The sequence below is a fragment of the Sus scrofa genome, chromosome 8 (assembly GCF_000003025.6).
Source record: "Sus scrofa isolate TJ Tabasco breed Duroc chromosome 8, Sscrofa11.1, whole genome shotgun sequence".
In the NCBI taxonomy this organism is placed as follows: domain Eukaryota; kingdom Metazoa; phylum Chordata; class Mammalia; order Artiodactyla; family Suidae; genus Sus; species Sus scrofa.
The window spans coordinates 102,744,398-102,816,486 of record NC_010450.4 but is presented as its reverse complement, the minus strand read 5'-3'; the positions used below and the strand labels follow the sequence as shown (position 1 = coordinate 102,816,486).

The 72,089-nt window shown below is 37.1% G+C and overlaps 1 protein-coding gene across 1 annotated transcript; it reads right to left on the bottom strand.

Moving 5' to 3' along the window:
• QRFPR (pyroglutamylated RFamide peptide receptor) lies at nucleotides 25,121-71,486 on the bottom strand. Its single transcript, XM_013998193.2, has 6 exons — nucleotides 70,687-71,486; nucleotides 35,307-35,465; nucleotides 33,573-33,634; nucleotides 29,601-29,836; nucleotides 26,638-26,735; nucleotides 25,121-25,888 (listed from the first exon to the last, which is right to left on the bottom strand). Exons 1-6 carry the CDS (start codon nucleotides 71,024-71,026, stop codon nucleotides 25,488-25,490), a joined length of 1,296 nt encoding a protein of 431 aa, XP_013853647.2. The 5' UTR covers nucleotides 71,027-71,486; the 3' UTR covers nucleotides 25,121-25,487.

Genomic DNA, 72,089 nt, shown 5'->3' with positions numbered 1-72,089 from the left:
TCTACCTCTATTAACCTCACTAAGCCCAGCCTCCACTTCTCAGGAGGATCCAGTCAGAACACTTGTAAATGCTTGACAGATGAGTCACCCAGTGGCTCTGAAAATGATCCTGTTAGGTATTTTTAATTTTTTTTCTTTAAATTTTGGCTTTATTTACATCCCACAATTTAACACATTTTCTGTTGTCCGGAGAATTTTCATTTGGTTAATGGGTTATTTGGAGAAACATTAATGCATTTCCAAACTTTAAGCAATTTTCTAGTTATCTTTTTGTTCTTCACTTGTTTAGTTCAGTATTTTTTAATTCTTGAAAGGCTCTAATACAGTAATTTATCTCTCTAGAAATTCCAAAAATAATGAAACTTTGAGAAAAATATATGCTATTTGACAGTTATTTTCTGTATGATATGCTAGGATTTCACTCAGTAAGGAAACATGGAGCATAGTTTACAATAAAGCCAACACAGCAAAAGCGTAAAATGCTAAAATCACTTTTGTTCATTTAGCCTCATGCTTACAACTTGTTTACTTTTCTGTACGTATACTGTATACCAAAAAGAGTCTAAATACGAAGGGAGAAAACCCATGAGATTTCATTCAAAAAAACTTGGCCATACATGAGTTAAGCTATAGACAAGACATTTTTTTACAGAAAGAATGAACAATGAGGGCAGAGTAGATATCTAGGTAGAATAAGGAGAGCAAGAAAAAGATTTATATCTTTTTTCAAATCCAAGGGTCTTTTATTTCTTACCACGATACAAACAAAAGAGAACAAATTGTTGAAAATTACCCTTCATTCAAGGTTCTTAGTTGGCAATTTTCCCCTCTGATTTAAGTAAAGTTTATAGCTTTTTTTTATTATAGATTTCCCCTTTGTCATGTAATTTTTTTCCTTTCCTTTGGCTTTAAGTAAATACTTGTTTCTCTAACAGTATATCATCGTAGTCACAGACATTTTGAATGTAGACATTCTTCTTTCAAATACTTGGAAAATATAAGTACTTTTCATCTCAGAAATATGTAATGATGATGTAGAGGGGGTATTAAAGTAAACGTTAACTTGGGGAACAAAATAGACAAATAATAGCAGTTATGAAGAGGAATATAATCGAAAGCCTTTAAAAATATATAAAAGCTAAAAAAAAAATGAAAAGCACATTTGCAAAGGTACCACTGGAGACAGATATTTTCATCTAAAAATAAAATTACTTTTAAAGTTTGTTTACATTTCTAAGTGACTCAGTTGTGGTGACTAAAATAAATTATTGGGAGCTCCCCTTCTGGGCTCAGTGTGTTAAGGACCCGACATAGTGTCCATGAGGATGTGGATTTGATCCCTGGCATTGCTCAGTGGGTAGAGGATTCTACTTTGCCACAAGCTGAGGTGTAGGTCACAGATGCAGCTCGGATCTGGTGTTTCTGTGGCTATGGCATAGGCTGGCAGCTGCAGTTCTGATTCTACCCCTATCCTGGGAGTTTCCATATGCCCCAGGTTCAGCCTTACAATAAAAAATTTTTAAAAATTAAAAATAAATTATAATAAAAACAGTAAAACAAGCAAAACTTCAGTGTGTCCCAGTAGTATAAAATGAATGAAGGTGGGATGGGCAAAAACCTGTATTCTACTGGTAAATATAGTCACAAAGGCATTTGGCATTTCTGTGATAGCTGTCATATGGGCCCCAGGGCTGAGTTCCTCATTCTCCAGTGTTAAATGGAACTTGGGACACCTGATTTCATGGAATGTATCATGGTGGAAGTGGTGTGGTCCTATAGCCAGCTTGGGGTGTTGGCCTCCCAATTCCCTACCTATCAATGTTGGGTGCTAAATATCTGGCTTAAAACTAACAAAAAACAGAACAGACCTGTTTTGCTTAAACACACTAGGCTTGACTTTAATATGTTCTGTATCTGGTAACTGAATCCAATTTACAAAGGATGACAGATCAATAAATCAGATTAGCAGGAGAAAATGTGAATAATTGTAAAGAATTTTTGAGGAAGAATTGAGGCTTATTTTCAGAAAATTTAGGGTAAAATCAACAACCAGTTGCTTTTATGTTTTAGTGGACTTCTGCTTAATGCTGGGAAAATGAAGAAAATATTACTGTGTTTAGTTATTTAGGTCTATGCACTAGAGTGGAAGGTGGGATATTAGTATGAATTTACAGAAATAAAAAGAATCATAAGAAAATAGCATAAAAAAGTGTATGCTGAAAAATTAGCTACCTTAGAATTAACAAATTCCTAGAAAGAACAAACTTCTGAAACTGATTAAAGAAGAGAAAATCTGAGTAGATCTATAGTAAATGAACAGATTGAGTTCATAATCAAAAAAAGAGTCCAGGCCTAGATGGCTTCATTGGTGAGTTCTGCTAAATGTTTAATTCTTTTTTTTTTTTTTAACACGTTTGCAAATGCTTCCAAAAAACAAAGCAAAACAAAAACATAAGAGGAGGAACATCTTCCCAATATATTCCATGAGGCCAGTGTTACCCTGACACTAAAATCAAAGACATCACAAGAAAAGAAAATTACAGACCAATATCCCTTATGAATACATTTGCAAAAATCTTCAAGAAAACACTAGCAAACTAAGTACAGCAGCATGTAAGGATTATTTACCTTTGCCTAAGTGAGATTTATTCCAGAAATACAAGATTGATTCAACATATGAAAATCAACAAATATAAAACTTCATATTAATTGAATAAAGGACCAGCCCACATGAACATCTCAATAGACGGTATAGGAATAGAAGGGAACTTATCCAACAGGATAAAGACCATTATTGAAAAACCGACAATGAATACCATACTTTCTGGTGAAATACTGAAAGTGTTTCCCCTAAATCAGGAACAAGACAAGATGTCCATTCTTAGTATTCTATTCAGCACTGTTCTATAGGTTCTAGCCAGGGCACTTAGGTAAGAAAAATAAATAAAAGGCATCTAGATTGGAAATGAAAGAGTAAAACTATTTATATTCACAGAAGACATGATTTTATAGGTTAAAAAAATCTAGGAATCCACAAAAATCATTTCAAGCTAATAATTCAACAAGATGGCAGGATGCAAGATCAAAATACAAAAATGAGTTGAATTTCTATACAGCAGCAATGACCAATCAGAAAAAAATGAAAAAAATACCATTTATAATTACATCAAATAGGATAAAATACTCAGGAATAAATTTAGTAAAATGAGTATAAGACTAGTACACTGAAAACATTGTTGAAATAAAAAAAAAGCAGTAAATAAATGTAAAACCATCTTACTCTCACTAACCTGGAAGACTTAATACTGTTAAGACGGCAATAGTATCCAAGTTGGTGTACATATTCAATGGAATCTTCATCAAAATTTCAACTACATTATTTGCAGATATGACAAATATCCTAAAATTTATATAGAAATGCAAGAGATTCAGAATTACCACAACAGTCTTGAAAAGAAAGGACAAAGTAGAAGTACTCATGCTTCTGGATATCAAAACTTATTACAAGGCTATATTGCTCAAGACAAAAAACAGGAGTTCATGTTGTGGCTCAGTGGTAATGAACCCAACTAGTATCCATGAGGACTCATGTTCGATCCCTTGCCTCTATCAGTGGGTTAATTATCCTGCCATGCCCTAAGCTGTGGTGTAGGTTTCAGATGCGGCTCAGATTTGGCTTGGTTGTGGCTGTGGCTGTGGCATAAGCCGGCAGCTACAGCTCCCATTTGACCCCTGGCCTGGGAACTTCCATATGCTGCAGGTGAGGCCATAAAAAAAGACACACACACACAAAAGACAGTGTGGTATGGGCATAAAATTTAACATACATATATTGGAATAAAATTTAGGGTGTAGAAATAAATCTAAATATCCTGGTCAGTTGATTACTAGTAAATGTGCTTAATCAATCCAAAGGAAGGGAAATTTATCTTTTCAATAAAAGGCACAGGGACAACTGAATATCCATATGCAAACGAAGGAACTGGACCCCCACCTCAAAATGTATTGAAGATCTGAATGTAGGAACTAAAATTCTAAAACTCTTAGAAGGATACTTAGATGTAATTCTCTGTTACTTTGGATTAAGTTATTTTAAAAAAATGTATATCACATAAAACACAAGTAACCAAAAAAGTTAAGTATTTCAAATTTTTCAGTTCCCAGAAATAATCCTTTGGAATAAGTGAGTTCCCAGAAAAATACAGAAGTAGAATTCTGAAGGGAAGAAACTACTATCAGTGAATAAGTACTTTTATATGGACTATGGCTTTGTTGTATTTACATAAATGTTTTCTTAATCCTCACAATAGCATGATATACTGTTTTATTACATTTATTTATTTACATATTATATTACTATAATTATATATTATAATTATTTGTATATTCAATTCACTATATTTGCTTTATTCACAGTGAATATAAGAAAAAGGCCATATAGTAAGATGCAAGCAGGAGAATTTAACCAAAAAGTCCCAACTGGAAAAGTGTCATTCTTAACTCAAAGATTGGATAATCATTCTTATGCATAAAACACAAAGGAAAAATATTTCAGAAAAATCATGAGAGAATAATAGGAAAATAATAGAACTTGCTAGAAGACAAAAAAAAAAAAACTCAATATCTTATAAATCAGCTTTTAACTAAAAGTATTTAGTACTTTTAGAAAATACATTCAGTCATTTAAGGCATTTTTCCTTCCAGTTTATGTTCAGTTCTATCATTGGTTTATTCCTGATTGCTGTTCACCACCAACTCCAACATAGCCTCTTCCTCTGATTCCAAACCAGCTGATTTCTTTGTAGCACTGTATTACTCTCTCGCCCATTTTACCTGAAATTTTGTCTTCCTTCCTTACAACAATATAGACTATAAGTTCCCAGGGTGAGCATTTACATTGTGTTGCATGCCCAGTGTATTAACCACTGTAAGTACTTAATAAACACATATTAAATTAAATTAACAAGGACATAAAGGATACTGTTTTGCTAAAATAAGAAAAAAAAATCCCAACATTAAGCACGATCACAACATCAAGTACAATTGTAACTAAAATGTACTTGCATTCTAATACCAAATATAAATGGGTTTATCTATTTATTATCCTTTCTACTCTATCTTTCTAAATGTGAGGTAAAAAAGATTTATAATCTGAGAAAAAGTAGAACTTCAATTTCAGTGGAAAAATAAGAATAGCCACTTTCCTGTTAGGTCTTAACTTTTATATTCTCAGTGATCTGTAAAAGTAAGGCAATCACCAGATTAAACAACTCAAAACTATTGGAGATTCCTCAAATCTTTGTTATTTTTTACTAAAAGAAAGGTTATAGTCTGCCTCTTTTATCTTTGGTTAATTAGGTGTCTACTCTGTTCTTTTAAAAATTATTTTCGTGGAAAAACTTAGTTCTAAATGAATAAGCATTTAAATGAAACCTATAATAAAGTACAAATTTCCATAGCAGTGAAATATAAATAAATTAATATTTGCAGAAGGGGTTACCAGTGACTCAATGTTAAACTAAATTTCTTACCAACTTGGTAAAATGGAGACCATAGTGAGATTTAATTTTATTAATGTTTACATTTATTTAATTTTATTTAAAGCAAATAAATTAATATGGTATATTTTGCATTTCTGAGTTTTAGGTTTTAAACTTTTAACAACATAATCTTATTGAATTGCTATATGCCCCAACCTCATTCTGTAAGTAAGAAAGCTGAGATTCAAAGGGATCAAATGACTGACCCATACCTAATCAGCAAATAAGTGGCAAAGTGCAATTTGAACCCAAGAATATGACCTTAGCTCATGTTCTTTCACTATTTCACAGCTGACAAACTGGAAAAGGAGTGAGTATGGGGCACAGGGAAGTTATGGGTTGTCATGGATGTCCCTGCTCTCTGATTAAACTGCTTCTTCTTGAAAGTACCTGGGTGTTATCATCCCAGGATAAAGTCTTGGTGATGACTGGTGACTTAACCAGGCTTCTCTCCACCCCTTTGTTCTGCCCACACACCATGTTGGACAATAGCATCTACACTCTGACCCAGACTTTTTGTTCATCTTCTATCCTAGCTTCCTACTCTGACTAGCATAAATGTTCCCTTAGCGGAAGATCTGAGACCTCTCACCAAAAATTTCAAGAATTTCATAATTAAGAGATATAAAATGTTAAAATTAAGAGAATTTATAAAGTTCTCAAAAGCATTGACACAGTGTCAAGGTTTATGTACTTAAACTTTTTCTCCTACACAGCCTTGCTGTGTTTAGTAGGGCTTTAATAAGTATCACATGCATTTTAGAACTGCTGCATTTCCTCTATGCCATGACTTAAATTGTTTATAAACATAGAATGAGAAAAAACTCATATGACCCTTGAGAGGAAAAAAGTGTACGTATTGATTCAAATCAACAAATATTTTACCACTGTGAAATACAAAGCACAGTGCTTTGTACATCATATGTACATGTGTGAGTGTGGGTATGTATGTATATACATATATATAGATATGTATATTATACATATTCCCTTGACAGAGCGTCAAAATAATATATAAATGCCACTTATACAATATTAAATATGCAATAAATAGCAATTTCCTAGGCCATTTGGCAAGGAAAATATTTAATACTTTTACTAGTATATGCAACTGGCTCTTGAGGATCTTTTGGATATTTCAAAAACAAGACAACTCAACATGTCTTAGAGAAGATTACCAGGGTCTTTTATCTCATCAAACAATACCTCCATCTACACTTACATTACATGGGAACCTGTAATTTACTTCCCATAGCTGATGTGTCAGCAAATGATGCCAAATGTTCAACCTGCTAAGCATCTCTTCAATTTCTTTAATTCTTCCCATCTTGATTTTGATGTGTGTCTCTATTTAATAATGACTAGCTTCCCAGTAGACATTAAGCTCACTGATCAGGAACCATATCTCCTATGGCTCACCACTTTATTCTCAGCATATATAAAAATTTCTGATACAGAATATACCTTCAGTAAATGTGTTGAATAAATGAATAAGTGCATGGAAAATATCAAGGCATTAATAAGTCAGGGATCAATTTTCATTCTGAACTCTAAGCCGTCAGTAGAATAATCATTTATTATGATTATGGTTTCTGAAAATTATGTCCTCCCAAAGACCTCCACAGAGAGGTTTAAGGCAGCTCTATCCATTCATTGGCTTATATTTTTTCAGTTGTAAGTGATAAATATAAGTGGTTTAAGTAAAATTGAATTTATTGATACATGTATTTAAGCATTCTAGCAGCTAATTTTCTTTAGTGGATCTTGATCCAAGTCTGGTTTCTCTTTTTCTGTTTTCTGCCTCTCCTTCTTCAATGGAGGCCTTATTTACCTGTTTACTTACTTACTTTATTTTCATTTTAAAAAGTTTTATTGAAGTATAGTTGATTTACAATGTCATGCCAATTTCTGCTAAAGAGCAAAGGGACTCAATCATATGTATATATACATTCAGTTTCTTGTATTATCTTCCATCAAGGTCTATCCCGAGAGACTGGATCTACTTCCCTGTGCTATACAGTAGAATCTCATTTCTTATCCATCCTAAATGTAATAGTTTGGATCCACTAATTCCAAACTCCCTATTCATCCCACTATCTCCCCTCTCCCCCTGATAACAAGTCTGTTTTCTGACTGTGAGTCTGTTTCTGTTCTGTAGATAGGTTTATTTTTGCCTTATTTTAGATTCCACAGATAAGTGATATCATATGGTATTTGTCTTTCTCTTTCTGACTAACATCACCTAGTATGAGAATCTCTAGTTGCATCCATGTTGGTGCAAATGAAATTCTTTTTAATGGCTGAGTAATATTCCATTGTATATATGTACCACATCTTCTTAATCCCTTCATCTATCAGTGGACATTTAGGTTGTTTCCATGTCTTGGCTATTGTGAATAGGAGGCCTTACTCTTAAGTTCACCATATGGCTTATTCACAAGATGGCTGTAAGCACATGTCTTGAGTCCAGCAAGAAAGTAAGGGCTTTTCTATTTCAAAGTTAGCAAAACTTACTGTCCTGGGGAAGACTCTCTTTGGCCAGAATTCTGGGCCATATACCCATCCCTAAACCTATCACTGTGTCTTACATTTCTGGAGTTGTGAGTAGAGACAGTTCTAGTCAAACACCATAGTCTAATGTGGGGAAAGGGTGATTTCCCAAAGGAAGTTTTTACCATACAAGAGAATGAGTGTTTTCAATATGGCAAGACCCACAAACAACAAATGCCCACTATAGGGCTTTTATACCTTTCAATTATTACTCTCACCAGAAAAGAAATATACTGATTCTACAGAAATCTTATAGAAATAGTGTACTCAGATAAGAGAGAAAGAACAATAGCATACACCACACCTCTTTAGTGATATGGGGGACAGGGATAGGGCAGAGTTATCAAAATGTGGAACATTTAGAACAGATCAAATAAACCAAAGCCCCTAACCTGCAGATATGGACCTCAAAACAAGGTCGGGAAGACTCAGCATGAGACTAAGAGGGTAGAGCAATATGGCATAGCACAGAATGTGTTTCTTGGATAGGGTTATTATTAACTGACTGAAAATTTAATGACTTGCTGAAAATCGTGCCATATTTATTTATATATTTATGGTTATTCAGATTCTGATATATAGAGTAGGCAAAAACAGGTAAGCAGCCCACCTACCCCTCACTTTGACAGAAATCTGTCTATATGTACATGTGCTATATGAGGATTCAAAAACTAACAAAATTGAAGTCAACAACAAAAGGCAGAGAATGACAAATTGCCAGAGACCTGTGTTACAGGCAAAAATGCCTTAGGAGCTGGGAGAGAAATGAATTCAGGCTGAGCTCTTCAGGGAGAAATGCCGAGAATAATAATTTGTCTTTATTGGAATATGACATAGGAAAAATAAAAATATGTTTTTACTTACTTCCCTCACCTAGTAAATAGTTACATCTTGGAAGTGATTCAAACATGTATTTTTACTCTGTCTTTCTTTGTGACACAGGCATGTATTAATGAAATACCAGCGAAGAATAAGTACTTTATCTATAACCATGGAAACACAAAGTTTTAATCAATTCTTGGGCTATCTTCAGAGATATCATTTATCCTACCCAATTTTGAAAGCCTCAGTGAGATTCCATTCTCAGAGGACCTTGTTACCAGAAAAGTCAGAGCCCAAAGGAGAGAAACATCTTCCCCCTTTTCCCCAAAGTAGGGTGGTAAGGGAAAGAGAATTTCCAGAGGCTCAGCCACATCAAATTTTCAACTGAAAAAATGCGACCAGACAACCTCAATCTCATTTATTGACAAAAAATTTGTGCCACATCTAACACTTCCTAACTTCTGGCCTCCTCCTATATCCACTCCCATTATCTGTGCCTGATGACAAAGGGGCAACATTTCCTATCTAGTCATTCCCTTACAAATCCATATCAGTCCTCCTCCTCCTCACTATTTTATTCTGCTTTCTCATAATTTTTCCCATTATTAAAAACAGAGCAGCTGTTACATTTTTCATGAGAACACCTCTTAACTTACAGTTCTTTTTTTGTGTTCACCTTCTCTGCTGATCTGAACTTCCCAGACCACCTATTTACTTTTTGGCATTGTTAGAAGATGTTATAAAACCATGCTGCCTCTGTTGACCCCTAACTTGTGAGATCTTACTTTAATTTGCCCACTTGCTCATTCAGAAACCCTGTCAATCATCTCTTACTGATGCATTCCCCATAGTTGACTGTTCTGCACAATTCTACACAAACTAACCCTCCAAGCACTATTTCCTACTTATAGTAGATGTCTTTCCCTTAAAACCGTCTTATTAGAATTTCTTCAGAATTCTCCCTCATCACTTCCAGGAACCTTTAATTGCACTATTTTCCCATCTAAAATATGCTTTCTTTCCCAGGTCATTCCAAACCTGGACTGGTCTAAATACATAAAATTTCGGCTATTGTTTCTTTACTGTCTCCTTGTCTACTTCAGGACCGTCTCAAAATTTCCATATTAATATTTATTTCTCTCATTTCACACATCCCTTGCTGTCTAGTGTTGTCTTTTTGTATGCATATTCTGGCTTTTGAGAAATGATACACATCAAGATAGGATTCATGAGATAACACCTATTGCAGTATCTTTTTCTTTTTTCTGGCCACACCCATGACATATGGAAGTTCCCAGGCTGGGGATCAAACCCACACCTCAGCAGTGACCTCGATCCTTAACCCACTGTGCCATAGCAGGAACTCCTATTTCAGCATCTTAAAGTTTGCACTTGATCATATTGCATTTTAAAACAGAAAGTATTTTTTTACAGGTATAAATATTTTAGTTTTTGCACATTTTATAAACTCTTGCTGTATCACATTTGTTGAAAGTTTAGAAAATGGCTATTAGTCAAGTTATGGGTAGGTACTTACAGTCAAGATGATCAGTTGCCTATTCCATGGACAGAATCAAAAATAACTAGAGCTAATTATCTTGAAAATGCAAATTTGGCTTGTAGAAGTCATTCAACAAATACATTTAAATGGATAGATAAATGGATAGGGTAAACATGTGCATGGCTTCATCCTCACTAGGAAAAAGAATTCAACTGACATCATCGTAAGATGGCCAGGTTTGCCTGTGGGGGAAAGAACCAAACCAGGATGGTATAGTCTAAATGAGGCACTGGTAGCTTGCCCCTCGAACACATCCTCCCTTTCTCTAAACTTACTAAGAGGACAGTATTCAGGCCCCCTTTATTACTAGCCATGATCCTGCATGTTACTATCCTGCATATTACTAACCAAGATCTCTAATAATTTAAGAGGGAAATGAGCTCAAAGGGTAAGTTAAAGAGACATCTGGTAAATAGATGGCATTGAAGGAAGCTAATAAGCAATCTATATAGGAGCTCCTTGGTTGCTCATTGGGTTAAGGTCCTGGCATTGTCACTGCTGTAGTGCAGGTTCAATCCTTGGCCCAGGAACTTCCATATGTCATGGGGGAAGCCAAAGGAAAATCTATGTAGTCATGCAAAATACATGGAATGAGGAGATTAAGAATTTAAAATAACAAAGAGGAAATCAAAAGATACTTAGAGACAAATGACAATGAAGCTACAACAACCCAAAACCTATGGGACACAGGAAAAAGCGGTTCAAAGAGGGAAGTTTATAGCAATACAATCTTATCTCAGGAAAGAAGAAAAAGCTCAAATAAACAACTTAACTTACCTGAAAAAACTAGACAAGGAAGAACAAAGTCCAAAATTAGCAGAAGGAAAGAAATCATAAAGATCAGAGCAGAAATAAATGAAATAAAGGAAATAATAGAGGAGATCAATGAAACCAAAGCTGGTTCTTTGAAAAGATCAACAAAATTGATAAACCCTTAGCCAGACTCATCAAGAAAAAAAAGGGGGAAAAAAATAAAAAAAAAAAGGGAGAGGGCACAACATGGATAAAATTAGAAATGAAAAAGGAGAAATTACAACTGACTCCGCAGAAATACAAAGGATCATAAGAGAATACTATAAGCAACTACATGCCAGTAAAATGGACAGCTTAGAAGAAATGGACAGATTCTTACAAAGGTACAAGCTACCAAGACTGAACCAGGAAGAAATTGAAAATATGAACATACCAATCACAAAAATTGAAAATGTGATTTAAAATCTCCCCCCAAAAACCCAAAGTCCAGGACGTGATGGCTATACAGGCAAATTTTACTAAATATTTAGAGAAGAGTTAACACCATTTCCTTTGAAACTCTTTCAAAATTAGTGGAGGAAGGAACCTCCCAAACTCATTCTATGAGGCCACCATCACCCTGATACCAAAACCAGACAAGGATACCACAAAAAAAGAAAATTACAAACCAGCATCACTAATGAGCATAGATGCAAAAATCCTCAATACTAGCCAACTGAATCCAAATATACACTTAAAGGATTGTACACAAAGATCAAGTGGGGTTTATCCCAGAGAAGCAAGGATATTTTCAATATCTGCAAATCAATCAATCTGATGCACCACATTAACAAACTGAAAAATAAAAACCATATGATCATCTCAATAGATCCAGAAAAAGCTTTTGATAAAATTCAACACCTGTTTTTGAAAAAAACTCTCCAGAGAGTAGGCATAGAGGGAAACTACCTCACCGTAATAAAATCCATATATGAAAAACCCACCACTAATATCATTCTCAATGGTAAGAAATTGAAAACATTTCCACTAAGATCAAGAACAAGATAAGGATATCCCCTTTCACCACTATTCAACATAGTTTTGGAAGTCCTAGCCATGGCAATCAGAGAAGAAAAAGAAATAAACCGAATCCAAATTGGAAAAGAAGAAGTAAAACTATTACTGTTTGCAGATGGCATGATACTATACCTAGAAAACCCTAAAGACAGTACCAAAAAATCTTAGAACTTGTCAATGAATTTGGCAAAATTTCAGGACACACAATTAATATGTAGAAATCAATTGCATTTCTATATAAAAACAATGAAAGATCAAAAAGAGAAATTAGGGAAACTATCCCATTCACCATCACATCAAAAAATATATAAAATATGTAGGAATAAATCTATCTAAAGAGACAAAAACCTATACTTTGAAAACTATAAGATGTTGATGAAAGGAATAAAAGATGACTAAAACATATAGAAAGATATACCATGCTCTTTGATTGGAAGATTCAATATTGTCAAAATGAATATACTACCCAAGACAATCTATGGAGTCAAAGCAATCCCTATCAAATTATCAAGGACATTCTTCCTAGAACTAGAACAGAATATTTTAAAATTTGTATGGAAACACGAGACTATGAATAGTTAAAGCAATTTTGAAAAAGAAGAAAGGAAATGGAGGAAACAATTTTCCTGACTTCAGAAAATACTACAAACTACAGTTATCAAAACAAAATGCTAGTGGCACAAAACCAGAAATGTGTGTTAATGGAACAGGTTAGTAAATCCAGAAATAAACCCAAACACCTATGGTCAACTAGTCTATGACAAAGGAGGAAAGAACATACAGTAGAAGAAAGATAGTCTCTTTAATAAATGGTGCTGGGAAAACTGGAACGTAACCTGTAAAAGAATGAAATTAGAACACTGCCTAGCACCATACAAAAAAAAAAAAAAAAAAAAAAAAACTCAAAATGGATTAAAGACCCAAATATAAGGCCAGATACTATAAAACTCCTGGAGAAAAACATAGGCAGAATACTCTTTGACATAAAACACGGCAACATTTTGTTCAATACACCTCCTAGAATAATGACAATAAAGACACAAATAAACCAATGGGACCTAATTAAACTCAAAAGCTTTTGCATAGCAAAAATAAAAAATAAAAAAACAAACCCACTAAAAAAATGGAAAGACAACCCACAGAATGGGAGAGCATCTTTGTCAATAGTGCCTCAGACAAGGGTCTAATCTCCAAAATATACAAATAACTCATACAACTCAACCACAAAAAAAAAAAAAACAACCACCCAATTGAAAAATGGGCAGAAGACCCAAGTAGACTTTTCTCCAAAGAAGACATATGGATGGCTAACAGGCATATGAAAAAAATGCTCAGCACAACTAATTATTAGAGAAAATCAAATCAAAAATATAATGATGTAACACCTCACACCAGTCAGAATGGCCATCATTAACAAGTCAACAAATGACAAATGCTGGAGAGGGTATGGAGAATAGTGTATCCTCCTACACTGTTGGCAGGAATGTAAATTTGTACAACCACTTTGGAAAACAGTATGGAGGTACCTCAGAAAACTAAATATAGAACTACCATATGACCCAGCAATCCCACTCCTGGGCATATGTCTGGACAAAACTTTCATTGAAAAGCATGTAGGCACCCTTATGTTCATTGGAATGCTATTCACAATAGCCAAGACCAGGAAATAACATAAATGTTCATTCACAGATGAATGGATTAAAAAGATGTGGTACATATATATACAATGGAATACTACTCAGCCACAAAAAAGGCAAACTAATGCCATTTGTAGTTACATGAATGGATCTAGAAATTCTCATACTAGGTAAGCCATAAAGAGAAAGACAAATACGATATGATATCACTTATTTGTGGAATCTAAAATATGGCACAGGTGATCCTATCTACAAAACAGAAACACATCTTGGCCAAGGAGAGCAGACTTGTCATTCCCAGGGGGAGGGGAGAGGGAATGGGATGGATGGGCAGTTTGGGGTTTTTGATGCAAACTGTTAAATTTGAAATGGAGGTCAATGGGGCCCTACTGTACAGCACGAGGAACTATGTGTGATTGGGTCACTTTGCTGTACAAGAGAGGCTGAAGAAACATTTATTTATTTATTTTTGCCTTTCCTAGGGCCATTCCTGCAGCATATGGAGGCTCCCAGGCTAGGGGTCTAATCGGAGCTGTAGCCTCTGGCCTACAACACAGCCACAGCAATGCGGGATCTGAGCCACGTCTGCGGCCTACACTACAGCTCACGGCAATGCCAGATTCTTAACCCACTGAGCAAGGTCAGGGATTGAAACTGAAACCTCATGGTTCCTACTCTGATTTGCTAACCATTGAGCTGCGACGGGAACTCCTGAAGAAACATTTTAAATCAATGATACTTTAATAAAAAATTGTATTTCATTAAAACTGGAAAAAAGAAAAATTCTAAACAACCATACTGATATCACAGAGACAGAACATTATAGATTTAGATGTGTTGAAGGAAATGAACTTAAGTTTTATATCCAGATAAACCACCATTTAAATATGATCACAAGACTAACATATGTTCAGGAATGCATGTACAAAATATTTTGTTTTCCCACCCCAAGCAATCTACCCTGAATGCCTCTGCTCCAGACAAAGCTCAAGGGCCTCCGTCAGTGTTTGAGTATGTTGGGGAATAAAGAACACTTGTTGATCAAAGAGAGGAAGGAATTAGTTCTGCGATTTGTATCCGTGGCATCCTCCAAGAGGGGCAGCATGGGCTGGATTCATACTTCTACTCGAGGTCCTAGTTCCTATTCAGAGCTCTTTCCACACAGCTCTCTCACTCTCAATATCTCAGTTTTTTTTTTCCTTCTCCAGCTCCTCCTCCTCCTTCTCCTTCTCTTCCTTCTCCATCTTGTGCTCCCTTCAGACCTACAGATGGGAGGAGTAACTTGCTTTTAAGAGTTGGTACTGCACTAACCCCTCTGTTTTTCTGTACCTGTTCACTCCTTTGTAAATGACCCCATTTGTTAATCTGACTCAAATTATTCAATTTGAATGTGCCATCTTTCTCCAAACAGCACTCTGAGTGATAAACATAGCCTCAAGAGGTTTGCCATACAAATGCACTTTAGAAAACATTTCTTAAGGAAGTTTTTCAGAGAGTCCTGTTAAATGTATGGGGAATAAGGATGAGTAAATTATCTATTTTTAATTTCAGCAAACTATTTTTTAAATTTCCTAAGGTTTTATTAATACAATTGTTCTTCTTCATAGCATGCTTTATTTTTGGTTTTATAAAAACAATATATTCTTAAATTTCTGCAAGAATAATAATTAAATTTATTTCTAAGTTCTTTTTTGTTACCTTTAATTATATAATTATTCTAGTTTTCTATCTCTTTACCTTGATCTTGTTCCTTCATTTTCAGGCTCTTCTAAAAGGTCTATCAATTCTTTAAAAATGCAGACATGTGAACTCCTCAAGAGCTCTGTGAATATGGGCTGATGGTGACAAGTGGCTGGCTTTGATTTAAGGTGATTGGGTGTGGATGTGGTCATCACACTCAGACACTCTAGATTCCCAGAACACTTAAGTTTCTGTCAATATTCACACTAACTGCTGTCATTCTCTTTCAATTTATTGCAAGAGGAAATCTGTGCATGTGCCTGGAGAGAGGAAGTATTGCGGACTGAGGGGTAAATACTTTCTTGATAGGCCTTCTGCTGATGAGTGATGGAGAGGACTGGGTGGTTAACTGTTCTGCAGACGCATCATCAATGAATTCTGCCATTTTTGCCCATCTCTTTTTCTCACTTTCTAATATAGATAATATATAAAAGATCCTGAGTCTCTCTAGGATTATGCTGAAGAGAATAACAACTCTCTCCTGCTCTTACGGTCTTCTCTTGGTGTATTCTAAACTCTGACTTCCAGTGGTTGTGTGTGTGTGTGTGTGTGTGTGTGTGTGTGTGTGTGTGTGTGTGTGTGTGTGTGTGTGTGATTATGTTACTGAACCAGCTGTATTTTCCCAATGTGCAGTAAGCCAAACAATGAGGTGCTGAAGTTTGCTGCAGAGAAAGATTTTTTTTTTTTTTAAATGAGGCAGCCATACAGGGAAACAAGAAAAAAAAATCTCATATCTGCCTTCTGGAAGGTAAGGGGCTTGGGATATATATGGGATGAAGCTGAAGTGTGGAAAATGTAGGGAAAGGTGATTAGAAACAAGAGATAGGTGAGATAATGTTCTAGGCTGGTGCAACTAAGCTTCTTGCTTCTCCATGGGGCATATGTTTGGAAATTGGCATAAAAGTGGAGTGTTTGTCCTCTGATGTCAAAAGATCGCTGAGGACACTCTTGCATGCCCAGTTGGAGGGTTGGTGATCCCAACCAGTCTTAACTGGCTGGAATTCAGACTAGACACAGCTGACTCCAAGTTCCTGGAAAACAACTCAGGCAAAATCTATGGTTTATGGTACCTAACACTTGGAGGATATGTATTTTTTTTAAAAAAAGAAAACAATTAAAGTGAACTTGATCAGAGAAGGCAAGTTACAGTTTAGTATTTATTAAGCAAGTTGCAGTAATAGGTCTAACTGATGACTACCCTCGGTTTCAATATAATGTTCATAATCAACAGCCAGTTTTTTTTTCAAGAAATTTATTGAAAATTCACATCCACTGTGGCTACCCTGTCTTTTTCTTTATTATTGTGGGTTTATATACTTTGTTTTCTTTTATTATTATTCTGGTAAACTCTTGGAAGAAAAAATATGTTTACATAGTCTAGTATATTAAACAAGAACTCATTCCTTTATTATTTTTTAAAGATTTTTTTGCTATTTTAGGGCCAAACCCACAGCATATGGAGGTTCCCAATACAGGGGTGAAATTGGACCTATACCACAGCCACAGCAATGTGGGATCCAAGCTGTGTCTGCGACCTACATCACAGCTCACAGCAATGCTGGATCCTTAGCTAACTGAGCAAGGCCAGGGATTGAACCGACATCCTCTTGGATCCTGGTCAGATTTGTTAACTGCTGAGCCACAAAGGGAACTCCTTTAATTATTTTTAAACCACTCAGGTTGGTGAAGTTTAGAGAAAACTGTCACATTGAAATGCCAACTCACTATTGAGAAGAGATTGTAGGTTTCTTGGACGCTCTTTTTCCTTGAAATCTCCTCTTTTAAAAAATTGCCTTTGCCAATTCATTAAAAATTAATTAAAAATAGTTTCCTAATATCTATTGTCCTAGGTTTTCCTTAGTTAACACAGTTTTGTAACTAAAACAACAGCTAATGAATTTGGCATAGTGACCAGAAACCAAAGGAGCTGTCAGAACAGGAGTTATTTACTCATGTCATTTTATAATACTTATTGTTCAAAGAGGAGAATTTTAATGTTATTTTATCTCATTTCTTTCTGATTTTTTTCTTTTGTATTTAAATCATAGTCTCAGCTCTGGAAAACAAAAATTTTGGTGAGCAAGAAGAAAAAGAACTTGATATCTAAGCCAGTAAATCTGTGTATGTTTTTAAAACTTACATGTTCTTATGGTTTATTTTTAGCCTCATAGCATTGTAGTCAGAAAAATACTTGGTATAATTTAAGTTTTCTTCAATTTGCTAAAGCTTGATTTGAGGCCCAGGATGTGATCTGTCGTGGAGAATGTTCCTTTGGCACTTGAGAAGAATTTGTACTCTGCTGATTTCAGATAGGATGTTCTATAAATATCAATTGAGTCTATCTGGTCTAATGTGTCATTTAAGGCCTGTGTATATATGACAAGCCCACAGCTACCGTCATTCTAAATTATGAGAAACTGAAAGCTTTCCTGCTAAAATCAGGAAAAATACAAGGTTGTCTGCTCTCAGCCCTTTTAATCAACATAGTTTTGGAAGTCTTAGGACACAGAGAAGAAAAAGAAATAAAAGGAATTCAAATTGGAAAAGAAAAGAAGTAAAACCATCACTGTTTGTGGATGATGATACTATGCATAGAAAATCCTAAATATGCTGCCAGAAAACTGCTATAGCTCCTAAAAGAGTTTTAGGTAAAATTGCAGGGTAAAAAATTAATACACAGAAATTTCTTGCATTCCTGCACACTAACAACAAAAGATCATCAGAAAGAGAAATCAAGGACACAATCCTATTTACTATCAAGTCAAACATAATAAAATACCTAGGAATAAATCTACCTAAAAAGGTAAAAGACCTGTACTCTTAAAACTTTTAAGGCACTGGAGTTCCCATCGTGGCGCAGTGGTTAACGAATCCGACTAGGAACCATGAGGTTGCGGGTTCGGTCCCTGCCCTTGCTCAGTGGGTTAACGATCCGGCGTTGCCGTGAGCTGTGGTGTAGGTTGCAGACGCGGCTCGGATCCCACGTTGCTGTGGCTCTGGTGTAGGCTGGTGGCTGCAGCTCCGATTCAACCCCTAGCCTGGGAATCTCCATATGCCGCGGGAGCGGCCCAAGAAATAGCAAAAAAAAAAAAAAAAAAAAAAAACTTTTAAGGCACTGATGAAGGAAATCAAAGATGACGCAACAGATGGAAAGATAGAGCATGCTCTTGAACTGGAAGAATCAACATTATCCAAATGACTACCTACCTAAGGCAATCTACATATTCAGTGTAATCCTTACTAAATTTCCAATGGAATTTTTCACAGAACTAGAACAAAAATTTTTTAATTAGCATGGAAACATGAAAGACCTTGAATAGCCAAAGGAATCTTGAGAAAGAAAAATGGAGCTGGAGAAATAAGGCTTCCTGACTACAGACTATATACTGCAAAGTTACAATCACCATGGTACTGGCACAAAAACAGAAATATATATCAGTGGAAGAGGAATAAAAAAGTTATAGGATGAAATGATTTTTATGACTTTTTGCCTCTATTTTCTCATTTGCCAGCTAACTCTTTTCAGCTTCATCTGGTTCAGAATAGAAACAATTTTCCTGATCTTGAAATAGAAAGAGAGTGTCTAGGTCTGACACATAGTAGGCACTCCAAAAACATTCGTTGAATCAGTTCACTGTCACTGAACAATACATTGCCAGTCTATACTTTTTAATAGATAGGTCTGTTTTTTTGTTCCAACATTTCAAGGACTCCTGTAGTCGCCATAAAATCTATAAATACCACATTTGCAAAATAGCTGAACTGCTTTTTACCCCTATGCATAGCAAAAACCTCTCAACATTGTATTTAAAGAGCCTGTTAGCCTTATAGATAATGAGATTAAATGGCTCCAGCTTGAATTTTAGAGCAATAAAGCAGAAAATATGTTAAGGCCACTTTGATGAGCTGAGAATGTAAAAATAACTTTTTATGGAGTGATAAAGAAAGGAATTTTATTTATTTATTCATTCATTCATTCATTCTTTTCAGGGCCACTCCTGTGGCATATGGAAGTTCCCAGGCTAGGGGTCTAATCAGAGCTACAGCTGCTGGCCTATACCACAGCTATAGCAATGTCAGATCTGATCTGAGCTAGGTCTGTGACCTACTACACAGCTCAGAGCAATGCCAGATCCTTAACCCACTGAGTAGGGGTGGGGATCGAACCCACATCCTCATGGATACTAGTTGGGTTCATTACCTCAGAGCCACAATGGGAACTCTGAAAGGAATTTTATTTTTACAGACTATATGGGGAGTAGAGAGAGTCCGGCTGACTATTAGGAGGAAATTCCTGGATGTGTAGTTTTCACATTTCATTAGCATTACTTCACCTGCCACACATGACCATTGATATTCTTCAAAAATATAGATCATAAATATTTAGTAACTTATTTGGCCATTCTCCTATTGGTAGGCACTTAGGTTTTTTTCTATCTTTGACTTAGTGTTTCTATTAATAAATACAGGTACACATCATTTTTAAACATTTTATTAAATACATTTAAAGAAGGTCTTTTTGTAATGTTTTCTTTTGCTTTGAAAACTTCCTTTTTGCTATTGGAGATAAAGATGAACATTACATAATGATGAAATGGCCAATCAAAAAGACATAAGAATCCTCATGTACCTGCCTTAAAACAGATTAGCAAAAGCTGGCTGATATAAAAGAGGAAGTGGACAAATACAAAACCATAGAGGAAGACTTTAGCATACTTCTCACAGGAACTGATAGTCCAAACAGGAGGCCATAGATGTGAGCTAAGGAAGAGATATTTGTGCAAGATTGGTGATTGATAATGGAGGAATATGCCACCTGTTTGTACAGATGAACTGTACCCTCTAGACCTGCTCTAACTGATGATCTTGGATACACTGCTTCCATTATGAATTTGTTTACAGAACTGGCCCATCAGCGACTTGGTGGATGTGATGGTGCCCACCTCATTATAGACAATTTTGGTCACATAGTGGCTGAATGGTATGACCATCTGTCTCTCCCAGGGCCAGCAGCGTGCCTGGAGCTACATTTTGATGGTGAATAATTCTTTGCTGCAGATGACATGAACTTGCTCCAGAAATCCAGGGGTATGAGCAGAAACACTTTAATTTCAATTTGCAAAAGTTTCCACATGACATTTTTATTTAACACAGATACTTCTAATACTACGTGGCTTTATGCGCATATGATTCAAGTGACAGAATTTCTTTTCTTTTTTGTTTTTTTTTTTTTTTTTTTTTTTTTTTTTTTTTTTTTTTTAGGGCCACACCAGGGGCATTATGGAGGTTCCCAGGCTAGGGGTCTAATTGGAGCTCTAGCCACCGGCCTACGCCAAAGCCACAGCAACTCAGGATCTGAGCCATGTCTGTGACCTACACCACAGCTCATGGCGACGCCAGCTCCTTAACCCACTGAGTGAGGCGAGGGATTGAACCTGCATCTTCATGGATACTAGTTAGTTTCGTTGACCACTGAGCCACAACCTAGGTCATATGGTCCAAAGGATGAGTCTGCTTTTACGTAATCTAGACCAGTTGCAGAGGCCTTCTCGCTATGGGATCCGCTTGAAACTAGCTGTCTACCGTTTTGCTAATAAATGGGTCAAAACAGTATTCTCTAGAAAATATAATCCTGTGAAACCCAGAGGTCTACCAACCATTGTACTTCTTTGTTAGTGGTAGGAGGTTCATAGTACAAAAAAACCCCAGAAATTACTTTGAAAGTTATGTTCTGAAATTTCCCAGAAGATAACCCCTAAAAACTTCACCAATGTGGCAGCCTTTAAATCTTTTATTTTTTTATTTTATTTTATTTATTTATTTATTTATTTATTTATTTATTTATTTTTTTATTATTTTCCCACTGTACAGCAAGGTACTATTTCCCACCCTCTGGAGCACATATGATTATAAAATCATGGTCCTTGCCAATTTTTTTTCTGCTTATCAGCTCTAAGTAATATAATGTGATAAATACACTGTTGCATTTGGTATAACACCAAAATGATCTTCTGTAGAATATCCAGACTTTTCAATTCCCTTTGGACTATTGTGAAAAAGCAAATTAACATGATGTTGGTTAAAGCAGTGGAATGTATGTACACTATCATCTATCTCATGTGAATATAAACTGCTGCTGTTTCTCCTTTTAAGTGGGCATTGAAAACTGCTTTTGTCCAATCCACAGCTGCATAAAACATACAGAGGCTGTGATAATCTGCACCAGTAAAGATAACATATCCAGCACAATAGCAGCGCTTGGAGTTATGATCTGAGTTTGTGTTAGTCTACTGCCATTCAATAAGATCTAACAAGATTTTGCAGGTCTGATTGGTGAATTAAATGAGGATATGATGGGTACCTATGTTGCACCACTTAAATCTTTGAGAATGGCACTAATCTTTGATGTCCACTCTGGGGAAGCAATATTGTTTTTGATTTACTCTCTTGGCTGCTTGGGATGGTGAGGGGGAGGCAGTTTCAACAGCTTTCACTAAGTTTTTCTTACTATAGTAGATCTTATGCTACAAGTCAAGATACCAGTATATGGATTTGGCATTTTCGTGTTGCAAAATGAAATTCCTTTATGTGTTTTTTTTTAAATTGAGGTATAATTTTCATAATTAAACTCATCCCTTTAAAGTATACAAATTCAATAAATATTGACAAATTTGTAAAGTCAAGTAACCATGACCAGAATCAAGATATGGAACATTTCCATTATCCAGAAAAGTCCCTCATGCTCTTTGCACTCAAGTGCTTAAATTTAGCTAGCCCCTACAAACTACTTGCTTGTTTTCTACCGCTATAGTTTTGTCTTTTCTGGAATATCAGGTAACTGGAATCATAGAATATAGATTCTTTCCTGCCTTGTTTCTTTCACTTAGCATAACACTTTTGAAACTTATTCTTGTTGTTACATGCCCTCATAGTTAATTCCTTTTTATTGCTGGGTTATATTCATTGGATAGATTTACCAAAATTTGTTTTTTTCATTCACTGGTTGATAAATATCTGGGTTGTTTCTGATTTAGGGTTATTTTGAAATAATCTGCTATGAATATTCATGCACAGGTGTGTGTGTGTGTTTGATAGAATTCAGTTTATCAATTCTTTTTTTTTAGGCTTCTTTCTTTTAGTGCTTTATTAAAACTTTACCTCACCTAATCCAGGGTATAAGTATCTTCTTCTATATTTTATGTGAGAAATTTTATGGATTTAGCTCTTATATTTAAGTCTACAATGCATTATGAGTTAATTTTATGTAGTATAAAGATCAAAGTCCTATTTTTGGAATTTGGATATTTGTTTTGGAACCACTTGTTTGGAAAATTTTCCTCTCTCTTTTTGAATTATATTGCCTCTGGTCTATATACAGGGCTTTTTTTGGCATAAGGATCCATAATGAAACAAAATATCTAGAGGTCTGACCAGTGACACATATCTTTTCATTGATTTCAAAGACACTTTACCCAAATGCCAATCAAGATTTTCTCTACTCCTCTTCAACCCTGTCTTGTGGATCCAAAGAGACTTTCTCAAATCTTACTCCAAGCACCAGATAAGGGGAAAGTAGGTAGAGTAAAATGAATGACAACTTAAGGCAGAGAAAATCCTTGGATGGAGGACAAAGAGGTTTAAGAGACTCAGGGGACTGTGAAGTCAGGGAAATTAGAAAGAAAAGCCATAATCAGGGCTCCTTTTGCAAATCCAAGGCAAATTCTCAATGGACTTCTAAGTTATGTTACACTACTGTTTGAACTCATATCCAGACTGAGCTCAGACTTTCTTTGGCTAATAGTAGGCATTTCTCAGTAATGTACTGGATCTGATTTCTTGCCAAACTTTTATAATACAGCAAAAGAATTAAATGTTTAGAAGACAAAAAAAGCATGCTCCAACTATTTTTGTTTCTGAAACAACATTAATGCAGTGTGAGAAAAAGAAAGAAAAGAAAACCTTTCACAGCCTTCCTGGAAATTTTATAGTAAATATTTAATTATAATCTAATATCTAAATATTTTAGCTCAAGCTCTACAATATTAAAGAATTTTTAAAACTTCAATCTTAATAATTAAACAGTAATAGTGTTGATTTATCTGTTTTTCATTGTGATTTGGAACATGTACATTAAATATAAGAAGAGTCATATGGATATTTGCCAATTAAATAAGGTTAACCAAAGATCAGTAAATAAGATTCATTTTTAATGGCTTATTGATTTAAAGCAAACCATTGATTTGCTGCAGGGTAACTAGGGGAACAGGGAAACAGTATATATAAATAATCTATGATGAGTCTATTTCACCAAATAATATTTCCCTCCCTTGACTTTGTTAACTTTCCTGTCATATTAACATTTTCCCTAATAGCACACACTGATTAATCTGTTTTTTTTTCATCCATGCTTACATTAACACACACATAAAATTAAATGTCTGCATCTCAAAAGATCCCAATGGCCAGAGTTCTCTGGTTCCCAAACTCGAAAGCTGTCCAAATGAAGTACCCTGAGAATTCTTGAGCATCTCTTCCTTTCTAATACCTGACTGGAGGAATAAGGATTAGAAAACTATGCAGAAGAAACACTTTGTCTATAAGGCTGTGATGACTGGACTTTGGGAAGCTCAGATATTGAAGGGGAAGCAACAGGGCTCCGTGATGGGGCTACCGGATCTGTGACATTTGGGAGTAAGAAGAAAAGACTGCAAGGAGAGGGGTTGAGTTGAAGGAAGAATTAGGTAAGGAATATAAGTGAGGAACTCCACTGTTCTTCCAGACCCACCTCTCTTGGAGGTCAGTTTGGGGCACAGTAAAATTTCACAGGCTTGGAGTTGATTCTCTCTTTCTCATTAACTATACCCAAAGGACCTAAAAGTCCTTTTACATAACAAAACTTCTTTTATGCCAACTAGTGAAAATAAAAGGCTTAAAAATATAGATATTTGCTATAGTTAGACTGGTCTAAATAAATTAGAGTCAACTTACAGCTGAGAATCCCAGAAACATTCTTCTTCTGATCAGAGAAACCAGTTACAAAATAGGCAGGAGTGAACAGTTGAATAGGGTTGAGGAAAAGTCTCGGAAAGGAAAAGGAAACAATAAGGGGGGGGGCTGCTGAGACATGAGGAACTATAATAATGCTAGAGAACTTGGGATGCTTTGGAGTATGAAGTGCTTCCCTGCTCCTATCTCATTTTGTTCTGGCAGGGAACTTCGTGAAGATAAGTACCATTCAGTTTACCAAGGAAGGAATAGGGGCTTAAAGAAGTTATGTGACTTGCCAGTCATCACAACAGTAAAAGGTAAAGATATGAGAAGCTGAAACCCAGCCATATGACTCTAAATCTCAGCCATATGTCATTTTGTAGCCTCTCCATTGCCTTTGACTTTGCAATTATTGAATAGACCTCATTCGCAAAAGATTGTATCACCAAGCTTCAGTGGTGCGATAAAAATTACATTATAGTGTTCAATTATTAAATTTATTCAAGAAAAAAGATACAATTGTTAAGCTACTTTCTTATCCAATTTAGCAATAAATAGAAAGCCACATTACACTGACTACATAAGGGGAAAACTGCTAGGCAAGAACATTTATTTCTGTACAAGATTTTTAAAAATCCACTTTCATAATCTACAAGGATGGTATACTCATTTTTCAAAATTGAGTTTTCATGTGCAGTGTAAGATTTTTATGGAAACATGAGTTAAGATTCCTTCTTTTCATCATTCTAAAATAAAACACGAGTATTTGACCTTTGCTCAAAATAATTTTCTCTTCAGATTAAGCTATGAAGGGCATTGATTATGAATACATTGTTATAATTAAGGCCCACTGCCTAAAGCAGAATTCTCAGAAAATTCAGAATTAAAAAGGGCAAGATGTCTTTTGAGATGCTTTTTCTCCTTGGGTTGTTCACACAACTTGACTTCAATGCTGCCATCACTGAATGCGTCTCCTTTGGTCTCCTGTATTATGTTTTCTTTCCGGGAAAATTTCGCTTTCTTCTGCATCATAGTAATTCCTGAATTTCCATGCCTTCGTGCTGGGGATGAAGTTTCTTTTACTACGCAATAACAAACTGCAGATAAAAAATTCTTTTTGAAGTTTTCATTCATAAATGCATAAACAATTGGATTACAAATGGAATTGGAAAATCCAATTATTTGCACTATAGCAAAAATCATCTTGATTGTAACATCAGTATATTCCTTTTCAAAATTACCTGAAATAAAAAGTAATACTTTAGAATGGATTTTTTAAAAATGAATATAAAGTAACATTTCTGTCTATCTTCTGTCCTTACTAGATACCTATAATTGTGTAAGTGGTTAAAGGTATATAAAATTCAAAAGACCATTTTGGGAAGAACCATCAGATGTCTGCAGAAAAACCACTTTTGTGATGAATTCTCATTCTTAGAGAAGCTAGTCTTGCAAACACAGCCCAGTGCCCAGTACATTTGAGGGTTTACTGCATTTCAACTTGATTTCAAACTTTATGTAAACTGGAAGCAACAGTTACCCTTCAGATGTCTGCTTGTGTTAGAAAAACACAATCATCTGAGAACCATGTTCAGGGTTGTATTATCAGAAAGAATACATTAAGGGTCTGGCTGAAGTCCTAGGTATTATTAAATTCATATGGTTCAAGTGAGGGTTCTAAATAGAAAACACTCACAGGATGTCACACCTCTCCCAATGTTTAAATGGCTTAAGGAGAACAGAAGGCATGACATGGAAGAAGAATCTCAAAAGCTTTTCTTTATCTTTTGTAATTAGTAAAGCTTTGGTCATATTCATACATGATTTTCTAACATATAACAATCTGGTAATCTTAAAACATGAAAGAAACCTAATAAATGTTTGATACTTGATTACCCAAGTGAATGGTAACAAATTTCAATGATTCCTTGTCCATTCTAGCAGGAAATGAACTAGAACTTCCATTTAAATGAGAAAAACAAGCACTTACTATATTCAATCATCATGTGAATCACGTGGAAAGGTGCCCAACATACAGCAAAGAGAGCCACCACTGTCACCATCATAATGACAGCTCGCTTCTTCTTCCTGGACCCATAAGGATACACTGTGTTAGTCAACTTCTCCTTGACAGATGTGTCAACTTGGTTGCAAAGCAGTTAAAGTTCAAGTCCAGACTTCTCAATGATACTTTTTCAAATATTAATGAAGCTCAGGATGGGTTAAATGTGAACTGTTTATCATCTTTTTCCATTGCTATTACCCTCATCCCTATATTTCTCATATTATAAAGGTCCTTTAGATATGTGCTCATGATGGGTCTAGCACTGTGTTAGATGCTTGGCATGGATTATGTTAGCAATCTTCCCAATAAGACATTTGACAGATGCAGAAACTGAGGTACAGAGAAAGGTAACTTGCAAAGTTAGATGGCTAGTAGAGGATTTAAACTATAAAGGCTAGTTTGGATTTAAATTTAGGAAGTCTAACTTCAGTGCTTAGCTCTTATTCCTTTTATATTGAAGAGGACTCATGCCTGTGATAGAAAAATATGGGAAGCCCTCAGAACAGAATTAAAATATAATCCTCCATTATATAACTAAATAATATGATTAACCAGGGATTCAAATGAGTTTTCTCCTTTAGTCCTGTAAAGGAGATCTATACATTTTCAATGTTATAATGAGTTACATTCATTATTTGTTATCTCAACATGGTAACCCTTTCTTTTGAGGAAGTGAGAGATCTAAATCCGCAAGAAGTCCCAAGGCGCTAAACAGTTCAACACTGTACACTGAGAGGGAGGAGTTCTTTATAGAAATCGGACACTAGAGGTCGCTGCACACTTGAAAAAAATGATGAATTTCATCAAATCACTAGACTTGGTATAAGATTTTGTGTTTTTTTTAATAGCCATTCAGTGTAGATTATAGAATAAACAGTATGGCCCACAAGTATCATAGCAATAAATTATATTTTTAAATTTCTATTAATTAATATGATCAGAAAGTAAAGAAGAAAATATATCAGTAATAGTAACTTTAAATAAACATACTCTCATTACCAAAGGATTTTCATACATATCTTATTTTTTTTTCAGCATCATCCTTGGATGGGAGGAAGTAAGAATGGATATTATTATGCTTCCTGATACATGTGAGGAAAGTAGGGCCTTGGGAGTAAGAAGACATCCACATCATGTGGCTGGTGAGTCACAGAGAGAGGAGAGCAATTCCTACTGCATCATGTTGACATGAAGATGAAAATATAACAATTTTCAAGATTTCAGGTAAGTTTCTTTCTGTAACAGTGACTTCCCCTTTTATTCAGGAGCTGGTGATCTCACTCTTTCTTATTATCACACTTAAAACTCAAAAGTTTAAAATCAGGAGTTCCCATCATGGCTCAGTGGTAACAAACCTGACTAGTATCCATGAGGATGCAGGTTTGATCCCTGGCCTTACTCAGTGGGTTAAGGATCCAGCATTGTCATGAGCTGTGGTGTAGGTCACAGACATGGCTTGGATCTGGCGTTGCTGTGGGTGTGATGTAGGCCAACGACTATAGCTCCGATTTGACCCCTAGCCTGGGGGTCTCCATATACCATGGGTGCGGCCCTAAAAAAAAAAAGACAAAGAAACTTTAAAGTCAGCCCATGTCTCTTATGATCAGTGATGTTGAGCATTTTCTCAGGTGTTTGCTGGCCATCTGTATATCTTCCTTGGAGAACAGTCTATTCAGGTCTTTTGCCAATTTTTCCATTGATTGATTGGCTTTTTTGCTGTTGAGTTGTAGAAATTGCTTATATATTCTAGAGATTAAGCCCTTGCCGGTTGCATCATTTGAAACTATTTTCTCCCATTCTGTAAGTTGTCTTTTTGTTTTCTTTTGGGTTTCCTTTGCTGTGCAAAAGCTTTTCAGTTTGATTAGGGCCCATGGGTTTATTTTTGCTCTTATTTCTATTGCTTTGGGAGACTGACCTGAGAAAATATTCATGATGTTGATGTCAGAGAGTGTTCTGCCTATGTTCTCTTCTAGGAGTTTGATGGTGTCCTGTCTTCTATTTAAGTCTTTCAGCCATTTTGAGTTTATTTTTGTGCATGGTGTGAGGGTGTGTTCTAATTTAATTGCTTTGCATGCAGCTGTCCAGGTTTCCCAGCAATGCTTGGTGAATAGACTTTCTTTTTCCCATTTTATGTTCTTGCCTCCCTTGTCAAAGATTACTTGACCATAGGTATCAGGGTTTATTTCCGGGTTCTCTATTCTGTTCCATTGTTCTGTCTGTCTGTTTTGATACTAGTACCACACTGTTTTGATGACTGTGGCTTTGTAATATTTCTTGACGTCTGGGGGAGTTATGCCTATACACAATGGAATACTACTCAGCCATAAAAAAGAATGACATAATGCCATTTGCAGCAACATGGATGGAACTAGAGAAGCTCATACTGCGTGAAATGAGCCAGAAAGCAAAGACAAATACCATATGATATCACTTATAACTGGAATCTAATATCCAGCACAAATGAACATCTCCACAGAAAAGAAAATCATGGACTTGGAAAATAGTCTTGTGGCTGCCTGATGGGAGAGGGAGGGAGTGGGAGGGATCGGGAGCTTGGGGTTATTAGACACAACTTAGAATAGATTTACAAGGAGATCCTGCTGAATAGCATTGAGAACTATGTCTAGATACTCATATTGCAACAGAACAAAGGGTGGGGAAAAATGTAATGTATATAACTTGATCCCTTTGTTGTACAGTGGGAAAATAATAATAATAACCATAAAACAACAACAACAAAAAATAAAGTCAGCCCATGTGCTAAATGTGAATTACAAATAACACTTTGACCAAATTACCCAGGAATTTTGCGATCTCCGGCAACTGTCCCTTTCAGCACAGCTAACTAAGAATATTTTAAACACAGATGAGTTTTCCATTAAACAGACCTGGCTATTTTTGACATTTCTTTTCCATGAATAGTTCGAAGCACTGAGCCATCTCCCACTCTTTTCTTTATCCAAAGTTCATAGCCAATCTTGCTGTATAGGATAAGCATCACCATAAGCGGTAGGAGGAAGAGAATGACAAGGATGAAGGTGGTATAGATTTTCTGGTGCACAGGGCTGGTCCACTCTTCCAAGCAGCAGACATGTTCTTTTTCATATAAGAAGTCATACTTAATCTTTAAAATAGGTATAAATCAGTTAGAAGAGCCAGAGTCAGCATACAAAGAACAGAAAGCAGCCAAGTACTATGGTCATGCAGCATTTTTCAAATCCTTACATATTTACTATGGGTGCATATTTCAAATGAGATAGAATTTTGATTGCTCTTTTGTTGTGAAGTGTGATTTTTCCATGTAATTATTTAAATTCATAAGAGTTTCATATTTTCTTTTCTCTTTTAAATGGAATTGAGGTCCATAGCCTGTTCACTTTTCTCCTCAACTTTTTACATGATAGTCGTAAGTTTTCAATTGGGAGAAAGAACATTACAATGACCAAAGTATGTATTAAAAAAAATTTGTACTAGTATGCCAGCTAGCTTACTGTTAAATTATTTTGCTCCCTCAGTTGTTGAAAAGAAGTATTTTAACAAGGCATCAAACTTCTTCCAATTGTATAAGCACTGAAAGTCTGTAATTTGTGACTGCTTTTTCAAATTGCGATGATCAGGTTCCTTGCAAAGATTTTAGAGAGGTAACTGGCAGCTTTCAGATTCTGAGATGAATGAGAAGTTGGAATTTAGACAATTACCAATGTACATATATTCAGATCCAATTATAAGCTTTTGAGGTATATATTTTACAGAAAGACAATTTCTATTTATTAATACTATTTCTGACAGACTGATCTGATGAGCTCAAACATTAATAATAGCAATAATAATAAAAATTCTAGTAATGGACAAATTAAACATTTAAAGAATCTTCAAAAGTCATTTATATAGATAATAGGAATTAAAGTTAGAGAGTTTATTGAAACTATTGTCATTTGAGTCACTCTGGAGTTTTCCAGATGAAGAATACTTAGGTCTTAAGACATATTTCTGCCTCCATTCCCAGTAGATTTTATTACCAATCTTCAAAGTCAACTGAGTGAGGGAGAAAACATTTCTGGTATAGTTATCAAAAGTATGCAAATTCAAGTTCTGATCTAGGTGTTATTTTTGAAATACAACTAGGAATGGACAAACTTGCTGAGAGATCATTTTAAAATCCAAATTCCCTGGGAAGAGGATATTCAGGTGAAACTCATTCTGATTCTATGTAGGCAGGGCCCACAGGGTCAACAACCAGGAGCCAAGCACTGACACATTCTAAAGCACAGGCTAGACTGGTGGTCTCTGAACAGGTGCTTGTTCCCCTGGGGACAAGCAAAGACCTTCTGAAGGTGCTCTCATATGGTTTCATGGGAACCAATTTCTGATCTTTTTCCAAACATACACTTCTCTTAAATCCCATTGCCTAACAGAATACTTGGGGTTGAAGTCCCATGATGGGTCTACATTCCCAGTTGCTTTCATAATCACCCTTCCTTCAATTTTCACAATTCCTATCTCTCATCCAGCCCCAATTGCACTCTGGGCCACCAGTGCAAGACATGATTCAAACTACTGATGTCAGTGAAGCCACAGTGATCAAGGTACCGGTACCATAAATTGTGCTTTTCCCTATATTAAATGTATTTCTATTCAGAGGAAAGTGTGGCATTAGAAAAAAGGTATTTTGACAGGTGATGAGATATTGTAAATTCCCATTTTTCCATACAGTGAAGGGACAAAAGGGATGACAACTTCAACTTAACTACCTCATTGCTTCCATAATTCCTGGGAGAAAGCCCAGTGAGAGCAAAGCAAAGAGAACATCACTGGTAATGGTGAAGTCGGTGGTGCTTCATTTCATCCAGCTGAGTAATTAAGGCTTCATGCATGCTCGCACTCACACTAATAGAATTTAAGAGTGAGAAGGTGGCTGCTGGGAATGCATATTAATACATTTATTTTATTTGAAAAACCAAGTCATACTTTTTCTTGATGGAAAGCAAATCTGACTTGGCTGATCTATCTGAGAGGACTGTCTTTGCCAATTAGATTTTATCCATTTTCTACAAATAAATGAGTTACATATTTAAGATATTTTTAGCACATATGATAAAATTATTTTATTAAAAACTGGACAAGACTTCCTGCTGTGACACAGTGGCTTAAGGATCTGGCATTGTCTCTGAGGCGAAGTGGGTTTAATCCTCGGCCCAGGGCAGTGGGTTAAAGGAACCAGCATTGCTTTAGCTGTTGGTGTAGGTTGCAGCTATGGCTTGGATTCAATCCCTTGCCAGGGAACTTCCATATGCCTCGGGTGCAACCAAAAAAAAAAAAAAAAAAAAAAAAAAAAAAAGGACAAACCCTATGTTCTGTAGGTCAGAAATGGAATGGACTCCACAATGAGAACTGGGTTGGGTCATTTATAAAAGTATTGATTTCCTGTTGGAGGTGAAGCTGGCCATGCACAGTTGTGTGTGGAAGCTGAAAGGTCTTTAAGAGTAGCTGCCTAGGGAAAGGAGTAGCAGTTGGAAGTCTCAGTGGTGGTATTTGTGAGAAACTCTTAAGTACAAAAAATCAATCATGGGGAAACAGTAATATGCAGAAGGCATCCCTACCAGAGGAAAACCGTCCCTTCTCCCCATTCAGGAAGCCAGAGAGAGCTGACTGAAGTGGGAGGGGCAGGGAGGAAAGATGGAAGGTAAGAAAGCAGAGAAGGGGATCATATCCTTTCTCCAAACTGTAGGATTCTCAGTCTAAAGATGGCTCCAACTGAGGGAGGGCCGTCATTTTAAATTGTTTGAGAGTAAGGACTTATGTAATTGTGACACTGACCAGGACATTTTAACACGTGAACTAAAACTATTCCATGACTAGTCACTATTCTTTTGACTGAAAGTGACCAGAGGAATTTTACTTTCTGAGTGACCAGAAGAGTTAAAGGGCCCACTCCAGGCTTCATCCACCACATTTCCTCAGAAGACTGGGAACCCCTCAGATGGCCTTTTTAGAGGTGGTGAGGGATAGAAAAAACTGCCTTCTGTCTTACTTGTGGAGTCCAGCTCATTCAATATACCAGTTACATCAAACATCAAACCATTTTTTTAAATGTACCCCTCCCTGAGGGCTCATTTGATATCCTTGCCAGTGGACACTGAGTGTCCAGTAAAGTTTCACATTTGCCTAGGTCAATTTTAAAAGGTACAAAAGACACATCGTTTTAAAATTTTTCTTAAAGGGTCTGTGAGCAACCCCCTAGTGTCCTTGAAGACTACTGTCTGCACTAGATCTCGCAGGCAGGATGCATTAAAGTACACCAGTGGAGAGACCAGGTCACCCAAAACGTCACAGTGCTTCCTTCCCAGTGAACCATCACTGGGCCCATCTGACCAAGGCATGTGGGAAGTAGAGAGTTTGGATAAGATGATCCTCTTACATGTTCCAGTTCCAGTTTCAATTTGTCAATGAATAGGAGGCAGGTGAGAAAGGGCTTATGAAGGTGGGTCAACCAGTCCACAGATAATTGGTTATACATTTTTAAAGTGACTTAAAAATAAAAGAAAAATATAAAGCAACCATTGAACTCTTAAAACAACACTGAAAAACACTAGAAAAGATATGCTCAGCTGGCAGGAAAATGTAAAACGTGACCGTGGCACATTTTATTTTAAGCATTAAACCCTTAACAATATAAGCTTAAGGAAAAGCTAGGTAAAGCAGAGGGAAAAACATGTTAAAACTAATTATTTTATTCCACTTGAAAAACCTCTCGTTAAAAAATCGAGATCATACAGATTTGCTACAATGCTCTTTCAGGAAGGAAAATGGTTATAATTAAGAGGGGTGGGAAAAGCTTCCAACCCCAGCCCCAAATCTACCTCAAGTCGTTGCACGTGCCACATGGGAGATCCTATGATGACTGCCACCAACCAGACCACACCTGCAAAAATGTTAAAACCATCAGAATATAATCCTGCAAAGCAAAAGCATCTGTGCTTAACTCTTAATTCTCTGACCACAAAGACTCCTTATGTTCTCTTCTAGTCCAATCATCATTTTATTATAGTATGTCCAATCATTTCTCCAATATTTAGTAGAAATTCTGGAGGAATTGAGTCTAGTCGGCTAGTGCCTTGCCAGTCCTCTTGAACCCACTGCCTGCTCAGGGGTAGGAGAGCTAGGGTTCAATGAAACATAACTAGTATAATCTGTGAGAACTTCTGGGCAAGAAAGTTTAGTGGGTCTCTGTTGGCTGGTGTGAAGGGGTGAGGCAGTCTCAGTGAGAAGGAGACTGGATGTGATGGACATGGCTGGTTCCCCGTGTAACAGAGCTAGGAGGATACGTCAGGTGGCACTCCTTGAAAGCCTCCTGGGATGATGAATCCTCTTGTTCTAAAAAGCATTTCTGCCTTTCATGACTTTTTTGAGTAGGAACTGCCTTGGCTGCCCATTATCAGCTTTGAGATGTCAAAACTCTCTCTCCTTCTCTTTCCTTTTTCAAATAACTTCTCTCCCCCATCTATTCCTTTACTAACCCTCCTTCCACAACCACATGTTGTTTTCAGATATTCTGATGGTAGAAGGATGTCAATTATTTAAAAGCTAAGAGGTCTCTGAATTCTTTGTAAGGAGGATGTGACATAAGATTGAAAATAGCTAACTAAAACTAACATTTTTTTTCCCCTATTGGCTTCTCTATTCAGTTCAAAATATTTTGAGTTTGGTGTTGCAAAGCCTTCAGGAGTCTTTCTGCAACTCTGTCTCATGCTTGCTAAACTCTTATAGCAGAAACAAATGTTTACTCATTCTGCTCAAGTTGGGTATTGTAAAAACTGCTCTTTGATTATTACAACAATTGTTCATAAACCTCTGCTTATTTAGCTCTAATATATTCAAATCACCGAGAAGCATATTCAGGCTTTAAATGGCTTAATTATAATTATCCAATAGAGAAATCTTCCATTTTACTGTGCTAGGCTTTAGGACATTGTTTTAAGTTTATATATATCACAAGGTATACATGCATCATGAATTGCTGATTCGGGAAAGGCTGCTACAAGCTGAGGATTCAGAATTAGGATGTTGAAAGAATCCATCCTTGTCAGGTATCTCTAGCACTCAGCACTCAGTGTTCTCATGGGCCCTGCAGCCTTCTGCTATTGTGTACACACTACCTGGGGCAGCTCTAGGCAGATGCTCTTTTCTAATTTTCTAAACACACCTTTCCTTCTCCCTATTAAAATCTGCCTGCCTTCACAACAGCATCTTAGCTTAGAGGCTTCTTAGCTCAGGATGACAGCTGACTATCTAATGCATATGGCGATGCCACTGATAGATGATCTTCGATCGGCTGAAAGTAGAGCTTACCAAATTAAGATGCAACTCAAGAAGTAAATGAAAGGAGAGATTTTCAGTGTTGAGGTGGGCCTAAAGGAGAGAGGGGGAAGGGTAGCAGTAAATATGGAGAGGACTGAAATCCTTGGAATTACATCCCAATGCCTACAAACCAGATAACAGGTTACTCCTTTAGTTTAGAAACATGGTTCGTGTTGAAGACATCCTCTGTTCTGTAATGAAGAAGAGCATTAATACTGCCAGCGGCACATCCTCACCTAGCATTGTGAAAGCCCTTCGGTTGGTGTATTGCCACTTCATTTTAAAAGGATGCACGAGTCCCTGGTGCCTCTCCACAGCAATGCATGTCATTGTGAGGATTTCTGTCACAATAGCAGTGGACTGGACAAATGGCACCATCTTGCAAATGAAGGCACCTGCAGCAAGGAAACACGACAAGTTACACACTAAAATGAATAAAAGGTTTATCTGTCTCTTTGTCATTATCACAGTTAATTAGCTCTGAGCCTCTTTTCAAAAGTTTCATGACTGTAATTACACTGCTAACACAAGATAATTGAGAAAGGTTGCATTGGCTGATATTTTCTCTCCCTAAGCGGATTCAAAGTACCTAAATTATATGTAATTAAGCATAGTAGGACAATGAGAGGCCAAGTATCTGGCCATTGATGATAGGCAGAAAAAAAAATTACTGTAACCCTTGTTTGAGAAAAGACAAAGTCGATGATAACTAGTCTTTTAGGTTCTAAACCGGAGAGTAGTCTTTGATTCTTTCTTCCCCATCAAATCGTAACAAAGGAATAATTTTCATCAAAGCCTCCCAGATTTCTCATTTCATCTTTTATTCTCCCTTGACTTTCTGACCAAGATTTGATATCCAGATCATACTATGACACTCTTAATTGGCTTCACTTTCTCTAATGCAATGGTCTCAAACGAGTGGCCCCTGAGCCAGATTTGGCCTGCAAACATGCTTTGTTAGATTTTCATAATATTTATAAAAATATATGAATGCATTGCCCATATTTCAAAATGTTTATACCATCTGTCTGGCCCCTTCACCACTGGTATTTGTGAGCCCTGGTCTGACATCTCTGCTCTTGAATCCATCTTGTTCATTGCTACCAAATTAATAATTCTGAACTATCAGAGAATCATAAGCTCAGGGAATATAAAAAGGTGGAAGAGACCTCAGAAGTCATGTAGTCCCAGTTCTTGCCCAAAGCAGAAATCCTCTTTCCACCTCCTCTGCTTAACTACAGAGGAGCCCTCCTTGCTGGCACATTTCTACCTCAGGCCTTTACATGGCTTTTCTTGGAATATTCTTCCCCAGGAGAACTCCCTCAGACTCTTCAGTGAAGTCTTCGCTCACTTGTCACCTTCTCAATGAGGCTGACCTACTCAAACAACCCTATCATAACTGTAGCCTGTTCCACTCCCTTGCCATCTCCTCTCATTCCTCATCTCTTATTCTACTCTGTTCTCATGACTCTTTCACATCCCAACATGCTTTAAAACTTACTGATTTGTTTGTTTTGTTGTTTACTGAAATTTTCTCCACCACAGTAGAATGTAAACACTCTAAGAGCAAGGATTTTTGTCTGCTTTCTCATGGATATATTCCAAGCATTTAGAAGGTCACACAGCAAGCTTTCTACCAAGAGTCATTGAGTTGAAGAGGATGAGTGACTATGAGGCTCTTAATCCCATAAAGATGACTGTATTTAACTTTGGAGAGTCTCATTGGAAAAACTGCTTTTTAATAATTCTACCCACTTCTAATTTTGCTTTCTGAGAGTTTTAGAACTAATCAACTATATTTTCCAAACAGCAATTTTTCAAATATTTAAAAGAAGCTTTCATGTCACTTCTAAGTCTTTTTTAGTTACTCCAATAGTTTGATATGCTTTCCAGATCATTTGACGTACTTATCAGATCTTTCAACTGCCTGGTCACCCTTGCATGAGACTTTCTCCATTTCATGACTACATGGTTCTGAAGGGATTCGCCATGCTCAGGATGAGGTCTGGCTAAAGTTAAAAAAAAGGGAGTTCCTATCGTGGTGCAATGGAAATGAATCCGACTAGGAACCATGAGGTTGCAGGGTCAATCCCTGGCCTTGCTTAGTAGGTTAAGGATCTGGTGTTGCTGAGAGCTGTGGTGTAGGTGGCAGACGCAGCTCAGATCTGATGTGCTGTGGCTGTGGCATATGCAGGCAGCTGTAGCTCCGATTCAACCCCTAGCCCGGAAATCTCCTTGTGATGTGGGTGTGGGCCTGAAAAACAAACTAAAAAACAAACAAATGAACAAAAGCAAAACTGTAGGACTGTATTGCCTCCCTGGATCTAAAAATTCTCTTCTGTGAGTATATCTGAAATTTACATCAGCCTTTTGTGCTAGAATTTTCAAATGGTTGATTTCTATTGAACTTGAAATCTATGTGAAATTAGTTGAGTCCATTTAATAGAAAATTTCTGTTAACTTGAGATTCCCCTACTTCTCATCCTGTGTCTTTGAGAAAAGCATGTATCTAAATATAGCTCAAGATACTCCATTCCGGCCCTTTTTTTGAAGCTCCAAATGGGAAACTAAGAGCCAGTCCCACCTGTTTCCAACCTATTTTTCAGTGTCCCAAATTCCAACCCTGTTCAAAGTTAAGGCCCTTCCCTGTCTAGCAAGATAATTTAGATGCTAAGTGCAGGAATTTACTTTCAATGCTAATGTATTTCACTGTTTGCATACTAATCATACTGTGAATGAATTAGCTTACACCTCAAATACTGTTTGGGATGTGATACTTGAGTAAATGAATATGTGAATAAATTATTCATCTGGATATTTCTCCTGTTTTTTTTTTTTTTTTTTGAAAATTTGATCTGAATTTCTTTGATTATTTGAGCCAAATTGTTTATTAAAAATTAAAAGGTCAAAGTTAAAGGAATACCAGAAGAAACTTTCTGTGAAATGGACATGGACCCATTATCAACATATTCAAGGGCATGAGCCTACGTCGCCTGACTCCAGTTCTTCGTACTACATCACCCCCACTTATCTGCACACACCCACGCTAAATGGCAGTTTTCTTGTCTACATGCTCATAAATCATCTGTTTAATAATCCACTTGAGAAATATGCACCGACTGTAGTTCTATAATCTGTCCCCTTACCCTTTTTATTAATCTAGATAGCATTTGCCCAACTCATTACTTCTGACATTTCTCCAACCAAGATTCTAAGGAATGACTGACAGTGTTTTCTTGATCACATCTTTAAGTTTCTTCAATATGGTGGCATGTAATTTATCTATGCTGAAGATTTGTGTTCTTTTAAAGATAGGTAGATGCTCTTTTGCTTTCTACTCATTTATATTGGATCTTTATTTTCATTATTTTACCCTTTTAAATTTGAAGATCACTTTCAAGGTCTAGAAGCTGGAAACAAAATAGGCATTGAAGAGCTTTGTCTTTTCTCTGCCCTTCATTAAATTTCTATCAATAACTTTCCCTTTCTTTTTCAACTCCTTGTTCTGGTGATGAATCTCTCTGATGACTCTACAGTCAGCTTGTTCTACACATTAGCCTTCCCATGTGAATTGAGTAGGTCTTGGTAATTTTGTAAGAATGTGTCCCTTGCTCTCCATATCCATGACATTTCTCCCTACGAATGGCAATTTTAAACTGGGATACTAATCCTAGAATTCCCTACACAGGGCACTGTTGTCTTGGGATTTCCTTCCCATTTTTTCTTATGGGATTATCTGATTTTAATGTAAGAGTTGTGTTCCTTAGAGCCTGACTGGAATGGTTATTTCTAATATTTTGATTGTTTAGTATCCACCTTCATTTCCTAATAGCAACACAATTTCCTGTGGTTCATGAACTCTCCTCTATGTGGGCAGGTTAGGTAAGAGGTCCTAGTAGGAAAGACAGGGCAGAAAAAGGATGGATTCTCATAAAGAACTCATCAGCTCCAGATGTACCAAATTTACCTCAATTCTTTTAATCTCTTGAAAGAGTGCAATGAAGATTGGAGGGGATTTGAGATGGCACGGTCCCGTGCTCACCAGATCATGAATGTTTAGTTACTGTTTAGTTACTGCTACTGACCTCTAAGCACTCTTGGTCCCTGCCAGTTATATGTCCATTCATTCAGCTTCACACTGATCCTGTGAGCCCCCAACATCCTTCCAGTATAGTCCCTTCTCTTAAGCTTCTTAGCTATCTACTTCTGCTTTTAACCAAGTAAACTTAGGTGAATACTACTCTTTCTCTGAAAGGCATATTTCCTAAAATGTAGAGTACTCTCTGGTCAATGTTCCTTCTGGTATTTTTTTTTTTTGATTATGTGTTTTTAATTCTGAATCCAAATCCTACTATTACAATTTGCCTCCATTGCTGCTTCCATTTCTACTACATTGGACCCTTGCATAGGAAATTACAATACTTATCCTTTGCCTACTGGATTAGGAACAAATACCTTGGTTAAATATTTATTGCCTTATGTTTCCAATCTTAACTTATTCATGCAACTTTATTTTCCAAAACAAGATCTCTTTACTTTGGACATGAATGGCATCTACTCCCCTCTCTGCCCATGCCCATCCTCACCTCCCACCACATTCAGTACAGATCTCAAAGGTTCCAGTAGAAACAAGACCTCATTATTTCTAAAAATGATGCCTGGGAAAATAATTTAGCTAGTATTTGTTTTCACCCTCGTGTAAGAGTGACTTTAAAAAGGAACCAGGGATTTCCCGTCGTGGCGCAGTGGTTAACGAATCTGACTAGGAACCATGAGGTTGCCGGTTCGGTCCCTGGCCTTGCTCAGTGGGTTAAACGATCCAGTGTTGCCGTAAGCTGTGGTGTAGGTTGCAGACGCGGCTCGGATCCCACATTGCTGTGTCTCTGGCGTAGGCTGGTGGCTACAGCTCTGATTCGACCCCTAGCCTGGGAACCTCCATATGCCGTGGGAGCGGCCCAAGAAATAGCAAAAAAAAAAAAAAAAAAAAAAAAAAAAGGAACCGGGAGTTCCCATCATGGCACAGTGGAAACAAATCCGACTAGGAACCATGAGGTTGCAGGTTTGATCCCTGGCCTGTCGCTCAGTGGATTAAGGATCCAGCATTGCTGTGAGCTGTTGTGTAGGTCACATACACAGCTCAGATCTGGCGTTGCTGTGGATATGGTATAGGCCAGCAGCTACAGTTCCAATTGACCCCTAGCCTGGGAACCTCCATTTGCCATGGGTGTGGCCCTAAAAAGACAAAAAATACAAATAAGATAAAATAAAATGGAACCACGTGCAAAGGGCAGAGTTAAAAGAACAAGTATTAACACTTAGAAAAGATTAAAAACACTCTTTTATTAATTTAGAAAATGGTATAATGAGCTTTGATTGCATGAAAGTATTTAATGATGATAACAAGTCTGTGAAGAATTTGTTCCAAGGTTGGCAATAAACAAAGGGAACAGACATTTGCAGTTTTAAGGGAAAGTTTACTTTATACAACCACTATTTGAAACAATGGTATAACTTAAAACAATCTGGCATACAATCATCTTAATTCCCTGTACCAAAAAAACCCAAGTGATTGATGTATCCTGTCCCACTGTGACCTGTAAATTTCTCATTTTTCTTAAGCAGATGCAAATGAATGAATTTACCGAATCCTCAATTGTACCTCATTTCCCTCAGCCACACACATCTTACACCAGGTGAATGGGAAACAAATTAAATATAGGCAAAATAAAAATTATTATACAAACTATGGCTGAGAACCACCAAGGGACAGAACCATGGAATCCCCCAGTAGGAAAGTACTCCAGGCTGGAGGTTTCCCTCAGTGTCCCATGGAACCCCGTGCTCCTACAGGGATGCTCTAGAAGGCAGAGAGGGCTCTAAGATCCAGCCCTGCTCCCACTGGAGCAGCTACAACTAGAGCATCTCCAACTCTATCTAGTTTAATTTAATGGGGTTCCAGTATATAAGTCATCCACAACCACAGGGAACTATATCCAGTCTCTTGTAATACAACATGATGGAAGATAATATGAGAAAAGAATGTGTGTATGTATGTGTATGTATATATATATATTTATATATATATGACTGGGTTCCTATCCTGTACAACAGAAATTTCCACAATACTGTAAATCATCTACACTCTAATAAAAGATGAGTTCTAAAACCCCAAAGTGGACTGGAATATCCTGACAATTTAAACTACACAGACTGAAGAGGAGAACCTTAGATGCCAAATATTTTAAAACAGAAGTGTGGCCCATCTCTCCTAGAATTTCAGCCCTTCTGATAACTACAGTTGACCCTTGAACAATGTGGGGGTTAGGGCCACAAACTGGGGCACAGTCAAAAATCTGAGTATAACATTCATAGTCAGCCTTCCATATCCAAGGTTCTGCATCCAAGGATTCAATCAATTTTGGATCATGTGGTGCTATAGTATTTACTACTGAAAAAATTTGCATATAAGTGAACCCTCACAGTTCAAACCTGTGTTGTTCAAGGGTCAACTGTATTCCTATTTAGCATAAGATCTTTACAAAGCACTCCAGTAATTATCCTATGACTTATGAACTTTCTGACAATGCTGCATTTGTGTAGCAGAAAAGAGGGAAGACCTTAGTCCAGGGAAAGGAAAGCCTGGCTCCAGGCAAAGAGGAAGGCTAAGAGGAGGCAGAAAGAGACTTAACTCCTGCAGAATGGAGGAACAGAGAGAAGAGTCTTACAGTTGCCAGGTGCAAAGAAGAGGACTCTATAGAGAGATTGCAGTAGGAAACTGACAGCAAAGAAGACGAGCCATTTTTTCTCCAGAATTCTTATTAGACTTAGCGAAGGAGATAGGAACTGCCCATCTGGCTCCAAGAGAAGGCATGTCAACTTGGGCTACTATAACAACATACCACAAATGGGGTGACTTATAAACAACAAATTTATTTCTCACAGTCCTGGAAGTTGGAAGCCCAAGGTGCCAGCATGTTTGGGTAAGGACCTTCTTCTGGGTTTCAGACTTCTCACTGTATCCTTACTTGGTAGAAAGGGTGCAAGAGCTCTCTGGGGCCTCTTTTATAAGGACACAAATACCATTCATGAGGGCTCCACGATCCTGACAGCTTCATTTTATCCATTGACAATTTTATAACTATAGATTCATAAGCAGTTGTAAGAAATAATACAGAGAGATCCCTTATACACATTGCCCAGTTTCCCCCAACAGTAACATTTTGCAAAACTATAGTAAAATATCATAACAATGATAATGGCATTAATATAATCCACTGATTTTACTCAGATTTTCCAATTTTACTTGTACTCATTTCTCTGTGTGTTTCCACAGATTTTATTAATAGATTCACATATATGCCATCACAGTCAAGATATGGAAGAGTTTCAACACCACAAAGGTCCTGTTGTCCTTTTATAACCACACTCATGCCTTCCTACCTCTGCCCCTCCTGCCCCTAACTACTGACAACCACTAGTCTATTTTCCATTTGTAAAGTGTTCTCTTTTTGGAATAAACCTACCTAAAGAGACAACAGATCTATACCTTGAAAACTATAGGATGCTAATGAAAGAAATCAAAGAAGATGCAAACAAATGGAAAAATATACCATGCTCTTGGATTGAAAGAATCAATATTATCAAAATGACTATATTGCCCAAGGCAATCTATGGAGTCAATGCAATCCCTGTCAAATTACCAAGGACATTCTTCACAGAACTGGAGCAGAATATTTTAAAATTTGTATGGAAACACAAGAGACCCTGAATAGCCAAAGCAAAATTGAAAAAGAAAAACAGAACTGGAAGTATCAAGCTCTGTGTCTTCACACAATATTAGAAAGGTACATTTATCAAAACAGATGGCACTGGCACAAAAACAGAAATACAAATCAATGGAACAGAATAGAAAGCCCAAAAATGAACCTAAACGCCTATGGTCAACCAGTCTATGACAAAGGAGGCAAGAACATACAGTGGAAGGAAGATAGTCTCTTCAATAAATGGTGCTGGGAAAACTGGAAAGCTACCTGTAAAAGAATGAAATTAGAGTACTATCTAACACCTCACACAAAAATAAACTCAAAATGGATTAAAGACCTAAATGTTAGGCCAGATACTATAAAGCTCCTAGAGAAAAACATAGGCAGAATGCTCTTTGACATAAATCACAGCAACATCTTGTTCAATCTGCCTCCTAGAATAATGACAATAAAGACACACAAAACACCAATGAGGCATAATTAAACTCAAAGTCTTTTTGCACAGCAAAGGAAACCACTATAAAAATGAAAAGACAACCCACAGAATGAGATAAAATATTTGCAAATGGTGTAACAGACAAGGGTCTAATCTCCAAAATATACAAACAACTCATACAACTCAACAAGAAAAAACAACCCAATTGAAAAATTGGTAAAAGAACTAAATAGACATTTTTCCAAAGAAGACATACAGATTTCCAACAGACACATGAAAAAATGCTCAACGTCACTAATTATTAGAGAAATGTAAATCAAAACTATAATGAGGTACCACCTCACACCAGTCAGAATGGCCATCATTAACAAGTCAACAAATAACAAATGCTGGAGAGGGTGTACAGAAAAGGGTACCTTCCTTCACTCTTGATGGGAATGTAAATTGGTACAACCACAATGGAAATCAGTATGGACGTATTTCAGAAAACTAAACATAGAACTACCGTATGACCCAGCGATCCCATTCCTGGGCATATGTCTGGACAAAACTTTCATTGAAAAAGATACATGCATCTTATGTTCATCGGAGCACTATTCACAACAATGAAGACATGGAAACAACTTAAATGCCCATTGACAAATGAATGGATTAATAAGATGTGGTACATATATACAATGAAATAGTATTCAGCCACAAAAAGACAAACTAATGCCATTTGAAGCAACACGGATGGAAGTAGAGATTCTCATACTAAGTGAAGTAAGCCTTAAAGAAAAAGAAAAATACCATGTGCTATTTATTTGTGGAATCTAAAATATGGCACAGATGATCCTATCTACAAAACAGAAACAGATCATGGCCAAGGAGAGCAGACCTGTGGTTTTCTAGGGGGTGGGAGGAAGGAATGGGATGGAAGGGAACTTTGGCGTTTGGAGACGCAAACTGTTATATTTGGAATGGATGGTCAGTGGGGCTCTACTGTACAGCACAGGCAACTGTGTGTGATTGGGTCACTTTGCTGTATAATAGAAATTGAAGAAACACTGTAAATCAACTATACTTTAATAAAAAAATGTTCCCTTAAAAATGTTATATAAATTAAATAATATGGTAAATAACTTTGGGGACTGAATTTTTTTGTTTTTGTTTTTGTTTTTTGTCTTTTCTAGGGTCACTCCTGAGGCATATAGATGTTCCAGGCTAGGGGTCTAATCAGAGCTGTAGCCACCAGCCTAGACCAGAGCCACAGTAACTCGGGATCCGAGCCGCATCTGCAACCTACACCACAGCTCATGGCAATGCCGGATCCTTAACCCACAAGCAAGGCCAGGGACTGAACCTGCAACCTCATGGTTCCTAGTTGGATTCATTAACCACTGAGCCACGAAGGGAACTCCTGAATTTTTTCTTATAGCACTATCTCCTAGACACTCATCCAAGTTGTTGCAATTATCGATAGTTTCTTCCTTTGTATTGCTGACTAATATGCCGCAGTATGTACGTACCACAGTTTGTTTAATCATTTATCCATTGGAGACCATCTAGGCTATTCCAGTTTTTGACTATTACAAAAGAAGCAGTTATGAATATTCATGTACAAGTCTGGGGGTGAACACAACTTTTCATTTTTTGTTTCTGGGATAAATACCCAGCAATGGAATTTCCTGGTTGCATGGTAATTACGTTTTGTTTTTTTAAAAAATTGCCAAATTATTTTCCAGAGTGGCTGTTTCATTTTACATTCCTGCTGGCAAAGTAAAAGTGATCCCATTTCTCCACATCCTTATCAACATTTAATGTTGTCACTATTTTTCGTTTTAGCCGTTCTGATAGATGAGTAGTAATACCTCATTGTGGTTTCAATTTTAATTTCCCTGATTTCTAATAATGCTATAGATCTTTTCATGTATTCAACTGCCATCTGTATTTCATCTTTGATGAAATTTATCTTCATGTGTTTTGTCCATTTTCTAATTGGATTGTTTGTCTTTTCACTGCTGAGTTTTGAGAGTTCTTTATATATTCTAAATACTAGGGTTTTTTTTTTTGTCAGATATGTGCTTTAGAAATATTTTCTCCCTGTCTGTAGCTTGTCTTTTTATCTCTCCACATGGGCTTTCACAAAGCAAGCATTTAATTTCAATGAGGTCCAGTTTATCAATTTTTCCTTTTATGCATTGAACTTTTGGTGTTAGTGGTATTTGCAGATTTAAACTATTGTCTACAGAATGGATAAAAAAACAAGGTCCTAATTATATTTAATATCTTATAATAAACCATAATGAAAAGGAATATTAAAAGAATATATATAGGTATAACTGAATCACTTTGCTGTATATCAGAAACATTGTAAATCAACTATAATTCAATAAAAATAAATTAAAAAAGAATTCTATATATTCTGTGCTCAGCCCTGATAATTTTCCCATTCTAAGTAGTGTGGCATTTTTCATTTCAATTTATGCATGTTACTTGTTAATATAGAAATGAGTGAGTTTTGTTTGTTGACCTTGTTGAATTCATTTATTCTTGATTTTGTAGATTCCTTGGGATTTTCCATGCAGAAAATAGTGTCATCTGCAAATAGAGATCATTTTATTTTTCCTTTTCAAACTGCATGTATTTTATTTCTTTGCTCCCTTGCAGTGACTTGAACTTCAAGTACTATGTTACATGAGAATGGTTAAGAGCCAACATCTTTGTTCTGTTCCCAATCCTAGAAAAAAAAGCACTTAGTCTTTCCCCATTAAGTATGATATTAGCTATAGGCTTTTGTACACGTTATTTACCAGGTTGAGAAGTATTTCTTTATGACTAACTTGCTAAGAATTTTCATCATAAATGAGCATTGGATTTTGTGTGTCAATTGCTATGATCATATTAATTTTATTCTTTAGCTTGTAGATATGGGGATTACACTGATTTTTTAATGTTAAGCCAGCCTTACTTATCTGGGATAAATCCTTCTTGACCATGTACATAATCCTTTTTAATACACTGTTGGGTTCTGTCTGCTAATATATTGAGAATTTTTATGTCTAACTTCATGAGAGACATTGGCCTGCAGTTTTCTTTTTACTATACTGTCCTTGTCTGGTTTATTTATCAGAGTAATAAAGGCCTTGTAAAGTGGCTTAAGAAATGTTCCCTCCTCTTCTGTTTTCTGGAATACTTTGTATAAAAGTAGTTTTAATTCTTTTTTAAATGTCTTAGGAGAATTCTCCAGTGAAACTATCTGGGCTGAGAGATTTCTTTTTTGGAAACTTTTCAGTTACAAATCAAATTTGTCTCTTCCTTTTAAAAATATCTTTTAAATCAAAGAATTATGAACAAATGGTCCAAAATAATAAGGGCTACAATGGAAAGAATGGGTCTCTACCCACCCTTGGTCATCTCCTATTCTACTGCCCAACACCTATTATTTTGTTTATTAAAATATAGTTGAGGAGTTCCCGTCGTGGCGTGGTGGTTAATGAATCCGACTAGGAACCATGAGGTTTCGGGTTCAATCCCTCGCCTTGCTCAGTGGGTTAAGGATCCAGCGTTGCCGTGAGCTGTACTGTGGGTCACAGAGGCAGCTCAGATCCCGCGTTGCTGTGGCTCTGGTGTAGGTCGGCGGCCACAGCGCCGATTCGACCCCTAGCCTGGGAACCTCCATATGCCACGGGAGCGGCCCAAGGCAAAAAGAAAATAAATAAATAAATAAATAAAATAAAATATAGTTGATTTACAATGTTTCTTCAATTTCTGTTGTACAACAAAGTGACCCAATCACACACAGTTCTCTGTGCTGTTACAGTAGGCCCCATAGTCCATCCTTCCAGATATAACAGTGTGCATCCAAAAACACCTATTTGTTTTTAATTCTTCTGCCAGGTACCTTCACATCTCTAAACAAATTGCTTTAGGTTCTTGATTTACTGATTTTAGGTTGTTTGTATCGATTTTCTTCCAGGATAGAAGGGCCTTTAGTTCACTTTTGTCACTCCTACTTCTGCTTCTCCCCACCGCTTTTTATTTTCTTATAGTTATAAAATTTTCTTGAATAATAACTTTGAAAAGGTTTGGGGAGATGTGTTTCCTAAATTCTTGCATGTGTTTTCCTGTACCTTTGACTCCTAAAGTAATATTCTTAACCCCCTATTCACTGGTCTATAAGTTTCCAACAGTTTATCTTGACCCTTATTTTGCAAGATGGTGATACCTTACCTGCTCACCTCACCTCCTTCCTTTTTTTTCCTTCTTCTTTTCTTCCTTCTAGTTTCTACCAGGTGTACCTTTATATTTACTTTATCAAGACTGATAAGTTTTCATTACATTTTCATTATAAAAGATTAAGACTACAAACAGCATTTTCATTACTATGACTATTAAACATTATAACTATAAAGGTAATCAATATATATGTTCTAAGTACATTTCTCGTTCTTTGATTTTGTAGTCATGATCCCCAGGCTAGGGGTCAAATCGGAGCTGCAGTTGCCGGCCTATGCCACAGCCAGAGCAATGCCAGATCCACTGAGTGAGGCCAGGGATTGAACCTGCAACCTCATTGTTCCTAGTCCGATTCGTTTCCACTATGCCATGCAGGACGCCTGAGCCATGACTTTTTTGTAGAGTATTTTCATTTATTTAACTTTGCCTGGAGTTTTAGGTTGAATCTCTTTTTTTCTAGTTTAAAGAAGAAACATATACTTTCTTTAATATAGTATAGCAGTTTATAATATGAGCTCTGGAATTAGACCACCTGGGTTTGGATCTTGGGTTAATCACTAGTTCACCATGTGACTAAAAATCACCTTACTTCACTGTGTCTTGAGTTTTCTTAATATGTAGATAATGAAACATTACTAGTCTCAAAGTACTCTTAGATGATTAAATGAAATAATACAGACTGTGGTTAGGACAGGGCCTAACACTATGTGAAAATGCATTCATGAGTATTGGCTACATTTACTACTGCCACCATAATTATCATCAACACCATCATTTTTACTATTACGTATCAATACTTGTAGTCAATTCTAGTATTTGTCTTTTAAGACCATCTTCTAGAAGACTACTGATTTACAATTTTGATGACATCTATTTATTTATTTATTTTTATTTATTTAAGATTGCTCTATAGCCATCATCTTGAAATTTACTTGGAATAGATTCCTTCTCCTCTGTTCCTTTTATTCATGGCTTCTTGTTCCTTGCATTCTACCCTAGTTTTCCATCAATCTTTTTCAAGGAAATTCTTCAAAATAATGAGTTTAAAGCAAGATAAGTTCTTGTTTATCTGAAAGTGGCTATAATTTGACTTTAAATTCAGTATCATCTTCCTTTAGAATCTTGAAGACCTTGCTTTATTGACCTCTAGCATCCACTTTCTGTGCTAATGTGCCCATATTTTTAGACTGATTTTTGCTCCTTTATGAGTATCTTGGTTTACAATTTGGAAGCTTTTATTGATCTCTTTGGAATTCTGAAATATTTGGGGGATATAAGTTGAAGCATGCATCATTTTTTACTCTTTCATCCTGTGTGTCTGTTTTAACTCAATGAATTTTATTTTATTTATAGTTGTACAATAATTATCACAACCCAGTTTTATAGCATTTCCATCCCAAACCCCCAGCCCATCCCTCCCCCTCAACCTATCTCCTTTGGTAATCATATGTTTTTCAAAGTCTGCAAAGAAGATGATTGTATCCTTTTTTTTTTTTTTTTTTTTTTAGATTCCACACATAAGTGATAGCATATGAAGTTTGTGTCTCACTGTCTGACTAACTTTACTTGGCATGATGATTTCTAGGTCAATCCATATTGCTGCAAATGCCATTATTTCATTCCTTTGTGTGTAAGTACCACATCTTCTTTATCCATTCCTCTGTTGATGGACATTTAGGTTGCTTCCATGTCTTGGCTATTGTATATAGTGCTGCAATGAATACTGGAGTACCTGTATCTTTCAAATCATGATTTTCTCTGGATAGATATCTGGGAGTGGGATTGCTGGACCAAATGGTAATTCTATTTTAGTTTTTTGAGTAATCTCCATATTGTTTTCCACAGTGGTTGCACAAATGTACATTCCCACCAACAGTGTAAGGGGATTCCTTTTCTCCACAACCTCTCCAGCATTTATTGTTTGTAGACTTTTTGATGATGGCCATTCTGGTTGGTGTAAGATGGTACCTCATAGTAGTTTTGATTTGAATTTCTCCAATAATTAGTAATGTTGAACATCTTTTTGTGTGCTTTTTGGCCATCTATATGTCTTCTTTGGAGAACTGTCTGTTTAGATCTTCTGACCATTTTTTTGATGGGGTTGTTTGTTTTTTTGGTATTGAGCTGCAGGAGACATATATTTTGGAGATTAATATGTATTTTGGAGATTAATCCTTTGTCAGTTGCTTCATTTGCAAATATTTTCTCCCATTCTGTTGGCACATCTCTGTACCTCTTATGAACACATCTCTTCCATTGTTTGCGCTTGCATGTTTGGCATCCCTTATGATTCATCCAAAAGCATGCATTCCTCGGCCAATCTCCTGGTGCCAATTACTAATACACTGATGTGGTATATATACACAATGGAATACTACTCAGCCATAAAAAGAATAAAATAATGCCATTTTCAGCAACATGGATGGAACTAGAGACTCTCATACTAAGTGAAGTAAGTCAGAATGAGAAAGAAAAATACCGTATGATATCACTTATAGTTGGAATCTAATATATGGCACAAATGAACCTTTTCACAGAAAAGAAGCTCATGGAGTTGGAAAATAGACTTGTAGTTATCAAGGGGGAGGGGGAGGGAGTAGGACGGACTGGAAGCTTGGGTTTAATAGATGCAAACTATTGCATTTGGAGTGGATAAGCAATGAGATCTTATAGCACAGGGAACTATATCTAGTCACTGGTGATGGAATATGATGGAGGATAATGTGAGAAGAAGAATGTATATATATGTGTGTGTGTGTGTAAGTGATTGGGTCACTTTGCTGTACAATAGAAATTGACAGAACACTGTACACCAACTGTAATGGAAAGAATAAAAAATCATTAAAAAAAAGAATGGGGCCACATGAAATACTTCTGGCTTCTCTGTGTGCATGGGCTGGAGTTGTCTTCAGAAAGCCTTTGATTTAGGATGAATGAGCCTCCACTAAGGGCCTTACAAATTGTAAAACCCTGAGGTTTTTCCTTGTGGGAACAAGCTGATACTAATTCTGTAGTTCTACTCAGAGTGCTTCCTTCAATTACTTTATAAGAAGACACTTCTGGGTGTATATTTATGCCAGAAAACAAGTTCACCAAAGTGAAATTGTGTCTCTTCTGATATTTTTCTTATTTTCATTATTCTAATAGCTACAAATAGTATTTTAGAAAAGTAACCAAATTGACTTTTTACTTTCCACTAATGGCTATAATTAGACTTTCAATAATAGAATAAAATAAACCCAAGTTAAACATTGGGGTAATAAAGCAGAAAGCAGTAACAATGTGGTTTCATTACGCTAAAAATGTTAAAATAATTCACCGTCAAATAGTAAAAAAGGGATTTTTTTTCTTTTTTCTTTGTATACAGGGAAAGAAATGGAAAAGGTTAGATTAAGCGTTAGAAGAAAATTCTGGACTGTGAAGGTTATCAGGCAACAACATTGCTTACAAACGTAAGGGGTTGAGGAAGGTTTGGGAAGATATTTCAGTCTATCACACCGATTTTTCATTCCATATTATATCTTATCATTCATTCATGCATTTGTGCATTCATGCATGGGTCATGGGTCATATACTACTGAAGGCTTTTTGAATATAGACTAAGACAAAACATAAAGACTCCCAGCTATTCTTCATGACAGGCAAGACATTAGGCATTAAACAATTTCTGACAAATAAACATAATTACAAAGATGTAATCCAAGAAATTCTGTTTGAATACAGACAGTTAAAGGTTAAAAAACAAAGGTAAATGCTGGATTAAATGTGATCAAGAAAAAGACATGCATATACATGCATGAACGTAATGGTGGTGAGTAAAACCTAGAAGGTTGCCTACTGCTTATCACCTACATTACAAAGAATACAAGCAGTGATGTGCTGGTAAATGTTAACAACCAGCTCTCCAGGTTAAAAAGAAAAAAAAGAAAGGCTTCTGACTTGTTAATTTTCCTAGAGTAAATACTCTCCCCATGGCTAATCCCAAACTACCAACATGATATTCAATGAGTATGGAGCTGGGAATAGATGGATACAGTTGGTTCTCATGAGCTGGTACCAAATAACCCTAGCACACTATTGGATATCTAATTATGTTCAAAGAAATGGTAACTAAAAAGAAATGCCAATTGATACAGGCTTTATAGTTTCTTTTTATTTCTGTTTTCTTCTTCTCTGTTTTTTCTCTCTGTGTAAATGAATCATTATTCCTGAACAGACTAATTTTAAAAGGAACCTTGTGTGTTTTATAGATGACTTTGTGTGATAGTTACTTTTATGTGTCAAACTGAGTGGACCATGGGGTGCACAGGTGTCTGGTTAAATATTTATGGGTGTGTGTATGTGTGAGGCTGTTTCCAGAGGAGATCAGTATTTGAATTGCTGAACTGAGTAAAGCAGATGGTCCTTCCCAGTGTGTGCATGTGTGTTGGGGTGGCATCACCTAATCTGTTGAGAGCCTGAATAGAACAAAAAGGTGGAGGAAGGTTGAATTTGCTCTCTGCCTGACTGAGCTGAGAAATCAAGGTTTTCCTTCCTTTAAGATCCCTGGTTCTCAGGCCTTCAGACCCAGACTGGTATCTACAAGACTGGCTCTCTGGCTCTCAGGCCGTTGAACTCCTGCTTTCCTGGGTCTCCAGCTTGCAGACAACAGATTGTAGGACTTCTCAGCTTCCATAATTGTGTGAGCCAATTCCTCATGATAAATCATACACACAGGTTCTGTTTTTTGGGAGACCCCTGATCAATACGGTTATCTTTCACCTCTTTGTAGCAATGGACCATGACCATGGCACTTGTGAGTTCTGATGGATTTAATCTGCTTATGGTAAACTGTACTTGCTCTAACTCAACTCCCTTTATAGTACTGGTTTTGACCACAACCCATAATAGGAAATACCTTTACATTATACACACACATAATTTAAGTTCCCCCCTGTATCTTAAGTTTGGCTCTCATTGACTTCTATAGTGCTGCAACATCACAAAAGTCTATCTCTGCTCTCCCCTGCTCTCCACTTTTGTCCTTGTTTATGCTTTATTCCTGCTAGAAGTGTCCTTGGTCCTGTTTTAGCCACAATGATGATGTTCAAAGTTTCACTGAAAAGGATGCATGCACCTGTATGTTCATTGCAGCACTATTCACAATAGCCAAGACATGGAAACAACCTAAATGCCCATTGACAGATGAAGGGATTAAGAAGATGTGGTATATGTACACAATGGAATACTAGTCAGCCATAAAAAGAATAGAATAATGCCATTTGCAGCAACATGGATGGAACTAGAGACTCTAATACTAAGTGAAGTAAGTCAGAATGAGAAAAACAAATACCATATGATATCACTTCTATCTAGAATCTAATGTAAGGGACAAATGAAACTTTTCACAGAAAAGAAATTCATGGACTTGGAGAATAGACTTGTGGTTGCCAAGGGGCAGTGGGAAGAAGTGGAAATCTGGGATAAATAGATTCAAACTATTGCATTTGGAGTGGATAAGCAATGAAGATCCTGTAGCACAGGGAACTATATCCAGTCACTTATGATGTAACATGATGGAGGATAATGTGAGAAAAAGATGTACATCATTTTGCTGTACAGTAGAAATTGATAGAATACTGTAAATCAACTACAATGGAAAAAATAAAAAATCATAAAATTTTAGAGAAGACTATCTTCCACTACAGTAACATTTTTAACATTTACCATATTCTAGGTACTATCCTAATAAGCAGTAACTACATAAACTCATAATTTTTCATAGCAGCAAGACCATAAAGTATGTATTGTTAGGACTTCCATCTGTAAAAAGAAATGAAAAATAAAGCAATTTGCCCAAGGTTGTTCCTAAATCCCATAAGCAATGGAGCACACAGTATGGCTCCAGAGTCTATACTCTCAGCCACTATGAAAAATGACCCCCAAACCACAGGTGTTCCATAACTAGTGCGGAGAACACGCCTTACAAAAGAAATAGGTATTTAGGGTATGCAATGGTTTGGAAACATCAATCCTTTTTTAAAAAAATTATTCTACTAACTTGCTAAATTAGTACAACCATCCTCTACCTGTCCACATATTTAAACTTGGAAGACAGCTTGTTATCGCTGTTTTCCTTCTTTTCTACATCTCATCTCTGTGTCTTTCACATTTTCCTGCTTAGTCCCAACTCCATTTTTCTAAAGGCCATTTTTCAAATCTTGCTGGTATTTTTCTAAAATCCTATTTATTTGAGTAGGGGGGCTTCTATGCTACAATTTAGTAATCTCTTCACTTAACACAGTCCAAAAATTAAAATATATTTTCTGGAAAGAGTGTACCATATTTTTTTTTTTCAGAAACAACTCTGATTTTACTGTAGCAATAAAAACAGGCAGGTGGTTCTAGGCAAAAAAATAAATAAATAAAAGAAAACCATATGTAAGTTAGCCATTCTTCCACTCAGCTACCACTTACATATTTTGGCATAATCTCATCTAAACAATTGGCCTTTCTCACAGTTTCAGTCACACCCACACATCCTAAGATGGATAAAAACTTACTGCTTCTTAAAAAAACTAACCACAGGTAAATCAATCTTTCAATTATTTGTGGCTTAGAAATTGCATCATCAATTCCTTCAGTTTAATAACCCAGGTCTGAAAGTTGGTTGAAACAAACGATTGCGATTTTGTAGCAATGGACCATGACCATGGCACTTGTGAGTTCTGATGGATTTAATCTGCTTATGGTAAACTGTACTTGCTCTAACTTGACTCCCTTTATAGTAGTGGTTTTGACCACAACCCATAATAGGAAATACCTGTACACTATACAAACACATAATTTAAAAATATGTTTTACTGTATGTGTATACACACAACTATAAGTTTTACTCTATAAATGCTCTTTGAAATTCCCTAAATTCTCTATTCTAATATATTTTTAAAATTTGTTAATCCTGACTCATCAAATTACTTATGACCCATTAATAGGTTACAATTTCTAGTTTGAAATTTGCAGCCTCAGAACAGTGATCCCTCTGCTTCAGAATAAAGTTCAAAGTCCTTAACATAGCACTGGAAGCTTCTTCACAGTTTCTTTCCCTTTTCTCTCCAGCTTCATCTCTTACCACTTCCCCTTTGAATGCTAAACTCCAGGCATACAAAACTACTCACATTTTCCAGGAAACCTGCTGTCTTTCTTCAAGATCTATACACTGTGTACTGTTCACTCCTGTATCTTAAGTTTGGCATAGTGACTAGCATGCACTAGGCATTCAATAAAAATTAATTGAATGAGAAAATGAATGAAAAAATTGTTATCCTAGTCTATTCAAAGAATAGACTTTGATAATAATATCCCATAGATTTCATTCTAAAAAATTCAGGCATAGGCTAAAGAAAGAAGAAAAGCACCAAATAACCTAGAGATTTATTTACATAATGATTTTTATTTTTTTCCACTATAGCTGTTTTACAGTGTTCTGTCAATTTTCTACTGTACAGCATGGTGACCCAGTTACACATACATGTATACATTCCTTTTTCTCACCTTATCATGCTCCATTGTAAGTGACCTGACATAGTTTCCAGTGTTACACAGCAGGATCTCATTGCTAACTTAGAGATTTATTAAGGAAAATTGTAATTTCTGAAAACCAGAGTAAACAATTTCATAAAAGTTATTTACTTTGAGGAAATTTTCACCTATTTAATTTGGTACAGCTGGATTTGGGTCATCGACAATCAGGCAGACAAGTGAAGTTAATTGTGCATTAAATTTCATGCCCTTTTTGATGTGTGAAATGATGACTTGGAAAAATAAGCTCTAGTGGAGTAAGTCCTGGTTACTGTAATCACTGTCTCTGTAGTATAACAGATAATAAAAGAGAAATATTTGGTCTGCCTATTTGCTAAGGAAAAATGCTCAGTGGTGGCTAATTTCCACTGGTCAAAATAATCTATCCTCAAAGTGCACACTGCAATGGTGCATTAGAGACCAATGGATCTCTATCTTGTGAATTTGGACTATGTGAGGAATTTTGTTAAAATGCAGATTTTGATTCAGTAGGTATGGAATGGGACTGAGATTGCATCTCTAACAAGGTTCCAGGTGATGCTGCTAGTCCATGGCCCAGACACTAAGTAGCAAGAAAAGTACACACAATATTGAAGACTTTCTATTTTGCTCCTAGTAAGCATTATTTCCTGACTCATATATTGTTGTTACCAAGCTAACTAGGCCACAAGTGGGTCCTGTGACCACTGGACCTAATGACTTGTTATTGCTGGAGGAACTATTTTAGCAAATCAGCAGCCTCTCCTTTCACAGTGAGCTCCTTTCCCCCTTTCAAATGAAAAGGAACCAGTCCTGTTCATCCCAGGATAAGATATCTTATAGTTCCTAATGAAGCAGCTAATTTTTATTTATCTATTTACATCAGGAACGCCAGTTGCCTTCACTACTCTATATTGCCACTCTCTAGAACTGAAATGTGATTAAAACACGTGTAAAAGCCATTCAGAACCCAAAGAGGTCTGTATATCATTTTGGTTCATATTCCTCTTACTTAATAATTTTTTTTATGTTATATTTCCTTCTGGTTTTAATGGAAGATAATCAAATCCCATTCTTATATAGTCAGCTTCCCATCTGTCAGTAATACCTATAAGTCAAGAGTTTCTGATAATAATAGAAAAAGTGGGAGTTTTCCAGTTCTCTCACTTTAAAAAAAAAACATTTTTTTTTTTGCTATATACCTTTTTCCAGGAAAAGAAAAAAAGGAGGACACATGTATAGAATTGCTTTAACTAAAAGATAGTCTTTCTCTGGTGTATTTACTATGACAAAGACCGTTTAAAATGAAGTCTGTCAAGGAAAAAAGGAAAATCCAATGTAGATAACTAACCAAAGTTCATACTTATCTGACATAAAATTCCAATCAGAGTTACTGAAATAACTTTGCAAATTATCACAGATAACAGTTCTTCCCTAAACTTGAGAGCTCCACAGATAAATTTAACAGAAACAAATTAGCTAATTAACCTCTCTGGATTCCACACAAGCCTAGAGTATTTTGAAGTCTTCATGAATTTCCCAAAGAAGCCCAAATTATATTCTACTTCATATGCCAACCCTGCTACCCTAAGACCCTGCCCTTTTTTTCCAAGTCTGTTAAAGGAGAGGCCCTATGTGGGTCACATGACCCCACTTCTTCCCCCGTAGCCCTTTGCTGACTAGACCATATTGGGCCCAAGGTCCAAGCCAGTCAGATTCCTCCTTTTCGGACTGAGACCTAGGAAACAGAATTAGGATACAGTAGTGAGATGAAACCAGAGGATATATAGAAAAGATATGGGCAAGAATGGGGGCCACAAGAGTTATGACAAAAGAGAAAACCTAAAGACAAGCAAATATAACAGGATAAGATTCATTAATGTATGAGTTTTCCTAGCTTTTTTTCTCCTCCACCTTTCGTTCCTTAATTAAGGGAAATGTTTGCCGGTTCTTTCCCTCTAGGGGACATTTTATTAACCATATTGTGAGGAATAAGTGGGGGTAGATATCAAGATGGGATATTTGCATGAATAAGACATTTAAGGAGAGAGAGAGGAAAGGGGAGAAGGAAAGGGAGAGAAGGAAAGAGGAAGAGACAGAATAGAGAAAAAGAACAAGAATAGGGGGATTAGTGAAGAAGCAAAAAAGACAGCAAGAAAGTCCACATGATAACTGAAGCATATGTTCATAATCAAGGGAGGTTCTTTTGGGGAGTGTGGCACAAAGGAGTTGAGGGATCTAGAAGTCCTGCATTACAAGAGAGGGCATGAGTCAGTGGGAGTGCTTTGTATTAATACCAGCATATCAACATTTTGTCTACAGTCCAGGGAATCCTGAAAAGGTACATGAAGCTTGCTAGGAAAGAAGAATTTTGTGGGATGTTACTAAGTGTAATAGAATAGATTTGAATGTAATGGAAGAAAGGGATTTTGAGAAACAATCTTGTGAGAAGTGTGTTGAAACTTTTTAAAATTTCTTTGAGACATATAAGTAAAAATTAAAATTATTTCACTTTTGTGTTAGCCACTGGATTAATTTGTCTGAATTTGACCCTGGATCTAGCCTGGGTCACCTGGAACGCTAGGATTTATTCAGGCTACCAAGCGTAAAGCAGAAGGCAGAAGATATAAGAGAGCTTAAAGACGGAATAAACTGAAAGATTAAACATTTTGGGAGTAAAAAGTGATCAGACTAAAACAGCAGGCCTTTCTGCTGCTGGAGAAAAGCAGGGTCATATTCATGGCCGAACCCTTGAGATTCATGAATTTTTCACACTGAGCTCCACGCAGCTGCTGTTTTGGGTCCCACTTCAGTTTCCATGAGACCCACCTGTCACTGTCCTTAAATTAAAACGAGAAGTCTTTTTTCTTTGTTGCTACAAAATAACCTTGCCAAAACTCGTTACTTAAATTGAATCTTTGTTCTTTGCAACCAAAAAAACAAAAACAAAAATATATACAAAAGACAAATGCAGTTTCATTCTTCTGCTCATCACAAAAATAAATTCAACTGATTCCTCAAAAGCCTCAAACACCTGTATAATGACAGATGATAATCTGAGAATGACAGATGATAATCATTAATTCACTCAAAAAATATTCGTTAAGAACCTCCTGTGTGCTATTGAGAATTTTCTATTGCTGAGAAACAAACTAGGAGCTAGATAATCAAGAGAGATTAATTATTTGGCCTTATGGAGCTTACATTCTAGTGAAGGACACCAAACATAGATTAATAAATTGTCTTAAAAGTGATGTAAAATTTAGCTGTTATTTCCTAATCACCAAAAATCTACTTTGAATAATGTGTTGGCTGAATTTACCAGCTGTTTTAGCATCTTTCAAACACAGTGTGAAGATCTACATTTTAAATTTAATGATTTTTCTTATAACGTAAAATTTTAACAGGATCTACATCTTACCCAGAGTGTTATTTCATTAATCCTCACTTACTTTGCTTTATGAACTAGATCAGTGTTAATTTCTAAGCTTCCATCACTCTGCTCTCAAAAAAAAGTAAAACTATTCTATTAAAATTACCACTATTTCTTCCTCAGAGGCAATCCCTGTTTGGATTAGCTTTATATTGATATTTAGACCAGAATTTGATCCAATAAAATTTCTTCTCATAAAAATAAATCCTTCATTGTTTGTGGATATTGCAGTAAAGGAAAAATTTTAGAAAAGTCAAGCATGTTGTTTCATCTGTAGCATAGCCTGACAGTTACTTCTATACCTGAGTCATTATGGATTCTGTGACTATATGTGCGTATTAGGGGTCCAAGCGTTGGTGGACTGGTGGGCAGAGCTACTGAAAGTCAATTTGCAGGAGTCTCTTTTCATGAAGCTTTCCACAGAAAAGATCATAGCAAATTTATCATTTCAGAAATTTGTTCTTTGGGTCCCAAACCAGTATTTGAAGTCTAGGGATCAAACTGTGTAGGCAAACACTGTACACAAATGGGGCAGAAGTAGGTGATGAAGCATAATGTATTACAGAAAGAGAAACTGTCTCTTTCCAGTGTAGCCACTGTGCTAAAACCCCAATGCTGAAGCAGATGCCTTCAAATCCTGGCACCATCAATTCCTTTTAATATGAGTTTGGGCAATTTACTTAATATGATAGATGACAGATTGATTTTTTTAAAGCTATAGATTTCTCCTATTACTGTCTGCAATTCCATGCCCCCAGTCTTCGCAATGTGACTGTGTCACTTCTCTCATCAAGTGGAAGAATCTATATTTCCTCATTCTTTGAATGTGGGCCGGTGATGTGACTTGCTTTATCACAGAAATGACATTTGTGCAATTTCCAATCCTGGGTCTTGAGGGGTTTTGAAGCTTCTGCTCTCATTCTTTTGGAATGCGGTGCCTCCACATAAGGAACTCTGGACTATCCTGTTGAATAAGGAAACCACGTGGGACACAGATGACCTGTCCCTGCTGATGTATCTAAAACAATGAACCTTCATCAGGCCACCAGAGGGATGTAGTCTCATGAGTGACTTCAGGTGAGACAAGCAAAAAACTGCCCAGTTGAGTCAAGCCAAAGTTGCTGACGCCCTGAATCAGGAGCAAATAATATAGTGATTTCTTAATTCACCAGTTTTGAGTAATCTGTTAGGCATAATGGAGAACTGATACATCAGTATCATCCCTTTGCACCCCCACTGTCTCCTCTGGAAAATGGGGTAATAATATACTTGTCACAAAGAAAGCTCTATATTGATATTCACTTCAATAGTATTATTCCCATTTCTCTACAGATCTAAGTGCTACTCTAGCACACAGAATTGCCCATAACCTAGCAAATCTCTGCCAGCAGTATGGGAAGGTCAAAGGTCAGCACTCATGAAACTGATGTCATTGCTTCATAGTGACCATGACTCTGGCAGTCAAATTAAGGTGCCCTGATGCGCCTTTTCACACCATGTGCTACAGCATGGGTGTCCACAAGGTAACTGTCAGCATAGATTCATAGTCAGGGAAATTCAGTTGGGGAGGGATGGGGAGAGTGGTACAAAGGAGTTGGGGAACCTTGAGTCCCATATTACAAGAGCAAAAAATGAGTCAGTGGGATAACTTTGTACTGATGCTGGTACAGCAACACTGTGCCTACAGTTGAGAGAGATACACAAGCCTTGCAAGGAATTACAAAATCTGTATCCACCACAACACATTTTTTATCACTTAATTCTCCTCTAGGAATGTATTATTGCTTTGAAATAAAAGAAATCAAGCACTCTTTTTTATTTTCTGAATACAAATGATTAGTTTTTAAATTTTTTATAGTTTGCATAGGTAAGTGAGTATTTCATGGTAATTATTCAAGATTTTAGTAACAAAAATAAGCTATCCATGGACATGATTATTTGTAGTTGTTTTGTATAAATGCATATCATATGCATTTGAGATATCACTAACATTGTACTTACAATATTTTTAAACTCTGTCTTCCTTATTGGCTATAAATCTATTCTATACACAAATACACCTAACATTTAAAAAAAATGTGTCGAGGTAACTTTGCTTTATATCATTATGTGTACGACATTATATTTTGACTTTATACACTACAGCATGCTCATCACCCAAAGCTTAATTTCTACCCATCACCACACAGTGGACCCTCTTTACCCATTTCATCCTCCCCCTTTCCCTTTGGTAACCAATACTCTGTCTTCTGTATCTACATGTTTGTTTCATTTGATATGATGTGTTCATTTAAATATAATAATTTGCAGTTGTGAATAGCAATCTGCTTTCTTTCACTGGATACCCATTAAGAGCCAGGTCCTTTACACAGGGAGTCATTCATTGTCACAGCAACCCTGTAAGGTAGGCATAGGTTTTCCCAAACTTACAGATGAGGAAACTAAAGCAAGGGGAAATTAAATACTTGTCCTGATATGAAACACTGTGTTTGCTAACTATAATATCTGCAGATATCTCAATTTCATAAGGGAAAGGTGTTTTTTTGTAAATAATATTAATGCTTCTTCATACATGTATTGAAAGGGGATTTCAAATTTTATAGGTGAAAATATATAATTACTAGCTGATTCATACTGAAATCCAGTGAATAATCATAAGAACTGGATATACATTAATATTTTTGTTCAAATACAACATGATGTAAAATTTGCATCTTTGTTGTAGTTTCTGGGGCTGCACTGACAATTGGGGGGCAGCATCATCCATTATTAACTTCTTTGGTCTGGTAATAGGGACAGATAGAATGCAAGAAAATGTAACATAGGCTGGTTAATACAAGAAATGATAAATAGCGGAACAGAATTAGAACCAAGACTGTGTGACTCTAAAGTAGATGCTCGTTTTTACCTCACCAAAGTATCTCTTCTATTTCTTCCAGAATATGAGAATGCGTTACCTTTTTAGGAGCATTCTATTAGTCCCTGCAATCTTTCTGGTATGAAAGGTAATGCATTTCTCAGAAACCCAGCCACAGGAAGAATAGATTTAGTTTTGCATACAGAGATAAAACCAGTAAACACTAACTTGAGTACTTCAGGATCAATCATTAGAAATACTTAGTTTTGAGACAGGAAAGGAAACAAGAAGTTCAGCTTGTGCTGAATCCTTTTCAGATACACAGACTGCCTGGATGAAGTTCCCAGACCCCATTCATTGGCCTTTTAATAATTCCTCACCTGAAGGAGAAGGCATTTCTCCAGCACTAGGGGAAAGCTGCTACATGGAAGTTGGTCTCTCAAGGGGCATGTAAGTGTGATGGGAGCAGGAGAGGGAGAGGCCAACACCCATCCCAGACCGGGAGAGATAAACAGAAGAGGCTATTCAAAAGTCTGGTTGAGCTTGGTCTTGAAAAACCTAGTCCAGAGCTTATGCCTGTGGGAGGACATCCAAGAAGTCAAATCCAGGGGCATATTTTGGGGAACTTACAGTTTCTATTACTTGGACTTAGTCCATTAGATATATGTAGGTGAATCTATTAAGCATGTTTATCTGCCTTGCATGCCTTCCTTCAGGAGAACATCCTGTCAAGAATCAAATATTCCCAAGCAGCATGGTGGTGGCTAAAAGGGCCATAACTACTCCTTTTGCAGCTGTTACACTGGCTTGTCTCCATTCAAAAATTCTGTCTGTAAGGAGACAATGAACAGACACAAAGAGTGAACCGGATCAACATGGTGTAAGCTCCCTGTGTCTCCAGCCCCACAAGAAGACACCAAACCTGAAGGGCCAGGTGACCAATGGCATGGGCAGTGGGTGCTCTGAAGAGGAGGAGCACCCTACTCCCCCTTAGAGTGTGGCCAAACAATTTTACAGAAATAGGCAAAAGCCTATAGCTGGACCTTTAATGGGAATATGGTGGGAAGTCCTGTGTTACACTGAAACAGTTTCAGTTGATGGATGGATGTCAGTCCATCAGTCTCCCATGAGACAGGGAAAGAAATTACTTCATGGGGCTACTCACCAGGTTTTCTCCCCCTCTTCCAGGAGGTTTCATCAGGCATTCTGCAAAAACTCAGGTCATATGACCTGTGTCTTTGTCTCTGTGTCCCATGTGACGACATGCAAGGTTGCCAGGTGCCATGGTGGTGCTGTCCTTGCGTCTCCCCGTAGTGATTCTACTTGACTAAGTCATTCAAATGAGGGTGACTCTAGCCCACTGTCCCCCTACTTCTCCACCGGTATGGGTATAGGACTGTTACCTGAGCAGAGGATTTCATGGCTTGGGCTATGATGATCAGTTTCATGAGTAAGAGGACAGTGTCAAGCTGTCTTGAATTCTCCAGAGTACTTTGCAAGTAACAGGAAGGATCCTCTCTCACCTCTCTCACTTCATGACATAGGGAAGATTTTTTTTTTTCAACTTTGGGGGGAACATTTTTATTGTGGTAAAATATATGTAACATAAAGTTTGCAAGTTAAACCATTTTAAGTATAGCATCCAGTGGCATTAAATACTTCACAAAATTGTGTAACCATCACTACTATTTCCAAAATATTTTCATCACCCCAAACAGAAACTTGTACCTATTAAGCAATAACTCCTTATATCCCTTTCCCTTCAGCCCCTAGTAATGTCTAATCTACTTTCCATCTCTATGAATCTGCCTATCCTAGATAGGTGAATATAAATGGAATCATAAAGTTTATCTTTTTGTGCCCTGCTTATTTCACTATATATATATATATATATATATATGTATATAATTGTTTATCCATTCATCTATGGATCGATGCTTGAGGTGAGGGAAGGAGATTTTAAAAGAAATGTTAAGCTTATAACTCCAAGGACCATCTTTCATATTCCTGACAAAAGACAGCCCACAAATGAAACCACAATATAAAAAGAAGTGAAGATGGGCACAGAGGGAGAATGGCAAAGCCCTGGAGCCATTGTTGGAGGGCCTAGATCCAGCTATGCCTGAAGCAAGTCCTAATCATGGAGCTTTTCAGTTCCATGAGTCAGACTATTCCTCAGTTTTCTTAAAGTTAGACCCCTTTGCTTGCAAACAGGAATCGTAATAACCTAACTACCGGTGAAAGAACATGCTGAGATCTGTTCCAGAAGAGCAAATTAAAAGAAGAATCTTTTTATTCTCCTACGTGCACAATGGAATTTTTCAAACTTTCTCTCTGTTAAATATTTTCCTGGCCTTATTTTAACTGTACAATGGTGTTGTCCTAAGTAAAGAGAATCTTTTATATAAATCACATGCTGTTACTGCCAAACACCACCTCCCAAGAAAATCTAGTGATTTTCTTAACCCCTGGCATCTTTTTTCTCAAAGTGTGTACATAATTGATTCTAGAAAGATTACCCAGAGGCTGGCCCCATACATTTTTTTTTTTTAATTTTACCACCAAACTGATGTTGCCATTGGGCCTCCCTTTGATTTTATTTCCTTTTTTTTTATACTTTAATGAAACTATTCTTCTTTAATAGCTTTCATCATTCCTGTTAAAAGATTTTTTAAAGCCCCATAATACCATTGATTTCACATTAATTTTACCATAATTAAGTTTCCCCTGGGACTCTGAGGTTTCTAAAAATGTTACAGAAAAGGGAAAATTATTATAACAAGTGCAAGTGATGTTTACTAACCACTAATCAAATAATAAAATTGACCTAAAGAAGTTCCAGTCTAATCCCTCTGCTCTGAACTGACGCAAAGAATTAGGATCTTTTCACCAAATAAAGTGTCAGAAACTTCTTTTAATAACCCATTTCACAATTTTTCAGCTCAAAATCTCTAAAAACTCACCTAAATTTGTCATGCTGTGCATGGAGAGCACTCTTTCTTTCCCTCTCTTACTCTCTCCAGTCCTTCCTATCAGTAAAATTTCTTTTTCAAATTAAATCTTATGCAAAACCCTACCAGTTAAAAAGCGAGAAGGGAATTGTTCTCATGAACAGCTTTGGAGCTTTGCCTCATCAGTCACATGTCCTCACCCACCCACACCAGCTACTATGGCTCAGGGTAAAACAGACTGAAAACCTTGTTGTGGAGGGTGCTAATACAGAATCAGAATTCTGTTCTCCAGATGAGAGAATAATTCTTCTAATCATTCTTTTTATACCTTAGATCCCCAATTTTTCATTTTTGACTTCTTTTCAAATCCGTCTTGAAAGACTCCGAAAAGGTTAAGGGCTTTGGTAAAGATGTAATTGGCTGCATACAATGAAAGAATTGCCTCAGAGTTCTATGTTGGACTTCATTTTATGCAATCTACTTCTGCATTTTGCAAGCATTCTGACTCCAATTGCTATTAAAAATATCATAGCTATATTACACTGGTACATGTGACAGGCACTATGGTATTTAAGCAATTTACACACATTATCTCTTTTAACCTTCATAATAACCCAAGCCTTGGTGCTGTCAGCATTTACACTACATCGATGGTTCTCAATCTTGGTTACAAATTGTAATCTTTTCCATTAGGAAATTAAAAAAAAATCTGATCCCAGGCATCACATTCAGGCCAATTAAATCAGAATCTCTAGGGCTAGGAGCCAGGCATCATTTTCAAAACTCCTCAGGTGATTCTGAGTTTTGCCAAGATTAAGAACCAGTGCTCTAAGAGGAATTCTCATATCAGCTGATGAGAAAATTAATTTTTACATCTTATTACCCAAGCTAGTATTCGTTAAATGTATATGTGGGTATGCACGTCTCCCACTGACATTGCTACTACTTAGTGTGTTTTTAGAACTCATTTTTGGGGAGAGCTTTTACTCAATTTGCCAGCCACCATTAGAAAATTCTTTTCACTGCCCACAGCAGGGCTGCAGAGAAAGCCACAGAGCTCTGTGTATACCTGGGGAGACGATGCTTTCCCCTGGCTCTGAGTATACCCACGGTAGGGTGAAAGTGGGCACCAAGACCTGCAGGCTTCTAGCAAAGCCATTACTCTACCCCTTCTCCAAACATGCCCCATCCTACCTCATTAATGCTGAGAGCCATAACGGAGGCTGGAATTAGAATTAATTTTCCACCCCTTCAGGGAGATTTTCAGAATTAATCCCCCTTTGCCTCAAATTCATATTTATCTCAGTCACTGTTTTCTTAGACTATTCCTTGCCCCTGTTCCCAATTCAAGTTCATCCTAATCTGACTCAACCTCCCCACCTGCCAACTGTTTCACTGTGCTTTTTCCACTGTGCACTCTGGAACCCTAGCATCGACAAAATCCTCTGCATTTCCCACATTTTTCTTTGAATGTTTCCTTCTCTTTCTTGCTCTAACTGAAACATGGTTATTCCACAAGGACACAGCTTTCTTAACTCCTCTTAACTCCTACAATATTGTAGTATGCAGAGAAGATACCTAGGAAATGCTGAATACAAGAATGAATATAGTGTTACTAATAAAAGTTTTGGCCCTGGGCAGAGGGACAAAATAGGGAGAGAGAATGTTGGAGGCTGATATGGTATCCATGTATAAATGCCTAGTCTTTAGATCAGGTGAGAGATTATGGTTTAAGATAAATGATAAGATGTTTATTTCAGGATTGTCAACAAAGAAATGAGAGTCGTGGCTATAGCCTCAATGCAGAAATGAATGACAAGAGAAAAGAGACTGTATATATAGGCTTCAATGGACACATACGCAAAAAATAAGGGTAAGTGAGAACTATTAAAAGGCAGAGCATGAAGAAAGAGACAGAAACATAAGGAAAACAAAGAAAGAAGGAAAAGAGAAGTTTATGGAAAACTAGAGAAGAGAGCAAAGTGTTCTGGAGAATTACTCGGAAGCAAAATCTATTACACCGAATTTAGCTGGAAAAAAATAGAACATGTTCACTCAGTGAATGTGGTGGAACATGTAGATATTGTAAAGACAAAAATAAAAGGAGGAGGAAGAAAGAGACAAAATGAAGAACAGGCTACAGATAAGGATAGATAAATTCTATGGCCCCAGGATAACAATGGCCAAGTTCACTGCCGAAGTCTGACCAAATAGATCATAGAGCAGCGCAGAGAAAGAATTTCCAAAGTCTGACTCTTAATTGCTATGGCAACATAACCCCATCCTCATATTAGTGATAAAAGTCATAAGCAAAAGCTATTTTTATTCTTGAAGGAAGGTAAGCTCCACTCATGCTAGTTCCATGTTGGAAGAAGTTCTGTGGGTTAGTGTGGGAATGAGCCAACTGGTAATTCAAAGACAGTTGACATTAGGATGGTAATATAATATGAAGGCATGATGTATATTATATATAAAGGGATTGTGCTGGGCAACGCTTAGATGCTGAGGATCGGTTGTATATCCTTCTGACTTGAGCATAATTCATGTAAATAAGTGTTCATGAATACATTTTGTCTCACCTACATCCATTTTTTTTTTTTAATTTTTAAAATTTGCTTTCTGGAGCCGTACCCAAGGCATATGGCAGTTCCCAGGCTAGGGGGTGAATTGGCGCCACAGCCACAGCAAAGTCAGATCCAAGCCATGTCTGTGACTTACACCACAGTTCATGGCAGTGCCGGATCACTAACCCACTGAGCGAGGCCAGGGATCAAACCCACATCCTCACAGATACTAGTCAGATTTGTTTCTGCTGAGCCATGATAGGAACTCCCTAACCTGCATTCATGGTGCCATCACTGTACAAAAGGAAACTCAGTATCTTTGCTCAGTGATGCTCTGGGTTTTTTTTTTAAAGGCCTAATTTGTACCCAATTTCCATGGTACAAATATTCCTGCCATTACTGATTTCAAGCCAGGAGCATGATGTCCGTCAACAGAAAGCTGGGTAGAGATGTACTCGATGGGCTCTCTAAGTGAGCACACCTGCTCTAAAGAATCAGATGTAACTAGTCTGGACTGGGGCTGGCATAGCTCATTTTAAAAAGCTCTTCAGGAGATTCTCTCTGCATCCAGGTTTGAGAAACATTACCTAAAAGTGGTGCCTCTCAAACTTTCATGTGTATAAGAATCACTTGTGGGAGTTCCCGTCGTGGCGCAGTGGTTAACGAATCCGACTAGGAACCATGAGGTTGCGGGTTCGGTCCCTGCCCTTGCTCAGTGGGTTAACGATCGGGCATTGCCGTCAGCTGTGGTGTAGGTTGCAGACGCGGCTGGGATCCAGCGTTGCTGTGGCTCTGGCGTAGGCTGGCGGCTACAGCTCCGATTCGACCCCTAGCCTGGGAACCTCCATATGCTGCGGGAGCAGCCCAAAGAAATAGCAAAAAGCCAAAAAGCCAAAAAAAAAAAAAAAAAAAAAAAAGAATCACTTGTGGATCTCATCAAAATGTAGGCTCTGACTCAGCAGGTACTGATAGATCCTAGTAAGGGAGATGAGTGGATTAAAAAAAGAAAAACAAAGTCATTCCCAGCCCAACCATGGTCAGAAACGTCTGAGTGACTTTGTAGAGAAATCACAAACTGGAGGTCCATAGTGTGTGGCCAAACCCACAGAGAGGTTTTCTTTCAGTCAAGTGCATTTGATTGTATTTTTTTCTTTTTCTGCTGCACCCTGGGCCAGGGATTGAATCCAAGCTGCAGCTGCAATTTACACGACAAACTTTGGCAACTCCAGATCCTTAACCTTCTGCACCATGTGGAAACTCCAACTGCATTTTATTTTTAAAATGCGAATTAAATGCCAAAATCATAAAAACCTATATTCCAAGCTTCTCTGAAATGCCTTCCCACAAAGTATTCTTGGACTACATCATTTTCTTTGTTTACTCCACACTTTGGGGTAACCCCCATTCCTAGAACACACTCCAACCTCCTTCCTCTGCTGGAAACAGTCTGAATTATCCTTCAAGACCCCTGCTTTGAGGAAGCCTTCCTGACTTTTCCATGCTCCAGGCAGAGTGAATCCTCTCCTACCAAATCCTATTTTTGTTCAATGTGGGTTATTTCCTATTCTCTGAGCCCCACAAAACCACATATGGGCTTTATTCATTTTTGTATTCCCAAGGTAGAATACTTTGTCTTTATTGGAGATTCTCAATTGCTTCATGAAATAATAAATTGTGAACTGATTTTCAATTCTTATATTACATTCTCTTGAACTCTCTTTTGCCAATTCATCAAGGGAGTTTTGCAATTACTACTCTTTCCTATAAAGTACAAGTTAATTCTCTTTGTACCACTATCTCTAGCAGCCCTGTAAGCTCTCCCATCTCCCCTCAACTTTAATTTTGGTGTTTCTTTCTCAATTTATAAGAATACTTATTCTATAAATCTGGCCTGCGATGAATGCAGGCCATCTCCAATTAAACATTCCTTAATGGAATTAATACCTTACATTTTCATGGAATGATTAATTTTTTTCAAAGCACTTTTACTAATACACTTTATCCTCACACTAATCCTGATATATATATATACATACATATAACATATCACCCTTTTTCAGCATGTAGAAGTTAACATAAAATGTCCACCATGAACTAGGAAAATAGAAAGTTCAAGAAAAACCTTTTCAGTGTTTGTGTAAGTCCTCAGGAGGGAAGGTCTACCCTAGGCATCAATCTCCAGTGATAAGGGCTAAAGATCTGCCTTATTCCACTTCCAAATTTCTAGAATCCTTAACATTTAATTGAAAAACTGAAGTCCAGACATGTTGAATTAGCCTGTATTAATGCCAAAGTAGTAATCCAGGTTTTTTGATTCCCAGTATAAGAACCCACTTTGCTTAATTATGTTCATTTTTACAAACAGCACTATAATCATCCAGCAATACAAACATGCTTCATAAATCTGTCTTCACAAACACCTAGAAATGAAAACTCCTTTGCCTTTTTTTCAAAAAAACAAGTTTATGTGGTGATCAAAAGTTTTTCCATTAATTCTGTGGATTCAGTTGCACTGGGCAACTTTTAAATGCCCAAGGGTAATGATTTCATCAGAGTGCATAAAAAAGTCAATAATCCCAAGTTATCACAGCATTCTAAATCAACTATACTTCAATAAAACTTTAAAAAATGGAAAAAAAAGGTTTATGAGCCTTAAAGTCAATAATCCATAAGTCAGTTTACAACTTTCTGCATTATGTGTCACTTCCAAGCCAATGCTATGTATACTAATATTTAGTGCATTTGGGGAAATATTTAGATGAGATGGGAATCAAAAATTTTAGCATGGTGATCTACTAACAATAAACCCAGTGTATATTAATGAAAAAAAGCAATACCAGGCACTTAAATTGAAAATCTCACAACGATAATGGTAGAATGAGAGAAAAGTTTGCCATGAGAATAAAGGGAATTAGCCAAGGGGTGGAGACAGCAGGGCTTGAAGGCAAAATGATTCATTTCTCACATTCTCTCTATATTTCTAACCACTTTCTAAGAATTTTATGGTCACAAGAATACACCCACCCATGAAAAGGCAGGTACAACCAATGCTTCCTCCCCAAGGTACTCTATAAGCACTGGTGAGAGTAAAACCCACTACTACTTATGAATTACATATACACTCTCTAGTTATATCTCTTTGGACAGACTGGATCATTTGGGGAAATGCAGTGCACACACTGCTCCCAACCATGGCTCCTAATGTTTCTCTGCCATTTCTGCTCCCCATCTAAGAAAGGAGAAGTTGATCTCTCCTCCTTTATCAGTCAGAAGGACATGTGTTTTCTGTGTTCCTTCTCTTTGAGTGACTCTGTAAGTGCATTTTTAAAAAAGGACTCAATTTTTTTTCCTACAAATGTATTATACTTGTTTTAAAATTTTAAGTCCATATATACTTGGACTAAAAACACCTGTCTGGACGCTAACTATGGAGTGAGCTGGAGGTTGGAGGAATGACGGGTTGTTGAGGCTTTATTATTTGTAATATTTTATCTTTTATTTAGAAAAATAGGAGGAAATCCTAGTAATTATGGAACAGGATGCTGAAATAACTGGAGAGCAGTGGTGCGACTTCCCTCCCCACTGCCCTGAGCCTCTCCTAAGCGTTTCTCTAACTTGAGTCTCTAAGCGACAAGGAGAAAATCGCTGAAAAGGAATCAAAAGCAGAAAAACAAAACAAAACAAAACAAAACTTATCTCCAAGTGAGCAGTGAGCACAGGTAAGGAAGTTAAGAAAGAACACTGGATTCATTTGGTAGAGTGAAAACTATTAAGAAGGTCCGAAGAGTAGAGTGTGTGTTGAGGGAGCAGGGATAAAAGGCTGGGAATTAGGGAAGAAACAGGGCGCAAACTCACCCCCCAACCAGTTGTCTGAGATGTTCTGGAGCATAGTCACCGGGATGCAGAAGAAGGTGATGAGCAGATCGCTGACTGCCAAGGAACAGATGAAGATGTTGGTGACGGTGCGCATGGCTTTGCTGCGGATCACCACATAGACCACCAGTGCATTGCCAAAGAGTGCCAGGACAAAGATGAGCACGCCGGTGAGCACAAAGGCCAGCTTAGCGTTCCTGGGAAGCTCTGGGATGTAGACCAGCGGCCGCAGTCCATACAACGCGATGAACTGCTCCCGCGTCAGGTTGTGGTCTCGAAGCAGCTTGGAGAACTGCTCCGGGGTGATGTTGAGCGACTGCATGCCGCGCGCGCTCTGAGCGCCATCCACCGCGCGGGATGCGGACACCCGCGCCGCCCGGCGCTGGCTGCTGGAGGACCCGCCTAGGGGCTGCCTCCTCACCCTGAAGGCCAGGACAGCCTCTGCTCCGGACTTGGGCGCGCGAGAGGGCTCCCGCCAGCACCTCTGGAGGTTGAGGAGAAGGAAAGCAGTGCAGGGCTCTAACCCAAAATCAAGAGGCGGGAAGCCAAACGTGGGAGACTCGTTGACCCAAAATGTTCACGGTTCAAAATTCTTTTCCTCTGCGTTGTGGCCGTCGGGAATGCCAGAGCGACAGTCCCCGCGCCTCTAGCACCCCGCCCTCTCGCTGCCCAGCCTTCTGGCCAAGCGGTGAAGACAGCGTGCCCGCTCCAGGAGCGACAGAGGCTGGAGCAGGGCAGTGAGCCACTCACTCCTGGCTTCTGTGGCACGAACCCCGCCTCCTTAGCCTTTGGGCGAGGGAAACTCCTCCCAAGCTTTCCATTTTCTGTAGCTCAGCCCCTTTCTCGTGCCCCAACTCACGCTTCTGTGTAAAACGGAGTATTGGGGATTTCCACAGTCTCAGGATTTCTCCTCTTGGGAAGTAACGTGGGCCACAACTAGTCAGGGCAAAATGAGTTTCATTTAAAATTATTTTTCTGTATTAAAAAAAATTACAGCACACAGGAAATTATACAGATAGTACAGGGTGGTTCTGTGTTTCTCCAGCTGATTACATCTTACTTAACTATGAGGCAGTGCAAAACCAGAAATTTAATATTGGTGCAATGTGTATGTGTAGGTCTGTGTCATTTTATACCAAGTGTATATTCATGTAACCATAATAAAGATAGAAAACTCTTCTATCACCACAAAGATATCCTTCTAGCTACTCTACAGTCACACTCAGCCCCTAAACTCACCACCTCTAATGCCTGCCAGTCACTAATCTATTCTATTCTCCATCTCTATATTTTGACAGGTTGTATAAACAGAATCATGCAGTATGTAACCTTTTGATACTGATTTTTTTTATCTCTCACTATGATGCCCTTCAGATTCATCCACG

What these genes read in the sequence shown, in the direction of transcription:
- QRFPR (XM_013998193.2), bottom strand. Translation starts at nt 71,026, where the DNA reads ATGCAGTCGCTCAACATCACCCCGGAGCAGTTCTCCAAGCTGCTTCGA. An exon ending in GGCACGTGCAACGACTTGAG is followed by an intron (nt 29,837 to 33,572) that starts GTAGATTTGGGG and finishes CCTATTTTAAAG; the next exon opens with ATTAAGTATGACTTCTTATA. An exon ending in TCACATGATGATTGAATATA is followed by an intron (nt 25,889 to 26,637) that starts GTAAGTGCTTGT and finishes TTTTTATTTCAG; the next exon opens with GTAATTTTGAAAAGGAATAT.